The 71,491-nt window shown below is 41.6% G+C and overlaps 3 protein-coding genes, 1 long non-coding RNA gene and 1 pseudogene across 7 annotated transcripts; 3 read left to right on the plus strand and 2 right to left on the minus strand.

The window, feature by feature from the left end:
- Positions 1–3,841: 3,841 nt before the first annotated feature.
- On the minus strand, positions 3,842–23,708 carry LOC115140525 (E3 ubiquitin-protein ligase rnf8-like; annotated as a pseudogene).
- Positions 23,709–24,380: 672 nt separating this feature from the next.
- On the plus strand, positions 24,381–31,601 carry aida (axin interactor, dorsalization associated). Of its 2 annotated transcripts, XR_010465584.1 has the most exons (11): positions 24,381–24,732; positions 25,528–25,594; positions 25,868–25,921; positions 27,220–27,274; positions 27,381–27,444; positions 27,709–27,812; positions 28,859–28,981; positions 29,187–29,309; positions 29,466–29,583; positions 29,797–30,265; positions 30,343–31,601. XR_010465584.1 is itself a non-coding variant. In XM_029678856.2 (10 exons), the coding sequence occupies exons 1-10, from the start codon at positions 24,626–24,628 to the stop codon at positions 29,891–29,893; spliced, it is 912 nt and encodes a 303-aa protein (XP_029534716.1). In that variant the 5' UTR covers positions 24,381–24,625; the 3' UTR covers positions 29,894–31,601. The 2 variants fall into 2 exon arrangements, 1 of the variants encoding a protein (XP_029534716.1); XM_029678856.2 differs by having other exon boundaries at positions 29,797–31,601.
- Positions 31,602–32,510: 909 nt separating this feature from the next.
- On the minus strand, positions 32,511–53,883 carry LOC115140630 (transport and Golgi organization protein 1 homolog). 3 transcript variants are annotated; one of them, XM_065026467.1, is made up of 26 exons: positions 53,257–53,883; positions 52,235–52,368; positions 50,569–50,655; positions 48,347–50,435; positions 47,764–48,066; positions 47,540–47,673; positions 45,548–45,673; positions 45,405–45,426; positions 45,192–45,280; positions 45,009–45,086; positions 44,769–44,879; positions 44,236–44,307; positions 44,015–44,119; positions 43,781–43,897; positions 43,518–43,599; positions 41,629–41,681; positions 41,431–41,521; positions 41,215–41,353; positions 40,829–41,021; positions 40,575–40,642; positions 39,064–39,152; positions 35,357–35,416; positions 35,211–35,257; positions 34,964–35,020; positions 33,714–34,071; positions 32,511–33,570 (listed from the first exon to the last, which is right to left on the minus strand). In XM_065026467.1, exons 1-26 carry the CDS (start codon positions 53,375–53,377, stop codon positions 33,290–33,292), a joined length of 5,106 nt encoding a protein of 1,701 aa, XP_064882539.1. In that variant the 5' UTR covers positions 53,378–53,883; the 3' UTR covers positions 32,511–33,289. The 3 variants fall into 3 exon arrangements, with proteins under 3 accessions (XP_064882539.1, XP_064882538.1, XP_064882540.1); XM_065026466.1 differs by having other exon boundaries at positions 43,775–43,897; positions 53,257–53,882; XM_065026468.1 differs by lacking the exon at positions 34,964–35,020 and having other exon boundaries at positions 43,775–43,897; positions 53,257–53,882.
- Positions 41,767–44,172, plus strand: LOC135574709 (uncharacterized). Its single transcript, XR_010465585.1, has 2 exons — positions 41,767–42,037; positions 44,036–44,172. It is a non-coding gene; the product is annotated as an uncharacterized LOC135574709 (long non-coding RNA).
- A 4,614-nt stretch (positions 53,884–58,497) lies between the features above and the next one.
- taf1a (TATA box binding protein (TBP)-associated factor, RNA polymerase I, A) lies at positions 58,498–64,528 on the plus strand. The gene is made up of 10 exons (XM_029677279.2): positions 58,498–58,757; positions 60,051–60,214; positions 60,306–60,419; positions 60,648–60,846; positions 61,066–61,187; positions 61,431–61,589; positions 62,113–62,179; positions 62,433–62,556; positions 62,734–62,891; positions 63,161–64,528. Exons 1-10 carry the CDS (start codon positions 58,553–58,555, stop codon positions 63,298–63,300), a joined length of 1,452 nt encoding a protein of 483 aa, XP_029533139.1. The 5' UTR covers positions 58,498–58,552; the 3' UTR covers positions 63,301–64,528.
- Positions 64,529–71,491: the final 6,963 nt, after the last annotated feature.

A 71,491-nucleotide genomic window follows, 5' to 3' on the forward strand; every position in this document is an offset into this window, starting at 1 on the left:
ACCATCTCAATTGGGTTGAGGTTGGTTGATTGTGGAGGCCAGGTCATCTGATGCAGCACCATCCTTCTTGGTCAAATAGCCCTTACACAGCCTGGAGGTGTGTTTTGGGTCATTACCCTGTTGGAAAACAAATAAGCACCAACCAGATGGGATGGCATATTGCTGCAGATTGCTGTGGTAGCCATGCTGGTTAAGTGTGCCTTGAATTCTAAATAAATCACAGACAGTGTCACCAGCAAAGCACTCACCCCCCCATCACACCTCCTCCTCCATGCTTCACGGTTAGCATGATGGCGCTGACATAGATGGTCACCTCGCTAAGAGTCCTTAGGAAACTATGCAGTATTTTTGTTTTTCCACTGTCGGAACTAGAAGCACAAGCATTTTACTACACTCGCATTAACATCTGTTAACCATGTGTATGTGACCAATAAAATTTGATTTGGCATGTGGAGATCATCCTTTAATCTACTCTGCATCTCACAAAGACACAGCGGTTGGACTCATCAGACCAAAGGACAGATTTCCATTGCTTATGTTTCTTGGCCCAAGCAAGTCTCTTCCTCTTATTGGTGTCCTTTAGTAGTGGTTTCTTTGCAGCAATTCGACCATGAAGGCCTGATTCACGCAGTGTCCTCTGAACAGTTGATGTTGAGATGTGTCTGTTACTTAGGCTGCAGTTTGAGGTGGTTAACTCTAATGAACCTATCCTCTGCAGCAGAGGTAACTCTGGGTCTTCCTTTCCTGTGGCGGTCCTCATAAGAGCAAGTTTCTTGATATCATTTGATGGTTTTTGCGACTGCACTTAAAGAAACTTTCAAAGTTCCTGACATTTTCCGAACTGTCTGATCATGTCTTAAAGTAATGATGGAGTGTCATTTCTCTTTACTTATTTGAGCTGTTCATGCCATAATATGGACTTGGTCTTTTACCAAATAGGGCTATCTTCTGTATACCACCCCTACCTTGTCACAACACAACTGATTGGCTCAAACACATTAAGAAGTAAAGAAATTCCACAAATGTGACCCGATTCAGGAAACTAGGCGTATGTTTCAAGTCAGGACTTCACAGAAGAGCGGTTTGAAAATATATATATTTTTAATAATAAACGTGTATGCCACAAGCCTTGTTGTTTAAGCCACAGAAAAAGAAGCTACCTTCCCAATAGCCATGATTGGCTGAGATAGTGAGCTGGACATGCTGAGAGAGGAATTCGGATTGGTCTGCCATAGAAGGCTTCTGTCTATTTGAGATCGTCAGTCTGTGTTGGTAATCCTGTCAAACGCGGCTTTTTAAAAATATATATTGTGTAGTGGAGCTGAGTAATTGTTGCTCTCCACTTTCTGGAAGATCAAGTTTTGAAATCAGTGGAATCAGAGTATGATAGCTAAAGAGATGGAGAAAACCACCTGTCTCTGGATTACATCTTCAAATTAAGGGCAACCGTGGCATGGCATTCCTGACAGGGAGACGCGTCCATCATGCATGACGTATACAGGTAAGATAGCTAGCTACATTTTCAGATATTATACGTTTTCTAAAGATTATAGAAAGTGGTTTCATTTCAAGCTAAAGTGTACTGTTAACTAGCTAAAGTTAGCTGGCTGGCTCCGTAGCTGACGTTATTCGTTTCCCAGAGCCATTTTCTGTTCTAGTTAGAGCCTAATGTTAGCTAGCTAATATTGAACATGGTTGGTTAAATCCCAGCACTTTGGCATTGTTGACACTGTTCATGGTTGTTTAACTAGTTAACGTTACCTGGCTTGCTCGTTAGCTAACGTGACGTGTGTACAACACCCGTTAAATATGGCCGGTGTCAGTAAACTTCTGCAAAAAAAGCATAATGAAAGAAACTCAGTGAAAAAAAAACAGTTTGCTGAAAATAAACAGTTGACAGTGAGAGGATGTTTATTTTTTTGCTGATATATATACATATATAAGTTCTGCCCCACTTGCCCTGAATGACGGTTCGCCACTGTCAGTAAGTATTAAAGCCTAATAGCACAATTTCAGCCAGTAGAGCTGATTCTCATATCATAAACCTTTTTCCTAATTTATGATCAGATGAAGCGTCGTGGCAGCTCAAGGACATCCCTACAGGGAACCTCCACAGTGATGTCACGGCCTGTCTCACAACAAGACTATAAACGTGTAATTACAATTACTTGGCCATCTTTTTTTACACAAATTACCCTCAAAGCACTCATTTGGATAAATTACTATCCAATGTAGGTCTACTGCTCAAAATATACAATATTTGATTACATCACACCAAGCCATAGTGTATGACTTTAATACATTTGATCAATGTCTTACTCAGAGGCTGCCTTACCATGGCAATTGGGGAAGGAAAAAGGGACAGGGCGTGAACAGTGTTACTGCAGAGTGGGGTGGACATAGTAACTCTGCCTGCATGCGATTCACAGCACATACTGTCCACATGGAACTTTAGATGCAGTGTAGCTCTGCCATGATCCTAATGTGGGGACCATGTGACCAAACTGGCAGATTGAACGAGGCCTTTGGATAATATGCATTTGGAAAGGATCCATCATCCATCCCAAAGCATCTAAATAATGGAGCAGATTGTCTAGTTTAAAACCATGCTGGAATTACCTCATATTTATGTCTTGCCACTGCGAGGATTTTTCATTTGTTTAATAAAATAATCACACACACACACCAAAACATAACACATCTTATCAGTACTATGTGCTAGTACACAAACATACAACCTGATAATTCTGATAAATGTTGAGCCATGACTGTATAGCCTATCTGAAGAGTTGAATGGGACAACACAAAAAGCCTCTGGGTCCTAATTTTCTGTCAGTAACACTCATCTGGAGCCTGTGTACCTCTCTCCGAATCTGCCTGCTGCAGCCACACTTCATTGAGTGAAGCTTGTTTCTTCAATGGCTCTACAGCCGCATACAGAGGCAGGTCAGTTTAGCACAGCAGCATTATGCTGACTCTCCTAACAGCCCTGAGCGGATATAGAACAGTGGGAATAGGATGTTTACTTGGCTTAAAGCTTTTTGTTTGACAGTATGCATCAATGACACATCATATACACAATATTAGGTGCTAGCATTACAGGACAAAATTCACCTGAACAAAAATAAACACAACATGTAAAGTGCTGGTCCCTGAAATAAAAGATCCCAGAAATGTTCCATATGCAAAAAGAGCTTATTTCAAACTTGTGCACAAATGTGTTAGCATCCCTGACAGTGAGCATTTCTTATTTTTCAAGATAATTCATCCACCTTAAAGGTGTGGCATTTCAAGAAGCTGATTAAACCGCATGATCATTACAAAGGTGCACCTTGTTCTGGGGACAAAGGCCACTAAAATGTTTTGTCACAACACAATGCCACAGATGTCTCAAGTTGAGGGAGTGTGCAATTGGCATGCTGCCTGCAGGAATGTCCACCAGAGCAAATGGCAGAGAATGTAATGTTTATTTTTCTACCATAAGTCATTTTAGAGAATTTGGCAGTATGTCCAACCTGCCTCATGACCAGCCCAGTAACTACGCCAGCCCAGGACCTCAACATCTGGCTTCTTCACCAGCGGGGTCATTTGAAACCAGCCGTGGCCAAAAGTTTTTGAGAATGACACAAATATAACTTTTCACAAAGTGTGCTGCTTCAGTGTCTTTAGATATTTTTGTCAGTTGTTACTATGGAATACTGAAGTATAATGACAAGCATTTCATAAGTGTCCAAGGCTTTTATTGACAAGTTGATGCAAAGAGTCAATATTTGCAATCCGCCCAATCAGACCTCTGCAATCCGCCCTGTCAATTAACTTCTGGGCCACATCCTGACTGATGGCAGTCCATTCTTGCATAATCAATGCTTGGAGTTTGTCAGAATATGTGGGTTTTTGTTTGTCCACCCGCCTCTTGAGGATTGACCACACGTTCTCAATGGGATTAAGCTCTGGGGGGTTTCCTGGCCATGGACCCAAAATATCAATGTTTTGTTCCCTGAGCCACTTAGTTATCACTTTTGCTTTATGGCAAGGTGCTCCATCATGCTGGAAAAGGCATTGTTCGTCACCAAACTGGACGATGTGTTGGTACCATTCTTTATTCATGGCTGTGTTCTTAGGCAAAATTGTGAGTGAGCCCCCTCCCTTGGCTGAGAAGCAACCCCACACATGAATGGTCTCAGGATGCTTTACTTTTGGCATGACACAGGACTGATGGTAGCGCTCACCATGTCTTCTTCGGACAGGCTTTTTTCCGGATGCCCCAAACAATCAGAAAGGGTATCCATCCGAGAAAATGACTTCACCCCAGTCCTCAGCAGTCCAATCCCAGTACCTTTTGCAGAATATCAGTCTGTCCCTGGTGTTTTTCATGGAGAGAAGTGACTTCTTTGCTGCCCTTCTTGACACCAGGCCATCCTCCAAAAGTCTTCGCCTCACTGTGCGTGCAGATGAACTCACACCTGCCTGCTGCCATTCCTGAGCAAGCTCTGTACTGGTGGTGCCCTGATCCCGCAGCTGAATCAACTTTAGGAGAGACGGTGCTGGCACTTGCTGGACTTTCTTGGGTGCCCTGAAGCCTTCTTCACAACAATTGAACCGCTCCTTGAAGTTCTTAATGATCTGATAAATGGTTGATTTAGGTGCAATCTTACTGGCAGCAATATCTTTGCCTGTGAAGCCCTTTTTGTGCGAAGCAATGATGACGGCATGTGTTTCCTTCAAGGTAACCATGGCTGAAAGAGGAAGAACAAGGATTCCAAGCACCACCCTCCTTTTGAAACTTCCAGTCTGTTATTCAAACTCAATCAGCATGACAGAGTGATCTCCAGCCTTGTCCTCGTCAACACTCACACCTGTGTTAACAAGAGAATCACTGACATGATGTCAGCTGGTCCTTTTGTGGCAGGGCTGAAATGCAGTGGAAATATTTTTTGGGGATTCAGTTCATTTGCATGGCAATGAGGGACTTTGCAATTAATTGCAATTCATCTGATCACTCTTCATAACATTCTGGAGTATATGCAAATTGCCATCATACAAACTGAGGCAGCAGACTCTATGAAAATTTATATTTGTGTCATTCTCAAAACTTTTGGCCACGAATGTACTGTATACTCAGTAAAATCATTGAAATGGTTGATTTTTGCATTTATATTTTTGTTCAGTATATATAGTGGGAGAAGGGGTTAGGCAGGGGCAGTGCTTAACGTTATCATGACACTGTAGGCCTAAGGTCCATTATATGGTGTATTAGGAGGATCTTTGTTTAATTATGTAATGTGATGGGTAACCCTACTCAGTAGCTTAATAGGACACGACCCAAACGCTTCAATGCAATGAGGGAAGAAGGGGGAAGACAGAAAAAGACAGGCGGAACAGAGAGAGAGAGTGCACAAGAGAGAGAGGGATGGGGTAACTGTTGCTTACATCGCTCTGTTCCTGACACATCATGGCAGAGGCTCTTGGAGGAGGAAGGTGGGAGGACTTGGGCCCCGGGGCTGTCCGTCCCTGTCGTCCTCATGTAACGTAGCATGACAGACACGCTTCCATTGTACTCAGCTTCAAATTGACTGGCTTGACAATGGCTGGCTTGACAGAGCAGGAGAGGAGCAGGGCTCTGGAAGCAGGCGCTGAAATGCACTCGGGATATCAGGCTGCATCTGGTCTTGCCTGGAACTGGTAGTAGAATAATCTGTGGGAAATTCCAGTGTCATCCATGAGTCTACACGGCATGGTGATGTTGTTTGTTTGGATTTTCGCCCCATTGTGTCTGAAGAACCAAACAGGTTTCATGAAACACTGCGGGGAAAATCTGCATATGTTGAACTAACAAACCATTGAACTTCATAATTCACTTTGGTAGTTAAAGTAGAATTGGCAGGGGACACAAAATATATGGTTGAAAAAAAGATTGTCAATAGAGAACAGTTTAAAATGGGATGCCATCAAACTAACAGAACTGCTTCCCCATACAGCACAGTAGGATATTGGCCCATATAGCTCACTGAGTGCCACCAGTTTCATACAGATAAGAGTTTCGCTCTTGGAAAATTGAATACAGACCATCTTTATTTACAACAGAATCTGTTTGTCTATGAAGAGTACCAGTAATGTTTCCTGCATTATTGTTGGGATGGTGGTGCAATCACAGTTTTCCATTTTGCCTTCATGGCACAAGGAGCAGTTGCATTAGTTGCTAGGCAATGTGGTGATGTGTAAAATTGCCAAAGAGTAGATGGAAAGTGCAATTTGAGATCAGTGGAATTTAGGCAAACTAGAGGTACTGTCAGGATGTATGCATGCCATTCTCTGTGTATTCAAGGCATGGCTTACATAGATCAAATTTGCCTTTCCAAGTCAGACTTAGGCATTCTATGGGACACACTTCTAAAAAATAAATGTAATCATTTCGGCATTTATCATACACTTATTCAGAGCGACTTACAGGAGCAATTAGGGTTAAGTTGGGCTTGCTCAAGGGCACAGAACAATTTTTCACCTAGTCAGATTGGTATTTTCAAACTAGCGACATTTCGGTTACTAGTCCAATGTTCTTAACCAAAGTCATCCTGTCTGGTCTTAAGAGCAGATTATATTGTATCAATATTATATGGTTTTGCCATTTGTTTACCAATAAGACCCTCACCATCATATAAAAAAAGGTAAATGAACAATGACCACGGTTAAGCTCACAAAAATGTTTAACTGGCCTGGCGCCACCAAGTTTCCATTTCTTGGCAGATTCATTATGTGACTATTCAAATCAATGAAGTAACATTTTATATTCTGTTTCATTGGAAAAAATAAATGAACGAAAAATACATTTTTACAAAAAATATATATGAACACTAACGGTATTTGTCGTACAATATCGAGTGCGTTGGTTTCCTGGCAAAGACGGACTTTCTTCCCTTCTCTGTATTCTCTACGACTGTCTTAGCCTGAACATTTAATTTCAAATGAATAAAAAAGTAACGTGTAACAATGTCAAATGGGCTAAACCTCGTCATTGTACTCATCGGAATTGTCGCTGGAGCCCCAATGGTCGCACTCTTCCAGAGAGATTATGGAGCTGAAGCTATCCATGGAGAGGTCACTTTGTGCTGCTACTATTGCTACTGTCTTCATGGATCACCATCAGCTCCCCCGGTTGGGCTGTGTGGAAAGAGACAGTGGAAGGCATCATGAGCTTTCATAGACCCACAGTGACCTGGGTCGTGTTCGGTAGGACACACCATAGAAAAATGTATTGCAATGGAAAATGAGAATCTGTTATTGGACAGGTACCTCCCCAATTAAAAATGTTTGCTCCCTACTGAACACGACCCTAGAATTCATGGGTGGAGATGTGGCAGATGGTTGAATGTTTCTGAGTGAAAAGAGAAATCAAAATGAGTGCATAGGGAATTGCAGGGACCATAGCTCTATTTTTTACAACAAGTGGATATGGTCCTTGCAATTCACTTAAACATCCATCTATCCATCCACATCGCCATCAATGAATTTCAACAACCTCTGCGAACCTAGGAGCAGGGTGAACATACCTCTCACCTTTCTTCTCGGTGATGAGCACCAGGCGACGCTGCTTCATGTCGGGGATGAACTGCTCCACCATGCGGTCGATGCAGTTGACCAGCACATGCGAACGGCTCTGCGACAGGATGGCCTGCCAGCAGATAGGGCACTCGTCCTTCCGCTTTCGCCACTCTCTGATGCAGTGCAGTCAGATGCTGTGGGCGCAGTTAAGCTTCTGCCTGTAGGGGAGATCGAGGATCGAAACCAAACAACTCTGATTAAATGCGCAGAGCAATCAATTCTGTTTTACCTGTGTTTTGTATCCTTGTACAACAGACGAAACTAACACTGTAAAAGCACATAAATATTTGATCGGTGTTATTTTCTGATAGTTGCTGGTTAAAAAATACAATCTACACAATCAACAGGTTTTGCATGCTTTGAGTTTTGGCTTGCCTGGTGACATCACCAGGTGGTATAAATTTAATTAGACTAATAAAGAGAGCACCAAACCTCTCTGCCAATAACAACTAGTTTTCCCCTCCCCATTCAAACCACTCTGACAGCCCTAGCAAATGTATTAAATATATATTTTTTGCTATTTCTACATATTGGTACATATGGCTCTGTCATAACCTCACATGGTCTCTCCTATCATTGCTATGCAGACGACACACAATTAATCTTCTCCTTTCCCCCTTCTGATGACCAGGTGGCGAATCGCATCTCTGCATGTCTGGCAGACATATCAGTGTGGATGACGGATCACCACCTCAAGCTGAACCTCGGCAAGACGGAGCTGCTCTTCCTCCCGGGGAAGGACTGCCCGTTCCATGATCTCGCCATCACGGTTGACAACTCCATTGTGTCCTCCTCCCAGAGTGCTAAGAACCTTGGCGTGATCCTGGACAACACCCTGTCGTTCTCAACTAACATCAAGGCGGTGGCCCGTTCTTGTAGGTTCATGCTCTACAACATCCGCAGAGTACGACCCTGCCTCACACAGGAAGCAGCGCAGGTCCTAATCCAGGCACTTGTCATCTCCCGTCTGGATTACTGCAACTCGCTGTTGGCTGGGCTCCCTGCCTGTGCCATTAAACCCCTACAACTCATCCAGAACGCCGCAGCCCGTCTGGTGTTCAACCTTCCCAAGTTCTCTCACGTCACCCCGCTCCTCCGCTCTCTCCACTGGCTTCCAGTTGAAGCTTGCATCCGCTACAAGACCATGGTGCTTGCCTACGGAGCTGTGAGGGGAACGGCACCTCAGTACCTCCAGGCTCTGATCAGGCCCTACACCCAAACAAGGGCACTGCGTTCATCCACCTCTGGCCTGCTCGCCTCCCTACCACTGAGGAAGTACAGTTCCCGCGCAGCCCAGTCAAAACTGTTCGCTGCTCTGGCCCCCCAATGGTGGAACAAACTCCCTCACGACGCCAGGACAGCGGAGTCAATCACCACCTTCCGGAGACACCTGAAACCCCACCTCTTTCAGGAATACCTAGGATAGGATAAAGTAATCCTTCTCACCCCCCTTGAAAGATTTAGATGCATTATTGTAAAGTGGCTGTTCCACTGGATGTCTTAAGGTGAACGCACCAATTTGTAAGTCGCTCTGGATAAGAGCGTCTGCTAAATGACTTAAATGTAAATGTAAATATTAATTTTTTACCATTTGAATGGTAAACTATTACAGTAAGGTACTAAATTGTTACCCAGAAATGTTTTGATATTCAGATAAAAACATCTGCAATGGGCCTTTAAGGTAATCTTTCATTGTGATAAAATTGGGATTACAGATTGAGATTAAGATTACAGTAAAGCATCTTCCAGTCAGAAGCTATAATTCCAGACAGAGAAGTAAACTGAACAGTACGAGACACTTATTGCTATCAAATGGGAATGACGTAAGACTGGTATTTACACTAATAATATACCTTAAAAAAAGTTTTTAAAAAAGGGGTGTGGATCAGAAAACCAGTCATTATCTGGTGTGACATCTCCTTCACAGTGTTAAATCAGGCAGTTTATTGTGGCTTGTGGAATGTTGTCCCATTCCTCTTCAATGGCTTTGCGAAGTTAACATGCCATCGTACACGTCGTTCTAAAGCATCCTAACATGCTCAATGGGTGACATGTCTGGTGAGTATGCAGGCCATGGAAGAACTGGGACATTTTCAGCGTCCAGGAACTGTACACAGATCGTTGCGACATAGGGCAGTGCATGATCATGCTGAAACATGAAGTAATGGTGGCAGATGAATGGCAAGACAATGGGCCTCACAATTTCGTCGGTATCTCTGTGCATGCAAATTGCCATAAATAAATGTAATTGTTTTCATTGTCTGTAGCTGCCCACACCATAACCCTACCGTCACCATGGGGCACTCCCTTCACAACGTTCACCACATCACTCGCCAACATGACGCCATACGACAGGTACAGTTCAAACCGGGATTAATCCGTGAAGAGCACACTTCTCCAGCATGCCAGTGGCCATCGAAGGTGAGTATTTTCCCAGTGAAGTTGGTTAGGACACCGAACTGCAGTCAGGTCAAGACCAAGGTGAGAACGATGAGCATGCAGATTAGCTTCCCTGGGACGGTTTCTGACAGTTTGTGCAGAAATTATTTGGTTGTGCAAAACCTCAGTTTCATCAGCTGTCCGGGTGGCTGGTCTCAGACGATCCCGCAGGTGAAGAAGCCGGATGTGGAGGTTCTGGGCTGGCGTGGTTACACGTGGTCTGCGTTTGTTAGGCAAGTTGGATGTACTGCCAAATTGTCAAATGACATGGGCTTATGGTAGAGAAATTAACATTACATTATCTGGCAACAGCTCTGGTGGACATTCCTGCAGTTAGCATGTCAAATGCATGTGCCTTCAAAACTTGAGACATCTGTGGCATTATGTTGTGTGACAAAACAGTACATTTTAGTGGTCTTTTATTGTCCCCAGCAAAGGTGCACCTTTGTAATGATCATGATTAATCAGCTTCCAGATATGCCACACCTGTCAGGTGGATGGATTATCTTGGCAAAAAAATACTCACTAACAGGGATCTAAACAAATCTGTGCACAATATTTTAGAGAAATACGTTTTTGTGCGTATGGAACATTTCTGGGCATCTTTTGTTTCAGCTCATGAAACATGCGACCAACACATGTGTTTATATTTTTGTTCAGTCTATATGAATGGAGAATAATTATTGTATGCAGTAACCATGTGCCTATGAACCAGAGGCGATGTACCCTAGCAGGAAGTCCACTGTATGCAGCTCACACAATGCACTAACATAAATAACATGAGCATGTCTACCTCTACTAAGCTTCCCAGTAAAGAAATGTAAATAATCAAGCATCACAGAAAAGTGCTAACAGTAGCTCACATTAACATACTGTGCATTCGTAAAGTATTCAAAACCGTTGACTTTTTCCACATGTTGTTATATTACAGCTTTATTCTAAAATTGATTAAATATTTTTTAATCAACCTACACACAAAACCCCACAATGAAAAAGCAAAAACCGGTTAGATTTTTTTTACTTAGGCTGCACTTGACACATATGAAATTGCTTATTCCAGTTACCAATAAGAATGCACCCACTAAGAAAAGTACTAAAAAGTGTTAAATCCCTGTGGATTGATGAGGAATTTAAAAAAATGTATGGTTGAGAGTGATGAGGCAAAAGGAATGGCAAATAAGTCTGGCTGCACAACCGATTGGCAAACATACTGAAAATTGAGAAATCTTATGACTAAACTGAAAAAATAAAAATAAACTATACTATAAAACAAAGATAAATTATATAAAAAAATTATAGTAAAAAGCTTTGGATCCCAAACCAAATTTTGGGCAAAAAAGCACTCAGCTCCATCATTCATTGAATCAGATGGCTCATTCATTACAAAACCCAATGATAATGCCAATTAATGATTTTTTAATAGGCAAGATTTGTAAACTTAGGCATGACATGCCAGCAACAAACGTTGACTCTACACATCCAAGTATAACCGATCAAATGATCAAAAGACAAGCATTGTAATTTTGAATTCCGTAAAGTAAGTGTGGAAGAGGTGAAACATTTTTCTATCAACAATGACAAGCCACCGGGGTCTGACAACTCAGACGGAAAATTACTGAGGATAATGGCGGGCGATATTGCCACTCCTATTTGCCACATCTTAAATCTAATCCTACTGGAAAGTGTGTGCACTCAGGACTGGGGGGAAGCAGAGGTCATTCAGCTACCCAAGAACATTAAAGCCCCCTTTACAAAATCAGCCTGTTACCAACCCATTAGTAAACTTTTGGATAAAAATTGTGCATGACCAGATACAATGCTATTTTACAGTAAACAAATTGACATTCAATAAGCACAGCACAAGCAAGCACAGCACAAATGACTGATGATTGGCTGAGAGAAGTTGAAGAAAAATATTGTGGGATCTATTTTGCTAGACTTCAGTGCCACTTTTGACATTATCGATCATAGTCTGCTGCTGGAAAAACGTGTATTGTGGCTTTACACCCCGTGCTATATTGTGGATAAAGGGTTACCTGTCTAACAGAACACACTTTAATGGATGCCTCTCCAACATACTCCAAGTAGAATGAGGAATTCCCCAGGGCAGCTGTTTAGCTCCTTACTTTTTTCAATCTTTACTAATGACATGCCATTGGCTTTGAGTAAAGCCAGTGTGTCTACTGTATGTATGAGTTTGAGTTTATTTTTTATTTTTACAGGGACAGTGCACATTAATCAACGTTTCAGTAAAAGTGACGGTTTTAGCCAGCCGGCTAATTTTCAACCGCAGTCCCTGGGCAGTTTATTAAAAACAATTACAATATAGACAATAGCAACATAGAACAAGCAAGACATAGCAACATAGGACAAGCAAGACATAGCATACAGACAGAGCAACATAGGACAAGCAAGACGTAGCATACAGACAGAACAAAAAGCAGCAAGACAAAATTCATAAAAGCAACAAAGTGTTTCCACACCTCACAAGCTACAGACAACAGACAACATGGAAAGCGGCAACACACAGCTAGGGACCATGTTCACAAATCTGATTGACCTTTAGCCATGTCTTCAAGCATTTTGTGAAAGTGTGATATGTGGTGCAGTTATGTGTGTCTGATGGCAGTGTATTCCAGACATGGGAAGCTCTCACAGAGAATGCAGATTTACTAAAGGTGCTTTTCCTTAGGGGAACTATACAGTCACCTCTCATGGCAGACCTTGTGGATCTGCTGCCATATGTCTGGGTTTTCTGTTTAACAAAAATATTGAGTGGAGGGGGAGCCAGGCCATTAAGGATCTTGAATACAAGACATGCGACAATGATGATGGCTATTGGGCTTCCTATCAAGCACTTTGAGAGCCTGTTTGTAGACAGACTGAATAGGTTTTAATGTTGTACAGGAAGCTTGGGCCCAACTAGTCAAGCAGTATGTTAAGTGGGGGAGTATCATAGTTTCGAAGTACAGTTTTGCTACCTCTGTAGTCAAACAATTTCGTATAAATCGGAAATTAGCTAGGTTGAATTTGGTTATTTGAATTACCTTTTTCACATGCTTTTTAAAAGAGAGGTTGGAATCAAGTATGATGCCAAGGTACTTAAAATTGGATACCACCTGGAGCTTCTCCCCTGACACATAGACATCTGGCTCAGTAGCATCTGTTGCTCTCTTTGTGAAGAACATGCAAACAGTTTTTTTCACATTGAGATGCAAACACGAGTCACTGAGCCACTTTGTAACCTGGACCATTACAGTAGTGAGTTCTTGTGCAGCTTGTTGTTTGCTCTTTGCATGCACATATATCACTGTATCATCTGCATACATTTGAACTTCAGACCCAGTACAGACAGAAGGCAGATCATTAATGTACAGGCTGAACAGGAGGGGCCCCAGTATTGACCCTTGGGGCACGCCCACATCATAGCTACGAGTGGGCGACAGCTCATTGCTTACTCTGACACACTGAGTTCTGCCTTCAAGGTATGATTTCATCCATCTCAAGGCATCAGGGGAAAAGTTGAACTTGGACAATTTTGTGATGAGAATCTCATGGTTAACAGTATCAAAAGCCTTCCTTAGGTCCAGAAACACAGCCCCAACAGCACCCCCTTTGTCCATCTTGGACTTCACATTTTCCAGAAGAAAGCAGTTGGCCGTTTCTGTGGAGTGTTTCGCTCTGAAGCCAAACTGCATGGAGTGTAATGTGAAGGGGCTGTTGTTGAGGTGGGCAATCAGTTGTTCTGCTACACACTTTTCAACAACCTTTGACACCACAGGTAGTATACTAATGGGCCTGTAGTTACTCACGTCAGCAGGGTCGCCTGATTTAAAGATGGCCGTTATTATGGCCGACTTCCATACCCTTGGAAACACACCGAGACCAATAGATGTGTTGGTGACCTTAGTAATGGGGCCAATGAGTGACTCTTTGTAGTTTTTAAGAAAGGTAGAGTCCATCCCAAACACATCTTTGGCTTTAGAGTTCTTTAGTGAGCTAATCACCTTGTTCACCTTTGACTCAGAAACCTCCCTTATGATGAAGACAGGTTGAGTGTCATTCACTAGCACTGAGCCCGAGAAACCAGTGGAGGGGTTCTGTGTCAGTACCCTGACAGAGTCAATAAAGTATGTGGATGACTTAACACTTTACATGTCCACTATTACAGCAAGTGAAATTACTGCAACACTTAAAAGAGCTGTAGTTAGTTTCAGAATGAGTGGCAGGGAATAAGTTAGTGTTAAATATTTCAAATACTAAAAGCGTTGTATTTGGGACAAATCATTCACTAACACCTAAACCTCAACTAAATCTTGTAATAAAAAAATGTTGGAAATTGAGGTGACTAAACTGCTTGGATAACAATGGATTGTAAACTCATGGTCAAAACATTTTAATACAACAGGTGCTACTCTGCCTTTTAAACAACACTATCAACAAGGCAGGTCCTACAGGCCCTAGTTGTCGCATCTGGACTACTGTTCAGTCGTGTGGTCAGGTGCCACAAAGAGGGGACTTCAAAAAATGACAATTGGCACAGAACAGGGCAGCACGGCTGGCCCTTAAATGTACACTGAGAGCTAACAATAATATGCATGTAAATCTCGCATGGCTCAAAGTGGAGGAAAGATTGACTTCATCACTACTTGTTGCAATGCTGAATGCACTGAGATGTCTGTTTAAACTAATAGCACGGAGCTCGAACACCTATGCAGACCCCACAAGACATGCCACCAAAGGTCTCTTCACAATCACACAATCAAGAACAGACTATGAGAGGCACACAGTACCACTGAGCAGGGTTCCCCAACTTGTGTCCCGCAGGTTTTATTTGGGCCCCCAAGTTTAAGCAAAAAAGTCAATCCTTGTGGGACATAAGACTGCAAAACCACCAGGAAATCAGCTCCAATTGATTTTAATTTAAGAAATCTATTCCCATGTATGATCTAAAATGTACCTGGTGAAAGCCAGCCTAATGATAAGCTTTCACCATATTGTTTTAATTGTCAAGTATTTTCGTAATCGGTGCAGACAAAGGGGAGGACAGATTTTTGATAATTGAGAGATATTCACTTTTACTACATAAAACCTGTCCAAGGGGTTAGACATGGGTGAAGCACCAACAGCAACAGACTTACGTTTGCGAGTAGGACTGCTGGGTCCCTCTGAAGGAGAGTCCAGCCTCTGATGCTGCCGCATGCTGGGCCCGGCCTCCTCCCGTACCCTGGTCCCTCCCGGGGCTTGTCTGTAGGACAGGGCAAGCCCTGTGACTGTCTGTGGCAGAGCGTAGGGCTTCGATTTAAATGAGGTCGAAGGCTCCATTTCATCAGAATTCAATTTCCTCTTACTCTTCTTGGTTCTGGAGGCGGTGCAGGCCACTTCACTAGGTCCCTTCGCTAGGTAGGGTTTGATGTCTTCGAGGCGCTGCCGAATCAGTATGTACTCATGCTCCACTTCGGTGCCAACAAGGGTCACTTTCAGCTTTATAGTGTCCCCAAGCCTAAGCAATAGAGCTTTATCCACAGGAATTCGTTCTCCGTTCACCCACACACCATTAAGGCTATAGAAAAAAATTAATGTACAATGCTGACAGCTTATTATCAGCGTCACATAAAAAAAGCGGTTTCATTTTAAAATGGAGAAGCTGTACCTTCTTGTCGGTCACTGTCCATCGGCCGTCGTCTAGTTGCTTTAACATACAGTGCAGTCTGGATATCATTAGGAGGCAGCTTGGGGACACGAGCTGGTGAGTGACATTCAAGCCATGTCCAATTGTAACCTGAGACAAGAGTGGAGCTTAGGCCAGAGAATTTGATTTATAGTAGCTCCTGTTATATTAGCTTTGCCAAGAAAAAGTGTTAACAAGAAACATGTGCAGACAGCAGAGTAAGATTCCATAGATGTTTCTATCATAAAGAGGTGATTTTATTGTGATGTTAGCTAGTTAAACAAGGTGGTTTATGTACCACTAAAGTTAGCTAGCCAACATTCGGTTTGTGAGAACTGCGACTAGTGTTAGTCATTTGTACATAGGAGGCTACTCCGTTAGCCATGGACTAGGCTACCCCATTCATAGATGCTAACTGCTTAAGCTCCTATTCACGATAGCATCTTCTGACCGGGGGAGATTTGTTAAGTGCCCCAACGCTTGCTCTAAATATTAAAGACCCACCTCAGAAGAAGTTACCTCACCTATTTTGTGTAATTCCTGTCCTAGAGTGGAAATGCTCTTTATGTTCCACCTCGAAGACTGACACAGGTTGCTAATACATAAGGAATTGGGGGTGGGAACGTTGTGGTGATTTCAACAAATAAGGCATTGACTGACAGCTGTCAGTGTAATTAGCTAGCATGCTAACCTTAGCAAGCTAACGGAAGTTGTGGGCAAGTGAAAATAATTATTTCAGAAAAAGACAACCAGCCTACAGTGGTTCCTCCTTTAAAAGTTGTGAGCTTACGCCGTGAGACTTAGAGGTACCCAGCGTTACGGCTTCATTGCTTCAGACCACCACAGGGGAGTTAGAGCACTCATTATGCATTTGGGTCCCAAAGTTTCGCTCATATCGAGTGATTCCAATGACGAATTTGACTTTATGCCACCCGTCGCTGGTGACTTTCTTCAGCAAAATTGTCAGACAAAAACATTATGGTGGAAGCAAATGTAAGTAATTATAACGTCATAACGAGTCAAGCTAAAAAAAATACAATTGTGAGGAATGTGTTAGTTAATGTGGAGAAATGATGAAAAAAGTTCATTTATGAAACTCGCATTTTTAGCTATTTTTTCCCCAGTCATATCCAACACCAGGTGTATCCAACTGCATTCTTTGAATGATGCTGTGTCTGCATGTATGTATTACAATTATACACTTCAACAGTGTTTACCACTCCTGCTCCTGGGACATCAATGACTATACATTGTAACTATACAATAGACTAGAAACATGATTTAAGTAAAAGAAACATGATTTAAGTAAAGGCTGATTTGTAATTCATATATACAGAAAGAAAACAGTACACTACACTTCCTATGCATATCTAACTCCCTTCATCTGCATTAATCTGAGGACGTTCTCCCAGCCATGTAGACGATTGAAAACAGGGCAGCAAAGTTTGTCACCAGAGCAGTTTAGAGCATATTACTATTTGCATGTAAATAACCAGACCTTCATACAAACTTGCTATGCTGAATTCTTGACGCACAACCGAAGGTGCTGCCATATCCTGCCAGCAGGCCCACAAGCGAGCCACTCAGGCGGAGAATGATGCATGGTGGAGGGTGAGGAATGAGATGGGAGTAACCGACCGGCATGTAATGTCGGTCTCAGAGCAATGAAACAAGCAGGGAGCAGGTTTCGGACCCTCAACATTCTAGCCCGAAGTCCAGCATGCTATCGACTGTGCCTAAATGTATTAATTGGGGTTGGGGCCAATTGTGGCTAAAAACACCATCAATTGGAATCTTTAAAAAGTGGAAAGGGGAAAAAGTATCCTTTTTCACAAGCATACCAGGCTGTGAATTCTGCTGACGTTTCTAGGATGGGCTATTAGCTGAACAATAGACTATTCAACCTTTACTAAAGAATTGACTCATAGTCGAGCTAGGTGTGAAGCCCCCAAATAAATAATTTGTATCTACCTTTTCACATCTACCTACACATGGTTAATTTTCATGACACATACATACATATATGTGTATGTCATGTCACCCGAGTGGTGCAGTGGTCTAAGTCACTGCATCTCAGTGCAAGAGGTATTACTACAGTTCCTGGTTCGAATAGAGGCTGTATCATATCCGACCGTGATTGGGAGTGCCATAGGTCGACGCACAATTGGCCCAGCGTCACCTGGGTTTGGCCGGGGTAGGCCAGTCAATGTAAATAATGCTTTATTATCCAAATGTAAAAGCATATACTGTACAGCACTGTATTTCTTCATCAGCATCTACGCTTTCGTTAATAAAATACTCTTTTAAAATGCCAATGTTTATTTAGCTATAGATCATAATGAATTACTATGGGAATAAATGTCACTGAATTAAAGAAATATTGGAATAAAGTTGTCTAATGAAGGTAAAAAAATTGTTGCTTACTGGAAAATACTCTTTCAAATACTCTTTCACGTTGTACAGCGCCACTGTTCAGCCTACCACTGTTTCCAATGGCTGTCATATTTATAATGAAGGGAAAACCTCCCAGATTGCAGTTCCTAGGGCTTCCACTAGATGCCAACAGTCTTTAGAAAGAGTTTCAGGCTTGTTTTTGGAACAATTTGCTAGAATTTGTAGTTTTTCTAAGTGGCTCCCATTTTGGCTGTAGTGTTTTCATGCGCGTGGATGAGAGCGCATTCTTTGTTGTTTATCTCCGGTGAAGTCAATAGCGATTCTCCGTCTTAAATTTGATTGAGGTTTGATTATAAACGTTGTTTTAACTTGTTTGGAGAAGTTTATTGGTAAAGTTTGGGATTCATTTGGTATGCATTTTGAGGGAAACCGGTGGATTATTGAATGAAGCGAGCCAGCTAAACTGAGTTTTTCTGGAAATAAAGAAGGACTTTATCGAATAAAAGGACCATTTGTGATAAAGCTGGGACCTTTTGGAGTGCCAACAGAAGAAGATCTTCTAATGTAAGTCATTTATTTTATTGCTAGTTCTGACTTTTGTGGCGCACCTGCCTGGTTGAAAAAGGTTTTTAATGCTTTTGTGTGCGGGACGCTGTCCTCAGATGATCGCATGGTGTGCATTCGCCGTAAAGCCTTTTTGAAATCTGACATAGCGGCTGGATTAACAAGAAGTTAAGCTTTTTTTTGACACTTGTATTTTCATGAATGTTAAATATGACTATTTCTGTAATTTGAATTTCACGCTCTGCAATTTCACTGGATGTTGTCGAGGTGAGTCGCTAGCGGAACGCCTGCGCCAGAAAGTTTAATCAGATTACAAATTGATCTGTCGTTTTTTTGAAAACAAAATAATATATAGCCTTCCCGCTGTGGACATCTATTTCAGCACTGTTTCGCGCTGCTCTGAGACAAGCATGAAGAAATGAAAATGTTCCATTTATATTCCATTATATTTTTAAGATGTGTCGATTGAATATAGGCAAGTAATGTATGCTAAATAATGAAGTTAGGTTTCTCCAGAAAAAAATCATTCTAAATAAAAAACTGCCTTTATTTACAAATGAGTGAGAATGTCTCACCCCCTGTTCAACAATTGCCTTTTTCTTCACACTAGGTTAAATGAAAACGAAACCTCTAAAATATCATTACTTTAAAAAAAAATCTATTATTATTAAATACATTTTTAAAAAGCCCCTTAGATATTCTCACAGATCCTAACAGAAGTGCCTTAGATATTCATTTAGAATCATCCAATCCTCTAAATGTAATTATTGGCGGAGTCACATCATTGAAAAAAATATTTATGTCCATGATATATTTATGTCCATGACATATTAATATCCATGATATAGGAAAGAGATGTTTGACGAGCAGGTGTCCATACTTGTGGTCATGTATTGTATCTTTTGTTAAGTGTGTCATAACTCCACCAGTCCTATTCATATCATTTACAAAGATTATACCATTAATATTAGTATTTTCTGGTGGATTAAACTGAAATTGCAAAAAGACTTCTATATATCTATATATTTCTTGTATTAAAAATAGTGATAGGTTGGATATGATTTCATTTTCAGATAACCAAAACTGAGATGTAATCTGAATTAGAGGTAAAGTTGGTTTTATATTCACACATTCGGACATTCAGACAGACGTAGATGAAGTTGAGCTTTCTATTTAGTCCATTTTTCAACATATTACAGCTAGCTGAGCAAAATATGTTTTGTTTTCCCTTTGGGTTGACAGAGAATGCCTTCTATAGCCAGCGTAAATGACTGCGTTAAAAAAAGTCCCACAATGCCTCTCTTCTTCTTCTTCTATGAGGTTTAACGACAGTTGGCATGTTGCATTACCGCCACCTACTAGACTGGAGTACAACTCTCTTATACTTCGCTTGAAAAATAAAAATGTACTAAATAAACACCCTACCATCTAACACTACACTCACTAATTTCAAAATATTATAAAATAAAGTTAACACCACCCTACTCCATTAATTCCTACCTCATGCCATCATCCCAAAAGGATGGGGCATCACCACTTAACACAGCCTGTAACTCTTCTGTTGTCAAGTCTCGCACACCCAAATACCTCTCTGCAGCTGCCACCAAAACTTGAATTATGGTGGCAGAGACTTCCGATCCATCCCTGTAGTACAATTGATAACCATTGCTATACTGAAACTTATATCACTTTTTGGCCTATCCCTCTGTACTGGTATGTTTCTACTACTTTCACCACTCCTCCCCTTACCCATCTTCCTCTACTTTCTTCACTACTATATGACAACTTCTGCACTACTCTAACCGTGGAAACCTCAACCTACCTCTCCTGCATGGGACATTTCTGATCCCCAGCTCCATGGTCACCCGTACAATTAACACATTCCACTACTTTCCCCAATACTCCACATTCTTTTGTCTCATGCCCTTCTGCACATTTCTCACACCTTGGACCCTCCCTCCTACATACTGCTGCCACATGCCCATAAGCTTGACACGTGTAACAACATAACATAACAGATTACCGTAATTCCTGGTATGTGAGTGTACAGTACAATACCTGCATTATTTTTATTGGTCATGAGAAATATTTTTGAAATGCATAATTGCTTTTCTTCTTGGCTTGTTCCCATCAAACCTCGGAAGATCAGTGATTATTTCACGGAAAATAGATAGGATTAAAGAATGTGTTTCCCAAAAATTCAAACTGGGCCTGGCGTTCGGTGTCAGACCTCACACTAACTGATCGTTAATGAGTCCCAATGCATCCCAGCCTAAACAGTTCCGTATGGAACCGTTCAAGCGTTTATTATGACGACATTTTGTGACGTTTTTGTTCGTTTTGGACTTTAGACAGATCGGGTGTAACCGATGTGAAATGACTAGCTAGTTAGCTGTGGTGTGCGCTAATAGCATTTCAATCGGTGACCTCACTCTCTCTGAGACCTTGAAGTAGTTGTTCCCCTTGCTCTGCAAGGGCCGCGGCTTTTGTGGAGCGAGGGTGACTGTTGTCTGTGTGCAGAGGGTCCCTGGTTCGGGCCCAGGTAGGGGCGAGGAGAGGGACGAAAGCTAAACTGTTACATTGATGCTGTTAACCCATTTCTTTGGAGCTATGGGTAACGCGATGATTCCAGGGTGGCTGTTGTCGATGTGTGCAGAGGGTCCCTGGTTCGAGCCCAAGTGGGGGCGAGGAGAGGGGCGGAAGCTATAGTGTTACACGGGCACGCGAATCTACACCCCCTCTTCGGCGATTGGTCAACAGGGATTTTCAATGAAGCGCATGTTGTTGTCTTTCAATGAGAGACGACTCGTCCTCATGCATTTATCCACTTGAAAAATACTGCACCAAACATCCTACTCATATGAAAAATTGCACGACTAAGATCTCTTCCGGCAGGTTTTACTTAGCATTATGTGTTCCCTACCAAGTGCTTATAAGGGCACAGATGACAGACCGGTAGGATTCCAGTTGAGGTTGTTTAATGACGCAGATTCACATAGAGCATTAACGGCATGGCAGTATGGCTTGACAATTGTGTTAACCAAGAGTGTGTGTGGTTCTGAAAAGGGTGAAATTAAATACAATAGTAAATGGCAGGTATAGGCTTAGTACAACCACCCATTACATAAGCTATAAATAATATGGCTACAATAGGTTCTGCTGCACAGGGCAATACCACCTAACACCATGGCTGTGACTTCACTAATGAATGATCAGAGTGCAAATACACAGCACTACTGAGCAGAACCATCATCCTCACACAACTGCATGAACTTGAATGTACAGTATGTATATAATGCACATGTTCTTATCACATTGCACATGGTCTCCTACATACTGCTGTTTATGAGTATTACTAACAGGATGAAGGAGTGCTCTTCTATCTGTTCAGTTTACAATGACAAACCTGCGTCTGCCTGAGGAGAGAAGTTTTAACTTTGGGTGGAGTACATAGGAAGGGTCTGAGACAATTTTATTTGGCTGTCCCATGATTGTGTGTTCACACCCATCATATTAATTGATGTCTGGATAGTAATTTTAAAGTAACTGAAAATTTCACAGGAGACATGTTCTGTTTCTACAAAAGTATCTATATCCATAGTAAAACGAGTCCTATATCAACATAACCTGAAAGGCCTCACAGCAAGGAAGAAGCCACTGCTCCAAAACCACCATAAAAAAGCCAGACTACGATTTGCAACTGCACGTGAGGACAAAGATCGTACTTTTTGGAGAAATGTCCTCTGGTGTGATGAAACAAAAATAGAACTGTTTGGCCATAATGACCATTGTATGTTAGGAGGAAAATGGGGAAGGCTTGCAAGTCAAAGAACAACATACCAACCGTGAAGCACGGGGGTGGCAGCATCATGTAGTGGAGGTGCTTTCCTGCAGGAGGGACTGGTGCACTTCACAACTTCACAAAACTTCACACAATAGATGTCATCATGAGGTAAGGAAATTATGTGGATATATTGAAGCAACATCTCAAGACATCACTCAGGAAGTTAAAGCTTGGTCGCAAATGGGTCTTCCAAATGGACAATGACCCCATGCATACTTCCAAAGTTGTGGCAAAATGGTTTAAGGACAACAAAGCCAAGGTATTGGAGTGGCCATCACAAAGCTCTGACCTCAACCCTACAGAAAATTTGTTGGCAGAACTGAAAAAGCGTATGTGAGCAAGGAGGCCAACAAACCTGACTCAATTACACCAGCTCTGTCAGGAGGAATGGGACAAAATTCACACAACTTATTGTGGGAAGCTTGTGGAAGGCTACCCGAAACGTTTGACCTAGTTCAACCATTTAAAGGCAATGCTACCAAATACTAAATGAGTGTATGTAATCTTCTGACCCACTGGGAATGTGATGAAAGAAATAAAAGCTGAAATAAATCATTCTCTCTACTATTAATCAGACATTTCACATTCTTAAAATAAAGTGGTGATCCTAACTGACCTAAGACAGGGTATTTTTACTAGGAATAAATGTCAAGAATTGTGAAAAATTGAGTTTAAATGTATTTGACTAAGGTGCATGTATACTTCCGACTTCAACTGTATGTTAGATATTGCTGCACTTTCAGAACTAGAAGCACAAGCATTTTGCTACACTCACAATAACATATGCTAACCATGTGTATGTGACCAACACAATTTTATTTGAGATCCTATTGGTGCGTTGTAGCATATATTTGCATATTCCATTATTGAATGCCTACTCTGTGATGTGCGAGTGTGCAATAACTCAATTCGCATTTGTACTCCTTTGAAACAATGCACTTTTTTAAAACCTTTAGTAAAGGGTAAAGTCTACAAAAATGTGTCCACTCTGTTTGTAACATATTCTAGTTTAGGGAACAGACTACTTACTGTATTGAGATGAAATGTTTCATCGATATAAACATTTGCAGAATATCGGGCCAAATACACTTGGCTTCCTCTCACTACTATATTTGGTTGTGGGTAGAAACACCAAGCAGATGCTTCGCATTTATACATTCGTGAAATATCTGTCTCATTGTTCTATCTGTGATAACGTCCTCCCAGGCTGGCCGGAAGTGACACACGGTCAGGAACACAGCTCATTCAAAACCGTAACCAATCACAGAGAAACCGTCCAACGCCAGATCCCCCCAACAGTGCTCCCTATTCTCTCACTTCTCTCGACACGCCCATTGAAAGGGTCACTCTGGCGATGCAGCTACCTGCATCAGCAGCTACTTGCTGAATATACCAAATATGTTTTATAAATAAACCAAGATAGACAACAGCATGTCGTTTACAATGGGAACAAATTAGTCACAGTTGGCAGAACAAGCAAGGAGGTGGGTAGAATCCATGCACGAGCTGGCATTTATCTGCATATTTTAGTTAGGGAACGCCTACTCTGTGAAGTGCGCCTGTGCAATAACTCAATTCGCCTTGGCACTCATTTCAAACAACGCGATTTTTAAAAACTTTTGCAAAGGGTGCAGTCTACAAAACTTGGTCCACTCTGTTCATGACAGATATTCGTTTTGGGAACAGAAAACTGTATTTAAATCAAATGTTTAATCGATGAGGAAATTTGCATAATGTCGGTCAAAATCCATCTCGTTCCATCTTCTCCTACTGCCGGCCAGTGGGCTTCCAAGTCACTACCATATTAGTAAGTGGAAACGCCAAGCGGATGCTTCACATTCATACATCCGGTGAAATATCTGTCTCAAACGTTTATCTGTGACTCTACTGCATATTGTGAGAGGCGGGATTTCCCTTCGTTTACGGATAGAGGTTTAGGTGAGAACATAGAAGGGATCGTTACTGTATCAACTATTGGTTGGCCTATCACAGGTTTATGTGAAAGCTTCAGTACAGTAGCACAACTACTAGGATACAATGTTCCGGCGAGGGACATAGTAGCCCATATCGGCGATGCTAACCTGAAACGTCTTGTGCAACTCCACCCTGTGAACATGTCTGATGTCAACAAGACTATCCAGAAATGGCACGCGAGTTTCACAAAAGGCACGGACTTTGATTCTTGGGGACAATTAGTAGAGGCCATAGATGAGTACCAAATGTAAGTTGCATCATCTGTCACAGTGTTTAGAAGAATGACAAGAATGCGAAAGGATGGTTGCATCTTACTATCTATTCAAGATAATGTTTACACCGCTCATCTCGAAATATGTAGTAAAATATATCATTATTGTTTTCATGAAGTATCAGGAAAGCCAGCGAATCTAAAAACCATCAGCAATAGAAAGCCATTGCATGATCTTTGATGTGGTGTAACTGTAACTATTTTCTCTTTGCGTTACATTATCACAAAGATGGGAAGTACATTTGCATCTGTTACAATGTTGCTATCATATTAGTTTATAAATCACAATTAGAATTTGGGTTGATGCATTCTGAAAATGCAATTTATATGACAGAGCAAGTCACTCATATGGGCATAGGGAAATTATCTGCCACACCCTCCTATTCTAATGGGTGGAGCTCTGATCTGTGGATGTGTCATAAGCTGCTGCTGATGAACAAAAACAAATGAGGATATATTCAAGACATTATTAAATAAGTTTATCTTAAAATAGTATACTGTATTACACAGGAATGACAATCATGATAATTTCGAGGCTACTGTACCTCTTCTCTTGGCCCAGGAGGGGGCATGAGAATAATGCATTTAATTATTTTATTGCCACAACACCCATTCTTAGATGCCTTCAACGATGACTAGTGCTGTAGGTTACAACAATTTTTACTCAGCATATTTGTTAACATATTGTTTCCATATTTTGGGAACTAATTAGTTTAACTTGATTAAGAATATGCATTTAACTAATGTTTCTATTCATTTATATGTATATAGACTCGCAAGGCAGCTGCAGAAAGAGGTACAGTCAACAAACCCATCTGACTTCACAGAGGACCAGAAGGTACAAACTTTTCTCAGACTAATTTCAACACCAGGTGAATTAATGAATACTCATATTCAACACTGGGTAAATTTATGACTACTTATAGGCTTAGGCTACCTCAACCTCACTTTCCTCTATCTCATTATCATATAGCCTATGCGGATTTTCATATGCCTTCTTTTTATAGCTGAAAGATACAGTTTTTCATCACAACATATTTATTAACAGAAAAAGGTTTGACATTCAGTAATGATGTGAAACCTGATTTTTTTTTATTTTTTTATTTTTTAGAAAACATTAGGGAAGTTTGCAACATGCCTGGAGATGAGAAGCTCTGCCTTGCAGGTTTGTACCTCTGATTACCTAATACCACTAAATTAATGCTCTCTTTCTACCTATTCACCAGTGTTGAACTGTCTATAGGCGAGGTGATGAATACATCCAATACCAATCTGTGATGGCAAATCCAATTACATTTTATCTATCACATGCCCCGAATACAACAGGTGTAGGTAGACCTTACAGTGAAATGCTTACTTACAAGCCCTTAACCAACAATGCAGTAGTAAGAACAAAATACAACAAAAAAAAGAAATAAAAGTAACAAATAATTAAAGAGCAGCAGTGAAATAACAATAGCGAGGCTATATACAGGAGTTACCGGTACAAAGTCAATGTGCGGGGGCACCGGTTAGTCGAGGTTATTGAGGTAATATGTACATGTAGGTAGAGTTATTAAAGTGACTATGCATAGAAAATAAACAGAGAGTAGGAGCAGCGTAACAGAGGGGTGGGTGCAATGAAAATGGTCTGGGTAGCCATTTGATTAGATGTTCAGGAGTCTTATGTCTTGGGGGTAGAAGCTGTTTAGAAGCCTCTTGGACCTAGACTTGGAGCTCCGGTACCGCTTGCCGTGCGGTAGCAGAGAGAACAGTTTATGACTAGGGTGGCTGGAGTCTTTGACCATTTTTAGGACTTTCCTGACACCACCTGGTATAAGAGGTCCTGGATGGCAGGAAGCTTGGCCTTACGCACTACCCTCTGTAGTGCCTTGTGGCCGGAGGCCGAGCTGTTGCCATATAAGGCAGTGATGCAACCAGCTGTCGAAACTTTTCAGGATCTGAGGACCCATGCCAAATCTTTTCAGTCTCCTGAGGGGGAATAGGTTTTGTCGTGCCCTCTTCGCGACTATCTTGGTGTGCTTGGACCATGTTAGTTTGTTGGTGATGTGGACATTGAAGCTCTCAACCTGCACCACTACAGCCCTGTCGATGAGCATGGGGTGTGTTCGGTCCTCCTTTTCCTGTAGTCCACATTCATCTCCTTTGTCTTGAGTATTCATCTAATTAAGTGTGTATGTGGACATGTTACGTCTCGCCGGCCAATTATCATATTGATGAAAATCCAGTGTCTGTGTTATGACTAACATACGATTGATTAGATGATGTTACACTCATTCTGTTTTTTTGAATGATTTCCATGATATGCATTTAACTCTGTAACACAACCCTGTCAGTGAATCACAGGAAGATTTTGTCAGAGTTGTCAGATGTTCCAAGGCTGTGACAATTGGCTCCAAAATGTATTCACGTCTTCAGCGAATTCTTGATTTCAGTATTTCCCATCTTCTTTTGCTCCTTTAGTGCACACAATCTCAGGAGGAGTTCAAGTTGGAAGATCTGAAGAAACTGGAAATTAGTGTGTATACTAGGAAGAATTTGATATCGTCAACATCTGAATGATTTATTCATCATAAGTTGAATGTTTTGGCAATGATGTGTTAATTGTGCTTTTCTCTCAACAGTTATCAAGAGTATTTTGACGTATAACAAAGATTTTCCTTTTGATGTGCAGCCAGTGCCCTTGAGGTAAATGAAGATCGATGAACCATCACAATGCAGGCCACTTATTGTCGTACCCAATGTAAATACAGAGAAAACCCAGACGTTTTTTTTGATTAAGTACACAATAATCAGAACAAATCAGAGCAAATTATGGAGTAAAGCAAATGGTATTACTAAAAATTAAACAATGGCTTCCCCACCTGAATGACCTAATCTAATCTCCTAACAACGTGCTGAGTCTGTAAATATTCAAAACAAATAGTCTAATGAATGAAATCTTACATTCAGGAGAATCCTGGCCCCGGGGGAGGAGGAGAACTTGGAGGTGGAAGAAGAGGAGGATGCTGCTACAGGAGCAGGCTCCCAAGAGTCATTTCCCAACAGAGTACCAGGTAAGTACTCACAAAGTACTTGCAAAGTACTCAACAAATACAGTGTTTTATTTGTAATCTATGATGTATATAGAGCATTCATAATCATTGGTCACTATTCTGAATCTGTTGACTGTGTAATTTTGCCATGGTTATTTATTTTGGCTTTGTGGCCCTGTTTCGAGTGCCTTTGTGATTGCTGTCTCCTCTGTTCCCTGTCTCTCTGCATGGCTTCGTCGCTCTGTCCTCACTGCCTGCTCCATTCACAGTTTTGCAAGGTATGGTTTGGTTGAGAAGTAAGGGGCTTGCATGGGTCTGAATGAGTCTATGTCTTTTTATAGTCTTGTCATAGCATGAATATGATTGCCTACTTAATGGACAGTTTGTTATTATCAAAAACCCTATCCTACTACTACTAGATAGCTTTAGTTGTTGAATCTACTTTTCAACGTCTTTTTTTTTACAAGCATTCACCAAAACATGTATGTCATCTTAGCCTTATCTGTTAGTCAGTCTACAACTTCTTCTGCTGCCTATTATTGTATAAGTAAAATACTGCTGACAGTAATGACTTGAAGAAGGATCTGTAAGTATAAACACTGGTTACGTCCCAAATGACACCCTATTCCCTATGCAGTGCATTACGGGCCCTGGTCAAAAGTAGTGCACTATAGTAGTGCCCCTTGCCCATTTTATTTTTATTTTTGTATTCCTTGTAAGTTCTTGTGCTGTTAGGGGAATAACCTATGTGTAAATGTAACAATCTGCTGCTGTATGTTTTTGTGATATTTGTGATCGTTTTGTTTGTCTTGTGTAGTTTCTTAATCATTGTACATAAACGGTATGTGTAAACATGTATACGCAGGGCCCAGCTGTAAAAGGGACCTTGGTCTCTGTCTGTGTTCCTTGTTGAAACAAAGGTATAATAAAATAATAATATAGGGAGTAGGGTTCCATTTGGGACATTACCATTATCTTGATTTCAGCTGCATTAGTCCTGAGAACGTGGGAATGTTTTCTGCAATTATTGTCTCTTAGAAGGTTTACAGCTTTCATGTCTCCAACAGGGACATTGTTGCCACGGTTACCCTCAGAGCCCAGGATGTCGCTGCTCACAATAAAGATTGACAAGATTGGGCTGAAAGATGCAGGGCAATGCATTGATCCCTACATGACAGTTAGTGTGAAAGGTACTATATATAGGCTATATTGTTTACATTGCTGAGATGAGTTGCTTACCTTCACATCTGAAATGGTAAGGTCTGAAGCAGTCTAGAAAAATGTTAAAATAATTATCTCTGTTGAGTTGACACTTGACAGTACATTTTTTAAAATATATATAATTTATTCCTGCAGAACAGCCCAAGTGAATCTGAACATTTTGTTTCCCAACAGATTTAAGTGGCATTGATTTGAACCCAGTGCAAGACACACCTGTGGCAACCCGAAAGGAGGACACATACATTCACTTCAGCGTAGACATTGAGATCCAGAGACATATCGAGAGACTACCAAAAGGTAGTCAAATGTTCTATTTCTACTGAATTAGTAGTGGGGGCCTCTATTTAGCCAGTATCATGTAATATTAACCAAATACAGTGTCAGTTTATGTTCAAATCCTTGCAGAGGGGTTGGGCAGACAATTGTTAATCCTGAATTTTGTTCATGTTCCAGGGGCAGCTATTTTCTTTGAGTTCAAGCACTATAAACCCAAGAAGGGGTTTACCAGCACAAAATGTTTTGCCTTCATGGAAATGGATGAGATCAAACCTGGTCCCATTGTGATCGAGTTGTGAGTGACACATTTTGTGTTTTCCAGATTAACTTTCTTTAAATGTACTCACTATTTTATTTTAAGATGAAAATAAATTACATTTGATAACTATTTATTTTGAGAATCTCAGATTTCAGCTATTTTTCTGGGAGGGGGGGGGGTTATAGGGTTCAGTCTGCTCTTTGAATATACCGTTTGAATGAATCACGTATTTATGCTATCGGATGTCAGGTACAAGAAGCCTACTGACTTCAAGAGGAAGAAGCTCCAGCTCCTGACCAAGAAGCCACTCTATCTCCACCTCCACCAGACGTTGCACAAAGATTAATAACCGAGGTCACTGAGTAGAGCACATCAAGAATGCAGAAGCGCCACAGAATTCCACTGTAGTCATCAGACATCCAGCAAAGTTTGGTGTACCGACTCCCTATCCGCCTCCACTCACATCAGCAATACTAAACCCAGCTGGCCCAAATGCCACAACCTCAACTCTGTGATAGGACAGCCCTGGATGACACATATTAACTACAGCGACGACAACACACTACTGTATAATGCTGCTTCGTAACCAAGTGGGAGGTGGGAATTTACCAGTTGTGAAGTCGTAAATACCAGTTGGATGCATTCACGTGCTTTGAAAAGATCATTTGGCTAATGGCCAACAAGCTACCTAAACCATAAACTAAAAGCTATCATGCTGGTAAACAAATGAGTGTTAAAAAAACATATTAATAGATTGCTTTTTATAAATAATGATTTGTTGCAATTTAATTGCAGGAAAATGCTGTTATCCAGGTAATTTCCTAAGTAGGTGCCGTCAGAGGTCAGCATGTGGGAGAAGTGGGAGTTGTGGGAGTTGGGCCTTTCAAATGGATTGTTCCCAGTTGTATATGGTAAATTCCCACTTGGTTACAAACGCATTTGACCCCTCTGGTGCCAATTAGTGATAACTTTTTTCTCTCTTCTCTGCATGACGCTCAATGGAAAAGAAGAGTTGAGATAGCAATTGGTACTGTATGTCAAACAACCAGCAGAAAATTTCATTTTACTAGGCAAGTCAGTTAAGAACAAATTCTTATTTTCAATGACGGCCTAGGAACAGTGGGTTAACTGCCTGTTCAGAGGCAGAACGACAGATTTGTACCTTGTCAGCTCAGGGATTCGAACTTGCAACCTTTCGGTTACTAGTCCAACACTCTAACCACTAGGCTACCCTGCCTCATCTTTAGTCTTCCTCTGCCTTTCCCTTTGGGGATGAAAGAGGATCAACATGGTCATTGGTGCTCAAGTGGTGTATTGATGATGTCATATCCTGGTGCAAATGTCAAAATATCTCATTGTGCCCATTTGACACTGCCACGGTGAAAATATATAACTGCCCATCCTTATCACTGATCTAGCGTTATTTAATAGGTAAAAGTAATATATTGGGATATTTGCTTTAATCTATCCTATTACATTATGTGTGATTACTTCCAAGGATGGGAGGAAGGATGCATTTTTTTAGCATTCAAAAAGGATTCTGAGATGCTATGTCATCCTGTTATAAAGGGAATTGAAAAGGATGCTGCATGAAATGAAGTTGACTTTTACCTTTGTTTTGAATGCTGTTCCCATCAAGGCCACAATGGCTAACCACTATTTAAACATTGTCTCCATTTTATTAAAATGTGGATATTTTTTTGTTGTAATGGCACTAACTGAATACACTTATGGTGCTTTCAAGACAACTGGGAACTCTGAAAAAATTTGGTCAAATCATGACCGAGTTGGATGACTTAAAAGATTTCTCCCAGTCATAGCTTGTTTTTTTTCATAGTTCACGGTTGTCTTGAACACACTGAAGTCAGAGATTTCTGAGTTCCCAGTTGTTTTGAACACGGCATTAAGAGACACTAATCAGTGCTGTCCGACAGGGTTGACGATTGTCAATACAGTGTTGTGCTTTTGGTAACAGGTTGTGAGAAAATGAACATTTATCATTGGACTGACAATTTACACTACTTTCATTTTTAATAAACAAAATGCTGTTTGAATAGTGGTCCTTCTTTACACTTACTAAAGGAGCGAAACCAAACATGCCAAATTTTCACTGGGCTTGTTTGACATTGCAGGTGACCGCTGACTGATAAACAAATGACCTCGCATCATAAAATAAACGACTCATTATTCGTAGATCAGTTAGTCATAATGAATCACATATTTGATTCTCACGAACATAGCCACTGCCGTGTAAGACTAACGAAGGCTTTGCAGCAGTGCCCATAGTAATTACCAGAATTATCCACTTAAATCAGGAATAAACAGATGGGTATTTACTGTAGCAGTTATTGTTAGCATATACAAAGACAGGAAATTCAAGTGTTGGGTGTCGACAGAAAATCCACTTAGTCATCATGATTAACCTTCAGTAACTCCATTTATGGAGTCACATACTGTAGAAATGTACAATGTCAATACAAACCTGGAAGGTGATTGACAAACCCTGTTCATTCTACCTGCACTGTTTCTGTAGACTAGAGCAGGGTTTCGCAAACTCGGTCGTGATTCAAATAATCAAAAGTTTGAGGAGTTGATTAATAGAATCAACTGTGTAGTGCTAGGGCAAAAGGACCGAGTTTGGGAAACCCTGGACTATAGAATAAGACTCAAACCCTTGTATGCCCTTACTTTTCCCTGTGTCATTCACTCAGAACCACTTTCAGTGTACAGTATGGTGACAGGCAGAGCAGAGCCCAGCTACACAATCATTTGACAGCCTCGATAACAGTGTACATCATAACATTCCAGATATGCCAATAATCAGTCAAGTGTTTTGGTAGCAGTAAATAGTCAGTGGGTACAAAGAAAAGTTCTGGGACCTACAGAGAGTAAAACATTTCTAACCAAAGCATGCAATGATATACATTTAATGCAAATAGTCTTTAGTCACGTGCAAAAAAAAATTGGGTTATTTTCTTTTTATTGAAAAATAGAAAAATGTGATGCATTCCTGATGTAACATAACAAAAAGAAACACACGTGAAACAAATGTAATATGACAGGTGTTTAGTTAGTGGGTGATTACTGGCCTTTCACATGTAATACAGCTACCCATACAAAACAAAATGCACTGTCAGACATTTCCTTTCAAACTAAAATGGATCGCAAAAGTTGTCATATGCGTCATATGAACAATAGAAAACTGCAGTACCTTTTACCAGTTTTATTAATAAAATATCATAAGAACAGTAAATTACATCTGACTTTTAACTTACACAACTTTCCCTTTCAGTTCATTCTGAAGAGAGTTTTGGGAAGAGCTCAGATAATATGGTACTTTCTGAAATGATTGATCAAAGCAACCCAAAAGCTTGGGGTCCATTTGTTTTTAATAATAATTTCCACAGGAAACCATGATAACATTGTGAAATGAATACAAAATCAACATAATAACCTTTTAAAAAGCTCAGTCACACAATAGAAATGTTATTGCACAATAGGACTTCTTGCAGAGTAACAAGCCTCAGTACTACTCCTCTTCAAGTCTATTACATTTCAGACACGAAACACAAGACATTGATTTTCTGATGCTTTAATAGGAACTAACTTTTTAGATACTTCTGTTGTTCGCAAGTATATCATATATTTATTTTCAGCTAATTAAAAAACAAAAAAGGAAAAAAATAAAGAGATGAATCGTGGTTGATTAAATGTAGCTGGGTCGTTAATGGTTGGTAGGTGTCTAAGGCTCTGCCATGGCAAAGCTGTCTGAGTCCTGGGGGGCAGCTGTTACCTGCTGGGACCTATAGTCTTGCCCCTGGCCCTGGGGGCCAGCGCCGGGCTGGGGGCCCACTGAAGAGTCTTGGCCATGTGGGACCTGTGGCTGCACAGGGAAGTCTCTGGGGCCGACATGAGGGTATGGGGCCACCCCAGGGGGCAGGATGGAGTGATCAAGTGGTCCATAGTGCACGTAGGTATGTGGGGGTCCCATGGGTCGGGCCATAGGAGGGCTGCCGGAAACACCTAGGTAGAAGGAAAAATTAACATACAAATGAAATATAACACTGTAGTACCAACATAACAATAGTATTTCAGTTGTGGTTAGCGATGCGAATAACAAAGACTCAACTTGAGATAAAAGCTGGGGGCCAGAATTCACCACCTACCGAATGGGGGAGGCACCGGTTCATAGTGAGAAGGTGGAGGAAGGTACCGGTTGTGTGGGGAAGGGGGACTGTAAGCACCAGGAGTTGGAGGCCGATGTCCGGGTGGTATCATGGGACCAGGCGGGTGTCCGTTAGGCGGTGGGGGTCCAGGAGGCATCATGCCTGAGTGTCCGTTGTCTGGTCGGTACACGGGAGGCATGAAGGGTGGGGGAGGAGGGATGTGGTGGGGTCTGGGAATGGGACGGTAGCAGAGTCCGGAGGGATGGCTGATGACTGGTCTGAGGGGGCCGGGGCTTGAGTCGGGGGGGGACCTGATGGGAGAGACCAGCAGGGAGCCAGGACCCTGAGGTCGAGTGTTCTGGAGGAACAACAACAAAAAATATTAAAACAAAGAATAGCAATAGGTCCATTGTGCTTGTAGCCCTGCTGCTGGCACTAACAATGAGAGCCCCTTTCATCTGATTCAAACAGTTTCGTTAGGTTAGAACAAAACAAACAATTATGCACTGGTGAGAAAGACAACAATATCCCACAATAATAAGTCAAGTTACACAGTCCCACAAGAATCACATAACCAAGTCCTACACACCGATTCAGAATCAGGACCGTTTCCACAAAGCATTAACCTCAAAACACACACAGCTTTAAATGATAACACATTTGAGATATCCATCATGTAGTTGTGCTGAAGTTATGGCTTTGTAGAACAGTGTCACCAATTCATTCAGTGGGGGTCAGAGGGAGGGTGTGTGTTGTAATATAGGGAAAAAATAAAAAAGGAGCTTACAGACGGGCCACGGGGAGCGGCAAAGGTCTTCAGACTTCATTGGGACTAGGGCGGCAAAAGGCAAGCAGTTTTGCAATTGTTGCCGTTCGTGGTACTCACTCCAGTGAGCTGCGGCGTTGGCTCTACGCTCAAGGCTTCAAAATATGCATGGTTGACCAATGAGCAGAGTCCATCTCGCCAACCAACCAATGTTTTAAATCACAACCGTCGAGCTGACAACAACCGAGACTGCTGGCATCAACACACAGTAGGCAGAAATATTCAGTTTACCGCAGCCAGTCTGTAAGCTCCTTAAAACAAGCAACCACGCATGTCAGAATCCAGCCAGCAATGTTAAGTCTGACAACCCTGTGAAGCCACTACCCAGCTGACTGCCACTTCAGCCACTGATCCACGGCTGGGGTAAGCATGCTCACACACACATCCACATCCCTGCCACTGTTGCCTCCAACATAATACTCACTGCCTCTGGGTTCTCTGTGGAGGCCTGGGCCTCAGCCTGTGACTCTAGTGGAGCGGTCTGTTTAGTGCAAACACACCCACATGATGGAGGAACAGGGGGGAGAGATGCACATAAGACCGTAAGGACTCACGGTGTTTCGTTTAAACTTTCCTTCTCTAGTTCCATGTCACTTTTTCCCTCCTGACATTGTTACGTAATAAGGAAGTAAATAACCTGTGGACATTTTTAGTCAATTTGAGACACTTACCGAGCTGCCCAGATCGCTTGGTGAGGATGTACGTGGGGCCATGGTGTCTGTGGAGGAGGGCAGGATGATTAGAGGAGATTTAGGATAAGGGCTCGATTAGGGATAATACCACATCAACCCTCATTGACAAAAAATACAATCCCTACCAGGTCTAGAAGCCACTGGGTGTTTGTGGTCAGGAGGGTAACGGCCGCGAGGTCGTGGTCCTGTTGGACAATAAATACACGGTGATACATCAACGTAAAACACTGCAATATTCTCAAATCTTCGAGAATGCTAACCTTGGCTCTCCTGGTTGTCATTAGGCACCTGACTCAAGACCACGTTACTGGTTCATGCTACCATCTATTTATAGCAAAGTCTGGTCTATTTGCAGTCAGACGAAAATGTTTGGTCATGTCATGGTAGGATATTATTCTTCCAGAACTAGAAGTACCAGTACCAGAATATTTGAGATTCTTCAAAGAAGCCACCCTTTGCCTTGATGACAGCTTTGCACACGTTTGGCATTCTCTCAACCAGCTTCATGAGGTAGTCACCTGGACTGCATTTCAATTAACAGGTGTGCCTTGTTAAAAGTTCATGTGGAATTTCTTTCCTTCTTAATGCATTTGAGCCAATCAGTTGTGTTGTGACAAGGTAGGGGTGTTATAAAGATGGTACTTTACCAAATAGGGCTAAGTCCATATTATGGCAAGAACAGCTCAAATAAGCAAAAAGAAACAGTCCATTACTTTAAGACATGAAGATCAGTCAATCTGGAAAATGTCAAGAACTTTTAAAGTTTCTTTAAGTGCAGTCGCAAAAACCATCAAGCTCTATGATGAAACTGGCTCTCATGAGAAACGCCACAGGAAAGACCAAGAGTTACCTCTGCTGCAGAGGATAAGTTCATTAGAGTTACCAGCCCAAATAAATGCTTCAGAGTTCAAGTAACAGACACATCTCAACATCAACTGTTCAGAGGAGACCACGTGAAGCAGGCCTTCATGGTCGAATTGCTGCAAAGAAACCACTAATAAAGGACACCAATAAGAAGAGACTTGCTTGGGCTAATAAACAAGAGCAATGGAGATGACTGACAGAAATCTTTCCTTTGGTCTGAAGAGTACAAATGTGAGAGTTTTTGGTTCCAACCTTCGTGTCTTTGTGAGACGCAGAGTAGGTGAACGGATGATCTCCATATGTGTGGTTCCCACTGTGGAGCATGGAGGTGGTGTGGTGTGATGGTGCTTTGCTGGTGACACTGTCTGTGATTTATTTAGAATTCAAGGGACACTTAACCAGCATGGCTACCACAGCAGTGATACGGCATCCCATCTAGTTTGCGCTTAGTGGGACTATCATTTGTTTTTCAACAGGACAATGACCCAACACACATCCAGGCTGTGTAAGGGCTATTTGACCAAGGAGAGTGATGGAGTGCTGCATCAGATGGCCTGGCCTCCACAATCACCCGACCTCAACCCAATTGAGATGGTTTGGGATGAGTTTGACCCCAGAGTGTAGGAAAAGCAGCCAACAAGAGACTGTTGGAAAAGCATTTCAGGTGAAGTTGGTTGAGAGAATGCCAAGAGTGTGCAAAGCTGTCATCAAGTCAAAGGGAGGCTACTTCAAAAATCTCAAATATATTTTGATTTGTTCAACACTTTTGGTTATTACATGATTCAATGTGTTGTTTCATAGTTTTGATGTCTTCACTATGATTCTACAATGTATAAAATAGTAAAAATAAAAACCCTAGAATGAGTAGGTGTCCAAAGTTCTGACTGGTACTGTGTGTATGTGTATATACAGTTTGGTTGGAGTCATTAAAACTCATTTTTCAACCACTCCACAAATTTCTTGTTTACAAACTATAGTTTTGGCAAGTCGGTTAGGATTAAGTTAATCTCTAGGAGACAGAACGCGTCTCCTTCCTGAGCAGTATAACGGCTGCGTGGTTCGAGTACAGGCTCAAAATGGCCAGAAACAAAGACTTTTCTTCTGAAAGGCCAGCATCCCGGAGTCGCCTCTTCATTGTTGACGTTGAGACTGGTGTTTTGCGGGTACTATTTAATGAAGTTGCCAGTTCCTCAACGTGTGAGGCGTCTGTTTCTCAAACTAGACACTAATGTACTTGTTCTCTCAAACTAGACACTAATGTACTTGTTCTCTTGCTCAGTTGTGAACCGGGGCCTCCCACTCCTTTCTATTCTGGTTAGAGCCAGTTTGCGCTGTTCTGTGAAGGGAGTAGTACACTGCGTTGTGCGAGATATTCAGTGTCTTGACAATTTCTCACAAGGAATTAGCCTTCATTTCTCAGAACAAGAATAGACTGGCGAGATTCAGAAGAAAGTGCTTAGTTTCTGGCCATTTTGAGCCTGTAATCGAACCCACAAATGCTGATGCTCCAGATACTCAACTAGTCTAAAAGGAGGCCAATTTTATTGCTTCCTTAATCAGAACAACAGTTTTCAGCTGTGCTAACATACTTGCAAAGGGGTTTTCTAAAGATCAATTAGCCTTTTAAAATTATACACTTGGATTAGCTAACACAACGTGCCATTGGAACACAGGAGTGATGGTTGCTGATAATGGACCTCTGTACGCCTATGTAGATATTCCATAAAAAATATAAAAAAAACTTTCCAGCTACAATAGTCATTTACAACATTAATGTATACACTGTATTTCTGGTCAATTTTATGTTATTTTAAATGGACAAAAATAAATGCTTTTCTTTAAAAAACAAGGACATTTCTAAGTGACCCCAAACTTTTGAACGGGAGTGTATATTTTAAATATAAAAATGTATGGAATGCAGTAATCCCACAAGAGAAAGCAAAGGCTGAAGCTTTTGTAACCTAACGAGTTGCCACACACAACAGCTGAACACAACAAAAACACCATCATAATACTGAAAGAGCAAGAGGCATGCAAGAGCGGTTATTCCAAATTGTGAAAGCAAACAGGGGCATAGGAGCATTCTGGATCGTCTGGACACGCAAACACAGGTGAGAAAGATGGCAGTAGAGGGAGAAAAGATGGCAGTGAAAGAGACAGGAAAGAATGTCTTCGAAAATCAGAGAGGACGTAATCAGAAGACAAATATTAGGAAGAGGAAAAGGTCAGAGGTGGGTACCAGCAAGGAGCAGGATGGGAGCAGTAGGAAGAAAAATAAGTGAATTATTGAAACACCACAGCGGAGGTAAAGACAGGGAAAAGGAAAGGTGAAAAAGAAAGCGGGGAGTCAGGGCATACAAGGGTGAACAAGGGGGGTTTGATTGGCTGAGGGATGGTACTGCTCGGCCAATCAGCAGGGCCAAGGCTGTCCGGGGCGGAGGTTCAGGAGACTCCCGATAGGGCTCGTTCCTTCACCGCACAGGGGGGGGGGGCACCCGTGAACTTCTATCATGAGAGGAGGGGGAAGGGGCACCTCCACACACAGGTGAGGGCCCGTACTAATCACCTGTTTAGCAAAACCATTTAACAACAAAACACAGTCTCTCCACATTGTCAGTCTCTCCACATTGGACCAGCTACAAGGAATACAAATCAAAACCTCAGGAAAACATGCATTTCAGAGGGTGGAAGTCAAACAGCAGATGGGGTATCAGACAGTCAAAAAGTCCAAGATCTAATTTGAAACGCAGTCACAGCTGATATCCAACCGACAAGACATTAGAAATGTCCAGGAACGTTACAGAACGTTCAGATAGAAATATGATTCTCTGTCCTCAAGAATAGTGTCATATCAGCCCTATTCATTTAATTTCTATCTGCAAGATATGTTCTGACAATTTTGCCTTACTGAATGCAGACGTGCCAGTCGCCCAGCACTAAATAACGTGAACTGAGGATTGGTTCTTACCTCGTCGGAGAGGCATGGGAGCCATCCCAGGGGTGGGCTTGAACAGAGGCCTACGGAGCTCATTCAGCTTGCTGGACATGTCAGTCAGTCTAGGGTGAAAATGAGACCAGGCATTTAGATTCTCAATACTGTACCTCCAAATCTAGACTAATACAGCTTGCAAAACTGTGACCAAAACACTTGCATTTGTGGCCCTTCGACTAGGCAGTGCAACCCTTGGTTCACAATGCTTCTCTTTTTACTTTACTATTATGACTCATTCAAAAAGTAAATGTGATATTGACCAAAAATAAACCAAATGAAAGGATCTGCCTGTCTCCATTTTGAGTGAGCAATAGGTGAGGTGCGCATTCTAATTAGCACAACCATATGACCGCTGCTTAAAATGCAATTCGGAAAAAGGCAGTTTGCAAAGCAGCTACTGTTGTTCTAGTTACAGAGAGGAGAGTCACAGCTTTCTGTGAGTATACAATTACATTTCTCAGCTCTCAATATGGAGCTCATGGCACCACTTAACAACCGGAGTAGGCTATGTAGTACATGGTTTTGATGCGCCCGTGGAGTGCACCACTTGCAGTGAATAGGGCTACATCCAGTAGCCTGGACGGGCCTAGTGCTGGAAATCTTTTGTAAGACATTACATTTGCTAATAAATTAGCTATCTAGTTACATATTTAGAGTTAGCAATCTAGATAAGTGTTTTGAGTTTCCACTTCCTCAGGTGGTGAATAATATAGCCTAGGTCAAGGTGTGTAGGCAGACATATCGGATCATTTTGGATCCTAATTGGACAGGTTTCACATCAAAATACCAATCATGCAGTCCCTGGATGTGTTAGAAGAAATATCTTACTTTTTGAATCCTAGAATACCATCTCAGTTCGCTTGTCACTGAAGAAAAAAAATATTCTACTGGCTACTGTTGATAGTGTACAAAAAAGAAAGCTACAAAGACAACTAGCACTAGTCTTAGCTAGCCTACTGTAGACATATTGAACTCTCCTTCAAAAAGCAGTCTGTCTTAATTAAGGGACCACATACTATTTTTAAATGTAAAATAATCTTTTACAGGCTTACTTTAGAAAATACATTTCCGCAATTCTAACAAACAGAGCAATGTCTTACATTGCAAAATTATATCATACAACTTTTTAACATATCATTAATTAATAACCAAATGTAGCCTATTACTAGCTGAATAGAGAGAGAAAGCATGCATCTCAAAGGATTTATAAACATCCACTGACAAAAAAGTCACATTGCACCCTGAGTAAATCTATCCAAATCAATGTTAGAACTCAAGGGCATGCTAATGTAAAGATGGCTAGTCATTATTAGCCTGGTTCTGTATGGAATGCAGGTACATTATGGGACACAGGTCAGGTCATTATATCCGTGCAGTGGCGAAAAATGTATGCAACCAAATCATGTGCTGGTGCCATCAACTAAATAAGCCTTGAGCCCTGCATTGGTATAGCCCAATTGAGTCTGTTGTATAAGTGTTGCACTCACAAGTTACAAAGGTTAGTGTTTTCCTTCTTCTCGTCGAACAGAGCTCGCTCTGCGGCGCGTGCAATCACCTAGAGAGAAGGAATAGACATTTAAAATCTCCTGTTTTGGACTAAATTCACCTTACAAATGACTGGCCAAACAGAAGACTTAAAAAAAAAATCCTGATCCCTAATGTATGTGCCATCGATGGGGGTTGAGAAATGAGACATGTTGTTTCTTTAACAAATGGACTAAAAAAGTTGTATTGTACAAACCCAGTTCTTGTGAGATTTCTGCTCCTGCTCAATGATCTGGGCTTTGTAGGACTTCTCGGTCCGTTTCAGCTCATCCTGGATCTCTTTAACGCGCTGCTTACACACCTTGACCTCCTCCTCTAGGGCCTTGCTGTCCACCTTCGTCAGCCGGTCTTCCTTGTTGGGGCGCTCAAACTCCTCCTTGGTCAGCTTCCTGTAAGGCGACACACAAATTAAATCAAACTCTACTTAAAGTCCATTTGAAAACCTCACAGTAAAAGAATACAGTAAAAGAATACAGTAAAAGACAATGATTTTTATTTTATTTTTACATGCTGTGGAACCATGGAGAACAAACCCTACTATAGTATTAACGCATGAACTGCACCGCTTCTGATTCTACTTACTGCTGCAAAGCGTTCTCCTTCTGCTGGTACATCTCGGTCATGATGTCATTCTTCTGCTGCAGGGTCTTGTACTGGTTCTCCAGGTGGTTCTTGTCACTTTTCACCAACAAGATGTCATGCTCCAGCTTCTGAAATTGCTCTGTGGCAAAAACAAGTTGATAGTGTTGAGAGAGAAAAGGTAGTGATGCATATCAAATTCTAGTTGCTGGGACATACCTTCCAGCTCTTTCCTGGACTTCTCTTCGTTCAGCAGCTTGGTCATGAAGCGATCGCGCTCTTCCTCCACAACAGACAGAGTGGTCTGGACCTGTGGAAAGTGCAAGAGCTGACACACTTCTTGGTTCTGAGCACGAGTTTTACCTGCCTTCAGGTACACAGAAATCTGGGTCTGTTCAAGAAAGAACGCAGTCTTACCCGAGAGACGACCATCATTTGCTTAATGCGGTTTTGGATGATGGTCTGCTTGTCTGAAACAAATAATTGTAAACACAGTGACACATTTCAGGAAAGTAGGCGTATGTACCGCGTCAATAATTCACAGGAACATTTGAATGTATAACTATCAAAATGTGTTTTTGTTTTGCAAAATGCCTTCTGGTATGTGACCTTCCATGTGCCTTAATAACAAACTTGTATACCATCCGTAAATACGAGTAAAAATTGTAAACTACGAGCCGAGTTAGTTTAGCCACGGAAAAAGGAAGGAAACTTCCCTTGTCTTGATTGGCTGAGATAATGGATGAGCTGGACGCGCCATTAAACGAGTTCGGATTGGTCTGCCATGTAGCACGCTTTGGTCTATAACATGAGCTTCTCAGTATGTGTAAGTAATCCTTTCTAACGCAGCTTTTTTGAAAAGATGCTCTCCACTTTTAGGAGGACCAAGTTTTGAAATCAGTGGACTGTCCGGTGGAAGCAGAGTATGATAGCTAAGTAGATGGAGAAAATTCAGTGGTTTGATTGCAAATATGCAGAGTTTCTAATTTTGTCAGAAAGTCGTTTTCTCATTGCAAAATAAAGCATATTGTTAGCTAGCTAACGTTAGCTGGCTGGATCGCCAGCTAATGTTAAGTGTATGATCTGTGTAATAATATTATTCATATCGCAGACGCATTTGCATTTCTAGTTATAGCCTAATGTTAGCTAGCTAGGTTAACATCGAACAAGTTGGTTAGTTTTAGCTACCAGGGGATTCATGCAAGGTAGTAACGTTATGAGTTGGGATTATGGTTAATTGTTTAGCTAGCTAGTCTAAACAAAAGACTCCACTATGCAAGTAACCAGATTTTATTTGATATGTGTGTGATCACCAGAGACAGTAATATGTGAAGAACATGACCTGCATAAAAGTCCAAATTAGGATATAACGTTAGGCCAACGAGACACTATCCAAGTACTAACATTCTCCAGTAGAATACCCTGCTTTTACTTCGTCACACTAATATCCGTAAGCGATTTTCTTAATTTGTATATAATGATTTTGTTGTGAGTTTATTTTCCTGTAATAATGAATACTAGTTAGCTAAAGTTAAGACTTTGTCAGGTATATGATATGGTCATTATTTGAACTGGCTAGCCAACTAATAAGCTAGAAACAAACAAAACCATTGTTTAGAAATTCTTGGTTTGCTAGATTGACATATACAAAATTCCATTTTTAAATGGTTGGGTTTATTGGTGTTAAAATATACCAATTATGCTATTTTGGACCACCAGGCTGCTGATGTCATGCGGCCTGTCGTTTTTGTGATTCGATTTTTTCTTCATAATAGAATCTTCATGTCACTGCGACAACTGTCTACAGACATGTCGATAGACGTAGTGTAAACCAGCCTTTAGTCTTGAAATCTTTGGTTGTTTAGTACACGACCTCACATGTGAATCTTTAAAGAGATGGGTGGGGCTAAGGTTAAAGAGGGTGTGAACAATGCTGAATGGGTATAGACAAAGAAGAGCTCTCCAGTATGAGTTACAAGCTATTAACTTTCAAAGCAGAATTACTTTCCCATTGTTCCTCAACTGTAATGTATGATATACCATTTTGTTGCTCCAAGTCTCTACCTTAATCCAATGTAAAAAACAATTAAAAATTTTGCTACATAAGACCAAATCACATAACAGTATCCTAATCAGAGAAGGCTGGTGGGAGGAGCTATAAGAGGACTGTCTCACTATAATGGCGTAAACGGAAAGCACACTCTTTCCATGTTTTTCATTCCATTCCAGCCATTACACGGAGCCCGTCCTCCTATAGCTCCTCCCACCAGCCTCCTCTGATTAGGACGCAGTGTCAGGTGACTTACCGTTAAAGGCTTCCCCGTTAGCCACAACTCCACCTTTCAGGTCATCGCAGGCCTCCAGGTCTCCTAGCAGGTCAGATAGAACCTGCCAGAGAGGTTGAGAAGCACCAATTGAGACACTTTTCCCCTAGAATCAGTCAAGAAGTATTTTTTTGGAACATAATAAAGGTGACATGTTTCTTTGTCATCAAGGTGCATTTGAGAAGGTGTGAACAGGAATTGATGTGTGTAACAATATCGTAACGTGTAAAAAAAAAAAACTCAACGTTGTGGTCCTTTTGAACGAGGGAATCCTCCAGGTCTTTCTGAGACTTGTGGTAGACTTTGATCTGCTCTCTTGTCTCCCTGTGCTTCTCCTCCCACAACTTGGCAGCATGGTGCAGCTGTAACAAGGAAATGAGGTCATAAGGACGGTGCTATGCAGGCCCTGCATGGCCAATGAGTCCTACACAATGTCTTGAGGCTTAAATTGTGAATCGTTGTTCCATATTGGTACTCACCGAGAGGTTCTCTTCCTTCAGGGTGGCAATATCCTTCTCCAGAACCTGGTGCTGGACATTCCGGGCATCTTCACGGAGCTTGACTTCATCCATCAGAATGGTAGACTACAGATTCAATGATAAGGATCATTAAAAGGAAATAAACACTTTACATTTGATTGTTGCAATGTTAATATATTTGACATATTTTCATTGGGCATGTTCACGTATATGACATATACCTTTGAGAGTGCGTCCTGGGTCTTCTTCTTGCTGCGCTTCAACTTCTCAATGGTTTTGTCCATTTCGGACATCTATGGGCAAAGATAATGATAAGCATAATGACAACCATCTTTCTCTGTGCTCATCAACGAGCCATCCTATTTAGGATAGTAGCTGGCTAATAGTAGCTGCCTATGCTGTCTACATCACGAAAGCAACTGCTCTCTAGGGTGTCTCTTTCGTTTGCAGGCTGTCACTTTCTCTCTGTGACTGCCCGCACAAGTCCAGGTAGCTGTAGGTGTAGGTGTAATGGATTGTGGTCATTTTAGTCAATTACCACATTTTCTGCACTAAACTATGTTGAATATTTATTTACCTGTTGAAAACTACAACGTCCCAAAGTTTGTGCTTGATTTGATTTCTCTCTAGAGAAACGGCACATTGAGCTCACATAATAAACTAACTTAATGGGATTCAAATAATTGAACCGACGTCAGAGAATTGGTTGTTCTGAAACATTTTAATTACAGCCAAATCGCTCAATACTACTCACCATATCTTCATGTTTCGCAGTATTGGCCCGCTCTTTGTCAAAGGATATGGCGAGTAAGTGATTTTCCGCATCCAGGCGCTCATTTTGTCTCTCAATCTCTTGCACAATATTCTATTGGATAGAAAAAGAAAATGCATAGTTAATTTAAACACTATGGAGAAGAAAACAATTATAATAAAAAATAAAATAATTGTCAGCATGACAATGACATGTGATCAAGATAATATTTCTCAGAGACACCTCCAAATCCTGGATCTTCTCCAGAGATAAAGTGGCAGATTTTTCAGACAGCTTTTGATTTTCTTTAAGTTCTTCACCCTAAGGGGAACCCAGTAGAAATATACTGTCAAAACATTATGTCCCTTAATTCAAATTGAACTCAAAATTCTGGATCTTAGTCAGTGAAAAGTCTCTGCAACTTACCCGTTGCTGCAGTTCAGCAACCTTTTGGAGTATCTCCTTCTTCTCTTGTTCAAGCATTTTCATCCTGTCCACCAGCTCTTTTTCAGTAGCTAATAAAATACATGACAAGAATATGAAATCAGACATGGTTTACACGTGACAAGGACACCAGCCTGTAAGCAATATGAATGAGGATTCACTATGCACCCTAAATAGCCAGAGAGAAGAACTTACTTAGATATGACTTGCTTTTGACCTGTGAGGAGGAAAAGAAAAGTGGCAGCAAACAGCCTCCTCAATGGTAGCATACAATACATCATAGAATAACATAAAGCAATCAGAAATTATGAAACAGTAACTGTGCAACAACGACTTACAGATAGAATGCTCCTCCAGAAGAGGAAGCCGATGACCCCAGGACCTGCAGTGACCAGCACGGGTTCACAGAACACGCTGTAGAAGTCTGGACCTGGCTTCCAGTGCTCTGGCAGGCTGGTGACCATCTGGGGAGAGACAGGTCCAATCGGTATTACGACAGCACATGTCAGGCATAGCAAATAAGTTGGGTAATAGTTGGCCTGAGATGACAGAAGAAAATAAGTGATGTTAAAAACATTGAACTAAACCATCAGGCATTCCAGTGTTCTGTTTACAAGCATGGCTAATGGATATCCCACTGAGCACCTTCTAGGTCAATGCAAAGAGGCATATCTTCAGATCAAATCAAGGTGGGTTTAGAAATAGACATCGCCTATAACCTAGTTGTTGATCAAAATCAATAGAGAGAAGATTTGCCTTGACCTTATGTAATCAATTGGGATTGGATTGGCCTGGGGTCCTAACACTGCCCATCCATGGTGACCTTTGCACAATACAGAACTTCCATCGCAGTCTCTCAGTGAAATTCAGGGAAAGGCTAAATGAATCACCACAGAGTGGATCTAACTAACAAGCCTTAGGCCTATGTGGATTTAGAGTGCAAAAGATTGCATCATGTAGCCTTTCACCCTGTAAAATGGCCAATAAACAAAACAGATGATTACATAACATATCACTAGACATGAGCCATGTGTAGATTTTAATGGCATGTAACCTCAGGTGATAGTTATGTAAGGGGAAGCTGTCAAAGCAAAATTCAACAACTTGAAGGCACCTCTCGATCTGAGACCCAGATACAGGAAGAACAGATACTGCTAGTCTGGAAAGTGAGCCATTTTTTTAATGAGGAAGAGGACAGGCAAAAAAAAATTTGAAACTAAGAGTGACCCATTCTAGGCTGCAACTATTTGGGAAATGCATTAGGTATTGTTGGAAAAAATCATTCCCCAAGACAATGAAGTTGCCAACAAGATTCAGTTTCAATGTAGCTAGCCAGCCAGCCATATGGCAGCCTAAGACTTGACTTGCCAGCTAGCTACATTGTAGCCAACTACTTACATATTGAAGTACAAGACAGTACAAGACAGACAGTTGATCAGATTCTGTCATCAGCAAAGTGGGTAATGGGGTTGTTTCTTCCGAATCCATCGCTACTGTACGTTACTTTGACAGTTGAGCTGGCTATCAAGTTAGTTTGGCTTGTGACTTGCAATGCAACTCGTTTGCGTAAACCCGAAAATCCTAATTTCACCAACTGATCAACGTTGTCGACTACTGGAGAGGATCCTTCAATCGTGGTTCTATTTACCCAGGAGAGGACAATATGTACCTATCTTTCTAGCTACTATAACCTATGCTTGAAGGTTAGCTTGCCTATGCTGGCTCTGCTTCGCCAACAACATGTCTACTAGCCTCCTTTTAGAGTTCTGAACGCGATTACGCTCTACGCAAAGCCTGGGAAAACGAGCGGCGGGGTCATTTATATCCCACTCAATAAGCAAAACACTGGCTGTGGACACTTAACTTCAGCCTACACTTCACTAGAACACGTCTAGTGCTTCTACACCTGCATTGCTTGCTGTTTGGGGATTTAGGCTGGGTTTCTGTACAGCACTTTGAGATATCAGCTGATGTACGAAGGGCTATATAAATAAATACATTTGATTTGATTTTGATTTGTCTACAAAAAAATGGGAAAGGATCACTGAACCGGGGCTGCATTCAGTACGTTTTTACGTTCTGGAACGTTTAATTTAACGGAAACGGTGCTGTACTCAACTACCAGTTGAAAAAAGGGGAAGGGTTGGGTAACGCTGTCAGCATGGCAAATGCCGCCCCCCCCCCCCCAAATAAAAAGAATACATGCATTGTCCCAGCAATAATAAAATAAGTATGAATACTTGAGTCCTAAGCACTACATGCAGGCAATTAGTCAATTACAATGGAAAGGAAAGCCCATTCACAAGAGAGAAATACATGATGTAACTTACCATAACACCATATATTCCAAGATACTCATAAAACAGGGTGATGAGACGACCAGATAAAATTAGCACTGATACGAATGATGAACCACTCTGCTCATCTTCATGGAAATCAGTGACAGGAGGTGACTCCAGAGATCCTGGAAATACAGCACAAGCAAATTAGGTTAATGCATACAGTTTACATCTCACCACAATTTCAAAAGTAGGGAAATATAATGAACACCTACCTGAGGGAGGGTGATCCATGTCTACGCTAAGTCCCATGTCCAAGGTATTTTCCAAAATAGTTTGAGGGCCCCTCTGGATTTCTTCTGGAGTTTTAGAGCTTGCCTGATTGTCTTTGTTTCTGTTCAAGTACCCACTATCCTCCTCAATGCCCATATCTGGTATCTTGTGACCATCATGGGCAGGCTCCTCAGGTGCCTTAGTCTCTTCACCCGTCTCTGTCACAGTGAGGTTGTCCTTGTCTGTGTCCTCCACAGACTGCGGGAATGTCTTCTCTTCCTCCGCATCATCAGACATATTCCCATCTTTTGAAACATTCAGAGAGGTGCAAACAGTGAGTAAATGTTCATGCATTACAATCTAACTGGCATTGTCAGGAAGTGTATTTGTTCTGTCAACAGATTACGATTTACTTTGTTGTACTTCTTGGGCATTTCTTAAATACAGATTATTCTGCAAACCAAACCTCCAGGCATTATGATCATGTCATTAGCAATGTAATGAGACTTTCCAAATATTTATTTAACAAAAGGTTTTAATCCTCCTAAACTCTGACATGAACATAAACTGAAAAAAAAATATTACCTGTGTCAGGGTGTAGTTGACTGCCCACTGCCATGGGAGCACTGTTTCTGGCCGTTGAGTACTTCTGACTCAGGGTGAACACCAATTCCTGGAAGTCGTCCAAGATGGAAGCTTCCTCAACAAACTCACCAGCCTCCTGCTGCAGGTCAGCGTTCTCCTGGGCATCCAGCATCCTCTCAATCTCATCCAGGACCAGCACCTTTTCAATGTCCTCACTGGTGTTTGTCTGGGACAGCCGGGCAGCCTTCAGCTCCAGGTCAGAAAACAGGAACTCCACCCTATCCTCCTCCTTGAAGTGGTCTCGCAATAGTGTCAGCCTCAACACATTGTCACTGTATTCCGTCTCCTTGTTTGGAAGGGGATCCAGAACTTTATCTTTAAGTGAGGGTGTGTGGCTTTCAGCATCATTTTCAGTCTCATGCACCTCAGGTTCTATGTCAATAGCCTCGTCATGTTGTACCACATCCAACACATCACTGGATACAACATCGGTTTGTGTATAATTATTGAGTTGCTCTGACCAAAATTCAGATAGACTTTCTGTGTCATTTTCATCCGTGTGCTCAGTTTTGGATGAAGACAATACTGCATTTTCATCCTCTAGCAACTGTTCCTCAATCTCTTCCCACTCTAGGTGTATTGAATCATCCTCCTCTATGGGGAGTTCAAGATGGCTCTCTTTCACCATTGTGTTTTTACTTGGATCTGGGATCTTCTGGTATGGTTCTCGCAATAGTCTGAAAAGCTCTGTACCACCCTGTTTAAATGTATTCTCTACTTGTGAGAAATCTATTGACTCCTCTTTTTGTATGGAGAGTTCTTCAACAGCTTGTTTCTGCTCTAATTCATTAATTTGACTATCAAAGTCTGAGAGCATGTCTGTCTGTGAGAGCTGTTTAAGGACTGGGCTGTCATCTACTGTAAGATTCTCTGCTAAAGCCTCAGTGTGTTCAAAGGGACTCCCCTCATCAGCAGGAGGTGTTGAAGGTTCAATGTCAGCTTCTTCAGATTCATCCTCAAACTGCAACATCTGAGAATCCTCATCAGTTACTTTGACAGCATCCTCACTGAAATTAGAGTCTGCAGGTTGCTCAAAGATTAGCTCAGAGGAAGTAGAACAGCCAAATGACTCCTTGGGTTCTTCAATTTTGGGAGGCTGCTCTGGTGTAATCTCACCTTCGTCATCCTCCTCATCTTCCTCTGAACCGGCAACATGAGCTATTCTTTCCCCACCACTGACAATGTTAAAAACTGTATCACCAAATGCAGACCACAGGTTATTGTCCTTGGAGTCCTGTTTCAGTGTATGAGGTACCTCTGATAGACTGTCTTCCTCATCTGTATGATCAGATTCCAGAATGTTCTCGTGTTCCAAATTAGAACTTTCTTCAGAAAAATCCAGCAATGGAGTTTCCCTGAGATGATAATCACTTTCATCATCCTGCTGATATTCAGTCTTGTCACTTTCCTCGTCATATGGAGTCACCTTCCAAGTGTCCTCATCATTGGAAGTGACAGCATCAAAAGCTATTCCAAGTGTTGTTTTTAACTCCGGAATAGGTCTGCCTTCTGAAAAACCATCAGGTGCATTTTCTAACTCAGGATCATCTTTGGATAGAGGTTCTGAGGGGGTTTCTTTGATCTCACCTTCCTCTGGTTCAACAATACTGTACGGCACAGAGTCCTCTGTCCTCTGCTGATCTTTCTGAAGGTAATCTTTGATCCTCTCAGCTGTGGTCTCAAATACAGTGTTATATTCCACTCCTTTTGTGTCAAGAGTTTCAGGCTGAGAGGACTCTAAAGCCTCAAAATGTCTCAGATCATCATTATCTAGAACCTCTACAACCTTATCAATGTCCTCAGGAACATCCCTATCAATCTCATAATTTTCTAACAATGTCACTTCAGGTGGAGGCTCATCTACTTCCACCGTGGTGCTCTCAGCACTTTTGTTTAGGTAAAAAGTCTCTGTGGTTACCTGCACAGATTCCTCCTTGTCTGTTAACAATAAAGAGGAACCTAACAGTGAATCAATGTCATAACTGTCAAACTTATCATGTCCAGTGTCAAAGCAAACAAAGTCGGTTTCCTGAAAAGAAAAAGAAAACATTGTTTGAGTCATACTACCTATTTCAGAAAGAAGTTCAGTCATTCCAGATAATGTTTTAAGCAATGATGCATTGGCAGTAGTGAACTAGGCCTACATCTATTTATTGACTTACCTCAGCAGGAATCTCCAATTCTTTTTCAGTGTATATGTGATTGATTACGAGTTGGTCCTTATTGAAGTAACCAAAGCGGTTACCAACCTATTGTAGAAATGGAAACAAAACAGAAAAAGCTTCAACATTCCTTCTAGACTGCAATGTTATCACATAAAGTACCAGTAAAAAAGTTTGGACCCACCTACTCATTCAAGAGTTTTTCTTTATTTTCTACATTGTAGAATAATAGTGAAGACATCAAAACTATGAAATAACACATATGGAATCATGTAGTAACCCCCAAAAAGTGTACTAAAAAATATCTAAATATATTTGATATTCTTCAAAGTAGCCCAAATCAAATCAAATTTTATTGGTCACATACACTTGTTTAGCAGATGTTATTGCAGGTGTCCCAAAATGCTTGTTGTGTTGTTGAACCAGGAATGCTTTTCCAACAGTCTTGAAGGATTTCCCACATATGTTGAGCTCTTGTTGGCTGCTTTTCCTTCACTCTGCGGTCCAATTCATCCCAAACCATCTCAAATTGGGTTGAGGTCGGGAGATTGTGGAGGCCAGGTCATCTGATGCAGCACTCCGTCACTCTCTTTCTTGGTCAAAAAGGCCAAAACAGCCTGGAGGTGTGTTGGGTCATTGCCCTGCTGAGAAACAAATAATAGTCCCACTAAGCACAAACCACATGGGATGGCGTATCACTGCAGAATGCTGTGGTAGCCATGCCAGTTAAGTGAGCCTTGAATTCTAAATAAATCACAGACAGTGTCACCAGCATAGCACCCCCACACCTCTTCCATGCTTCACGGTGGGAACCACACAAGTGGAGATAATTTGTTCACCTACTCTGCATCTCACAAAGACACGGCAGTTGGAACCAAAACTCTCAAATTTGTACTCATCAGACCAAAGGACAGATTTCCACCAGTCTAATGTCCATTGCTCATGTGTCTAGGTCCAAGCAAGTCTCTTATTATTATTAGGGTCCTTCAGTAGTGGTTTCTTTGCAGCAATTCAACAATGAAGGCCTGATTCACACAGTCTCCTCTGATCAGTTGATGTTGGGCTATGTCTGTTACTTGAACTCTGTGAAGCATTTACTTGGGCTTCAATATGAGGTGCAGTTAACTCTAATGAACTTATCCTCTGCAGCAGATGTAGCGCTGGGTCTTCCTTTCTTGTGGCAGTCCTCATAAGAGCCAGTTTCATCATAGGACTTGATGGTTTTTGCGACTGCACTGTTCTTGCCATAATATGGACTTGGTATTTTACCAAATCTTCTGTATACCACCTCAACCTTGTCACAACACAACTGGCTCAAACGCATTAAGAAGGAAATAAATTCCACAAATAAAATTTTAATAAGGCACACCTGTTAATTGAAATGCATTCCAGCTGACTACCTCATGAAGCTGGTTGACAGAATGCCAAGTGTGTGCAAAGCAGTCATCAAGACAATGGGTGGCTACTTTGAAGAATCTAAAATATATTTTGATTTGTTTAACACTTTTTTGGTTGCTACATGATTCCATGTGTTTTCCAAAGTGTTGATGTCTTCACTTATTATGCTACAATGTAGAAAATAGTACAAATAAAGTAAAACCATTGAATGAGTAGATGTGCCCAAATGTTTGACAGGTACTGTAATTAAATATTAACTCATACTTACACTCCCTGCCCATATATTTGTCCTTTGGCCTGAGAGTTTATAGTAGACATATATAGTCTCTCCTTTTTTAAATGGCAGAAACCGACAGTCTGGTCCGGTGAAATCGCTAAAAGCTTTCCCCTGGCACAAGAGCACTGTGGAGAGGAATGATTCAAAGATCAGTTGTTTCACCCCTACCAAAGATTTCAGCCCATTACCTCAGCGTCCACCCTTTGTGCCCCATGCACAATCAGGGCGTGAATAGAATACAAAATCACTAAAGTAAGCCGTGTTTTACCTGCTTCTCTTTTTACAGAGCCATAGTATCCAAAAGGAAAGCCAAGCATTAAGGGTAAATATAATATTGTTTTTGTCTTGATAAGGTAGATGTAAAAAGAGAAGAACTTGCAAGCAGAGGGGTTAATGACATGCCAGTATTTTATGTAAACAATAGCTAGCTTTATAGCTAACCAGGCCTATACACCATCTTGCAATTTGCTTCCTAAGCCAACAGAAGTTTGATATATTTATGGTCCATTTAGTAAGTAACTATAGAGGTTGATTACAATCAAGCTAACATATCTTATTATGTGTAGCTAGCTAGTTAGTTAAGAAGACTGCCAGATCAACTGGCAAGTTGTCATGTAGCTAGTTAGTCAATGTTCACAAGTTTGGAGTAGCTATGGGCCCTTGTGTGGCTTTGCCTTTGGTTTCAATATATATAGGCCGAAAGCTTGTTTACATTGTGCAAGCTACTAACGTAGTTACTACAGAAACAGTTGTTGTAGTTCCAGAATTTGGCAACTAGACAGGCAGTAGCCAACACAGGCTAAGACTTCGCTTCGGCTACAATTAAGCAAGCTTAGGTTACAATTAAGCAAGCTTAGGTTATTATGTATTGGTATTTACAACTACCGTTAACGACAGTTGCGCTAGATTAGCCGAGTTCTTCCCTTTGAAATGACAACACCGGTCAAGCTAGCTAGCTATGGAAAGATGGAAGCATCCTGAAAGTTCGCTTGAGTTCAGCGCCAAGTACTTACTACTGCATTCCTCGTCTGCACAGCTTTTGAAGTCGGAGAATCTGCTTTCGACTGCGGCTTTGGATATGAAATGATGAATACATAAAATAAAAATGTATACGTAAGAAACATTTACAGCCATGTTGGTAATTGGGCTGGCTGGTTCTGCTAGAGCATGAGCAGATGAAGCCTACACGTCGGCAAATCCAAGGCTGGAACAATTCGTAGGATGTTGATCGTAGAGGCAAATATCAAAATCTGGGCAGATAATGTCAAAAATAAGAGCAAGAACATGAAACCAGAACGCATAATAAAAGCGTCTTATTGCGTCACGATATAAGTTCTGATTCGGGTTTATCACGTCTTTGTTGGATAGAACTAAACGGTCCCCAAGTTTACTGACAAGTGAACGCAATATCCCATTCGATTTGACGATCTGACTACCGCAGATTTATTATGATACATCAAAAGCACATGTTGTTTTGGTACCCAGTGCCTGAAAAACAGAGGATATGTCTCACATTTTCAGGGTAGTCTATAAACTACATTTATATTAACCTGTAAAAGTCAGAATTGATCAAATAAATGTTAATACAAATGCCTAGTTGCTGGACGAAGCTACGGGTTGGCGATCCAGTTGTTTTTGTTTCACCTGTTATCAAAATAGTAGCCACTCCCACCCGACTAGACTACAATCCCCCCATTAAACCTGAGGACATAATTTTACTCATATTTGGGAGGACCCTCAATGACGGTAATGATCCAAGATGCATGTCATTGCCAATGAAATGACAAAAAAAGCATTGCAACCAATTACAGGCCTATACAAAAGACAATTTATTTAATTACATTTTTTTATTTAACATTTATATAGGAAAGTCAGTTAAAAATAATTTCTTATTTACAATTACGGCCTACCCCGGATAAACCCGGACAACGCTGGGCCAATTGTGCGCTTCCCTCTATGGGACTCCCAATCACAGCTGGTTGTGATACAACCTGGAATCGAACCAGGGTCTGTGTAGACAGAAGCTGTTTTTCAGTCACTCGATCTCAAGGCCATCAGACTGCGAAACATCACTAGCACATCAGAGGCGGCTGCCTATAGACAAAGATTTGGAATCAATGCCAATTTTAGAAATGGATCACTGCCACTTTAATAATATTTCCGTATCTAGCATTACTCATCTCATCACGAACCAGCTTGAAGTTCGTAACAAAAAGGAGACAAGGTGGAGATAAGGAATAACAAAATATATTTATTAACTGAAGTAAACTAAATACAATTAACAATGGTGAGTGTTTGTGTGCATAAAGGTGATAATGAAGTGTGTTGAAAGGTACCAAAGCAACCAAACGGCTACAACCAAAATCTATAAGTGTGCATGCATGGAGAGTCTCCCCAATGAATGGGGAATTGGTGCATTTATCCGGGGACACACCCGGGCCCAGGTGTGTCCCATGTCGCTGACGACCCTCCCAGCTCCGCCCGCCAACATCCTAATAAGGAAAACAAGAGCAAAGCGAAAGAATACGGCAGACAGAGCAGGAGGGTCGTCACAATATGTATAAACTGCACTCCACACTATTCTACGGTATCTTAGTCACTTTTAAATTGTGTTTACATATTGCATCACACCATCTCATATGTATTTCTGTATTGTATTCTATAAATCAAATCAAATGTTATTAGTCACATGCGCTGAATACAACAGGCAGTGAAATGTTTACTTACAAGCCCCTAACCAACAATGTAGTTTAAAAAATACGAATAAGAAATAAAAGGAACAAGTAATTAAAGAGCAGCAGTAAAATTACAGTAGTGAGACTATATACAGGGGGTACCGGTACTGAGTCAATGTGCGGGGGCACTGGTTAGTCGAGGTAATATGTACATGTAGGTAGAGTTATTAAAGTGACTATGCACAGATAATAACAGAGTAGCAGCGGTGTAAGGGGGGGGGGGGGGGGGCAATCCAAATAGTCTGGGTAGCCATTTGATTAGATGTTCAGAAGTCTTATGGCTTGGGGTTAGAAGCTGTTTAGAAGCCACTTGGACCTAGACTTGGTGCTCCGGTACCGCTTGCCGTGCAGTAGCTGAGAGAACAGTCTATGACTAGGGTGGCTGGAGTCTGACAATTTTTATGGCCTTCCTCTGACACCGCCTGGTATAGAGGTTCCGGATGGCAGAAAGCTTGGCTCCAGTGATGTACTAAGCCAGTCAAGATGCTCTCGATGGTGCAGCTGTAGAACCTTTTGAGGATCTGAGGACCCATGACAAATCTTTTCACTCCCCTGAGGGGGAATAGGTTATGTTGTGGCCTCTTCACAACTGTCTTGGTGTGCTTGGACCATGTTAGTTGATTGGTGATGTGGACACCAAGGTACTTGAAGCTCTCAACCTACTCCACCACTACAGCCCAGTAGATGTTAATTTACATTTACATTTACATTTTAATTTACATGTTAATGGGGGCGTGCTCATCCTCTTTTTCCTGTAGTCCACAATCTCCTTTGTCTTGATCACGTTGAGGGAGAGGTTGTTGTCCTGAAACCACACGGCCAGGTCTCTGACCTCCTCCCTATATAGGCTGTCTCGTTGTTGTGGGTGATCAGACCTACCACTGTTGTGTCATCTGCAAACTTAATGATGGTGTTGGAGTCATGCAGTCATGAGTGAACAGGGAGTAGAGGAGGGGATTGAGCACGAACCCCTGAGGGGCTCCTGTGTTGAGGATCAGCGTAGTGCATGTGTTGTTACCTACTCTTATTCTATACTACACCACTGACTGTTAAACAGCCATCTCCAGCACATCAGAGGCTGCTGCCTATAGACATAGATTAGGAATCACTGGCCACTTTAAGGAAATTAAACACTAGCCACTTTAATAATGTCTCCGTGTCTTGCATTACTCATCTCATATGTATAAACTGTACTCTATACCATTCCTAGGTATCTTTAATTGTGTGTAAATATTGCATCACCCATCTCATATGTATATACTGCATTCTATACTATGCCTCTCTATCTTCGTCCAATGCCACAGTTTGGGGTCACTTAGTAATGTCCTTGTTTTTGAAAGTAAAGCACATTTTTTTGTCCATTAAAATAACATAAAATTGATCAGAAATAGGGTCTAGACATTGTTAATGTTGTAAATGACTATTGTAGCTGGAAATGGCAGATTTTTAATGGAATATCTACATAGGCGTACAGAGGTCCATTATCAGCAACCATCACTCCTGTGTTCCAATGGCACATTGTTAGCTAATCCAAGTTTATAATTTTAAAAGGCTAATTGATCATTAGAAAACCCTTTTGCAAGTATGTTAACACAGCTGAAAACTGTTGTCCCGATTTAAAGAAGCAATAAAACTGTCTTTCTTTAAAATAGTTGAGTATTTTTGAGCATCAGCATTTGTGGGTTCGATTACAGGCTCAAAATGGCCAGAAACAAAACACCAGTCTTAACGTTAACAGTGAAGAGGTGACTCCGGGATGCTGGCCTTTATTTTAACCAATAAAGGCAATACTTGAGATATTGATAATAATAATAATAATATTAATATTTTCCCCAGTACTATTTGAGGCCTACTTACCGACATGATTCTAGGGAAGTGAGGCACTAAGCCTACCAAAGATTTTGTGCCTGAGCCTCATTTACATTCTCTGTTACCATTTAGTTTAATTTCACTTTGTTGTCACGAGCAATAGATTGTATAGCTGTGTCACAGTCCCCTTTAAAGCTAAATCCATTTTACAATGGCTGTACTTGAACTCAACATGATTGAGTTGCATAGAAAAATAGCAGATTCAACATCCTTTTGACTATCTGGAGATAGGCCAACACAATCAGTGCTTGTTTACAGTTTGGTGGTTTACAAAAACAAAAGTGTTTGGGGTTTCTTGTGCTGTGTGACACGTTCCTCACCATATTTACCTTTCACTGCATTTCTCATCCCCCCTCTGTGTTTGGTGTTTTTGTATCAATTAGTTCAGTCTGACTGTTGCACTGACTTAAATTTGTGCGGTCATCCTCATCTCCTATTTCATTACATATGGGTGACGGCCCAACGGATTGGTCAATTCAACCTATTCCTCAATCTGATTAACAAAAATGAGGCTAAACTGAGGCTGAGGCTGATTAACAAAACCTCTATTCTTGTCCCACATATTCCTAAGATTTTTGACACTACGTTTATTAGTGACAATTGTTTTTCCAATTGGCCATTGCAAGGTTTTGGCAACTTCCTCTCAAAATTTGTGTATGTATTGCCATTGAAATATGATGACAATCCCAAAATGCATTTATGTCCCCCCTACCACAAAAATTTGAGTCTTAACTTTCTGATCATTCACAACATCCGTGCCACCCCCATACAATTTATGCTTCAGATTTGGTGGTTCAACAGCCTTATTTTAATTTATCATCTGTTGTGTAAAATGATTCTGATCTATGCATTTATCAGTACTGTCAACTCCACAGTTAACCCTCATCACCCCAGACAACAGCATCACTATCAGTACAGTCAACTCCTACTTTAGCACTAGGTCCACCCTTTACCAGTTCTTCCACCAACACCAGACCTCTGCAGCGTGCTCCCTTCTTTATTATATTTATTATATCTTATTCCAGTATATTGTTGTTAAATCATTAATATATAGGTTAGGTCTATGGATAGTATAGCCTATAATTGTCTGTGAAACAGGTAGGCCTACCTCTTATTTCTTAAATAGGCTCGAACACAAAGCCCTCTTGTTATAAAGTCAAATTAAAATGAAGACCCTAGTGAGTAATCCCAACCCCACTTTATTTCAGCATCTAGAATATTTTTTTCAATGTAAGCCAATATGTAATTTATGGGCCTATAGTGCAGGGCTAAGCAACCATGGTCCTGGAGTGCCCCAGACACTTCATGTTTTTGATTTACCAACCTGGAACAGCGGGTGTGTTGAATTTAGGCAATCATTGAACTGATCAATTAGCTCAGTTGGTCAGATGTGGTGCCTAGTTGGAACAAAATCCTGTAGTTCTTCCTGCACTCCAGGAACAGAGTTGCCTATCCCAGCTACAGAGCCCCAAAGTGGCGATGTCATAATACCCAAACAAGGAAATGGTTCCAATCGTTTTTCCACAATTCATTTTTCCCCTTAAGGAATTTTAGAAACACTTAATAAGGGCTGTGTTTCGTGTCATGAATAAATATAGGTTAATGCCACTTTTCTACTATTACGTGGGCGACTTTTATTTTGAAAAATGACTTCCGTGACCCGGAAGTACTTTTTTGTGTCGCTGATAAGACGCTGTTATCGTGCATGGTGTTTGGCGCAAATTCACATCAAATATATGTTAACGAAAATAGGTCGAACTTTGAACGGTGGGCCATGGATGATCTAGAGTCAGAACTGAGGGTGCCCGGTGAAGAACAGGGCGAAAATGAGTCTTCAGATGACGATGAATCAATCAACAGAAAACGAATCAGGAAGCCAAACCTTCCCCTGGCGCCTCCTTTATTTAAAGGTAATTTATAAAATGCAGTGTGCAGAAGAATATGTGAACCCTTGAGTAAGCTAAACCAGCTAGTTAGCTAGTTCAAGCTGCTGTTTACTGACTGGTACTACATACACTATATATACACAAAAGTATGTGGACACCCCTTCAAATGAGTAGATTTGGCTATTTCAGCCACTCCATCACAGGTGTATAAAATCGAATACACAGCCATGCAATCTCCATAGAATCCCATTGGCCAAAGAATGGTCTTACTGAAGAGCTCAGTGACTTTCAACGTGGCACCATCATAGGATGCCACCTTTCCAACAAGTCAGTTTGTCAAGTTTCTGCCCTGCTAGAGCTGCCAACTGTAAGTGCAGTTATTGTGAAGTGGAAACATCTTAGAGCAACAACAGCTCAGCTGTGAAGTGGTAGCCCATACGCTCACAGACAACTGCCGAGTGCTGAAGCGCCAAGCTCGTAGAAATCATCCTCAGTTGCAACACTCACTACTGAGATCCAAACGGCCTCTGAAAGCAACTTCAGCACAATAACTGTTTGTCGGGAGCGTCGGCTGGAGTAGTGTAAAGCTCGCTGTCATTGAACTCTGGAGCAGTGGAAAAACATTATCTGGAGTGATGAATCACGCTTTAACAATCTAGCAGTCCGACAAATTAATCTGGGTTTGGCGATTGCCAGGAGAACACTACCTGCCCGAATGCATAGTGCCAACTGTAAAGTGTAGGAATAATGGTATTGGGCTGTTTTTCATGCTTTGGGGTAGGCCCTGTAGTTCCAGTGAAGAGGTCTTAGCGCTTACAGCATACAATGACATTCTAGACGATTCTGTGCTTGCAACTTTGTGGCAACAGTTTTGGAGAAAGGCTCTTTTCTGTTTCAGCATGTCAATTCCCCTGTGCACAAAGTCCATACAGAAATGGTTTGTTGAGATCGATGTGGACTAACTTGACTGGTTAGCACAGAGCCCAGACCTCAACCCCATTGGGATGAATTGGAACGCCGACTGCCAGCCAGGCCTAATCGCCCAACATCAGTGCCCGACCTCACGAATGCTCTTGTGGCTGAATGGAAGCAAGTCCCCGCAGCAATGTTCCAACATTAAGTGGAAAGCCTTCCCTGAAGAGTGGAGGCTGTTATGTTTAGCAAAGGGGGGTTACAACTCCATATTAATGCCCGTGATTTTGGAATGAGATGTTGGACGAGCAGCTGTCCACATACCTTTGGTCATGTAGTGTATGTTAATGCCCGATTTTATAAGATGCTCTTATTAACCAGTGGCAATGTCTGTTGTTTCATTAGAGACACCCCATGAGACTGGCTTTCACAAGACCACAAGGAACTGCCTCCAGCACATCAGGGAGGTCTTGCTGCACCATAGATGGCAGGATGCCGCAGAGTACATGGCCAGTTACTCACAGACACTGGAGGATACCACCGCAAACATGCCACAACTCTACGCTGAGGTAGGTCAATCTTTGCACCGACTGAACTCTCACAAAGGGTAGCTAAGAAGTACTGTATAAATGCTAAGTTTGATCAAACGTTGTCTTTCAGATAATTTGGAGGATAGGCACAGAGATACTACACCACCATCCCGACTCGAAGCTGGAAGACTACAACAGTTTCTATGAGCGAGTGAAACACTCAGGAGTAAAGCATTACCTGAAGGTAGGTTCCATAATTGACCTCTTGATCTCTACCCTATCAACCCAACTAAAGTACCCTAAGTCAATAGGTAAAAAAAAAAGTTTATATAGGACAGTCAACATGTCTATACTTTTGTTATGAAGCAATTATGACACCTTCAAAAACAAACAAATAGATGGAATGTGTAAACAATGTGTTTGCAATGGAAGTGTATGCCAATGTGCATTGAAGAATTGGTTTGTCCTGAAGGTCTGTCTGGAGCATTCGTTCCATCTCCTGGTCAATGGGCAGTTTGAGGATGCCAAGCTTCAGCTGTCCATCGCTGAGAGCTGGAGGTATGGCAAGCAGTCAGCCGGTCAGTCCCAGAGGATTAGGCTGATCCAGGCCTATAGTGGCTTCCTGGATTACTTCATCTGGTGTGACAAGAAAGCCACTGCATCCAGCACAGGTAAGAGGACACCTGGCAACCCCCAAGTATCAATTTTTCATTGGTTTCAATTACATTGGGATAGTGGAAATCCGTATGTTACGTCACCATCTACTGGCCAGATAATGTAACTGCGTCTTTAGGGACAATTCCAATACATTTCAAAAAGCATGGCCAAATAAAATGTAACCATAACCTGTGGTTGTGCTTTGGCTTAACATGGACTTTAACATATTTTAGATGAGTATGATGCAGCTGTCAACCAAGAAATGCATAGCTACTTCCGACAATCTTCTGTGAACCTGAAGGAGATCATGAAGCTTCCTGGCGTCTGGGATCCTTTTGTTCTGAGTTACATTGATGTAAGTACTGCTTCGTGTTCAGTAGGCATGAAACAAGAACAATTTCCAAACCAAACGGTAACATACTACCTGAATTTGTCCAGTAAAAATACTTGTTTTCATTTTTCAGTTTCAAAACGATTTACTACAATTTGCCCTACTTAACATGGCCCCTGGCATCCCCTTTTTCCATCATTGAACTACTTTCCCTTATCAGACTACCTATGATGATCTAATGTTTTGACTTGCGTGTGCCAATGGCAGATGCTGGAATTCTACAACGATCACGAGGGAGCTGTGAAGGTTCTAAATGACTATGCCTATGACAACAGTTTCCCACCCAACCCCAATGCCCATGTCTACCTATACCGGTACATGAAGAAACAGAACCACCCACTGAAGAAACTTCTCAAAGTGCTGAAGGTAGTACTGAGGCCATTGCTCCCCTTAACAGGGGAATCTAGCTGAAATGTTGGGCACTATTATCATTATTAAAGGCCCAGTGCAGTAAAATATTTTCCTGTGTTTTATATAAATTTCCACAGGTTTGAATAATACTGTGAAAATGTATAATGTCCTTTTAGTGTATAAGTTGTTTGAAGAGACGCCTGAAATGTCCGCCTGTTTGTCTGCCTGGTGACATCACCAGGTGGTCAATTTGTTAATAGACCAATAAGAAAGAGTTCCAAACGTCTCTGCCAATAACAGCTAGTTTTCGGATTTCCCCTCCCCACAAAGACCTCTCCCAGACAGTACTAGCAAAATTCTTGCTTTAGAAATGTTTTTTTGCTAAGAAGCAATTTGTTTCTTTTTGACCATTTCATTTTAAAACAATCACAGTAAGGTGAAATCTCTAGGCTACAGTTAGTCCTGCACTCTGCCCCTCAATAGCCTACTGGTACTGTACTGTTTAACGAGTCCATGTTTTCGATTACATTTGCCTTAGATCCTGCATACATTGGTCCCAAGTCATGAGTTGATGCCGGAATACTGTTCTCTTCTGGTACAGTCGGGTATGTGAATATAGAATAATAATAACAATATATTGATTTTGAGTGTCTTAAAGGGACAATGGGGTGTAAAATGAGGGGAAACTAGTAATTTTAAAGTCTATCTTGATGTTTGTCATTTTTCAATGTTTTCGTGCGTGTTTCTGTCCTCGGGCTTTGTTACGCATTCAGATTAATGTGTTTGGTGGATGTGCTCTTCACATTGATGTTGGTCCTATGAAGGTGTTCATAGTAAATTATGAGTTTTTTCCCCCAGAGAATGAGGGTGATCTTCAGAAGGCTCTAGGTGTGGTTCTGGATCTCCTGGACTACTCCAGTTGGAGGAGCAACTTGGATGTCTGGAACCATTTGATGAACATCATCAAGAGACTGAGGATGAAGTAAGGATGGCTGCATGAATCCACACTACTCTCTCTCAAAAGGAGGACATTGAAAATGCACTCCCTTTGAAGAAATTAAATTCGGCATACATTGCTTATCTCTTCTCATGGCAAATTGGCAAGTCCTTATGTCATGCTTCATTTGTGCCAATTCCACGGATTTATATTTTCCTTTAGAAAACAATGGCTGAAGATTTTTGCAGAGGAGATGGGGTACAGAAAGGACTGGTGGTTAGCAATACACTTCTCAACATTCCAGGCCAGGAAAGATTCGGCAGAGAATAGAGAACTACTGGAAGTGAAGAGCTTTGTGGTTGGAGACTTTTGTCCTCACTGTAAGTAAAGCTAAACGGTAACACCTTTTATTTTCTTGAGTATTACTTTCTTTCAGTTGTGTGAAATTAAGAGATGTCCCCACTTATTATCAGTATTTGCAGCATTGGCACTTTGCGGCAAAATATCCAATTAGTTTAAGAATACATGTTTACTTCCTTGAACCACCATGCTTGGCTATCCTTAGGTAGAGTTTTTCCTGGTTCTGAAAGTGGAAAAGTGGCAGTATGACATCTTATGTAGTCTAATCCATTGTTGTCTCTTTTTCCAGATGCCTCCATGTACTGCGGTGCTGGTAAGGCAGCCCGAAAAGGAGTAACTTCTGAGGCTCGAAAGGCTAAGAGGAATCCTAAACCGCTAAGAAATATAAGAAGGCTCAGAAGAGAAAGGGGACAGCAAAGCCAAGACTGACCTTGAGGAAGCTCCTGGAATGCCACCAGGCACAGTGGCGAGAACAAACATTTAGAAAATTTGTGAAGAGCTTCAACCATTGCCAAGATCGGCAGGCATGACCACCTCATAGTCATCAGGTCAGACTCTCTCCCCTTCCATGACAGTTGTTCCAACTACATTATTTTTCTTGTCTAGAATGTTCTTGGTTATCTGCATACAGTAGTTGCAGCCACGATGACCATTCCCACCTACAAAAGGCAGGCCTCTCTCATTGCACTGCAATGTATTATGCGTCAAATTCTGTGATTGTCCACCAGGGAGCACTCAAGCTATGGCTACGTTTTTGAGTTGCTCTGCATGCTGCTGCTCTGTCGTTTTTAAAAGAAGCTGAGGCAGAAATTGAAGCATGTGTTCACTGTGGTAGTTGGTCGGGAATAGGGAGGTTGGGTGTGCTGCAGTATTAAGTCTAGGAGGTAATAAGCTCTGAGGCAGGTGTGGCCTCAACTGAACTTCCGCTGATTCATGGATAACCCAGCTGCATTTAGGTGGAGGCGACGTGTTGGAATTACTAAAACATTTGGCGACGCCAAAGAGCAGCATCATGGCAACCGACGCAAAGGATAGTGCAGCGATACAGAGGGGGGGAAAAAATGAGAATTTTTGTAACTTGCTGTTGAGATTCTTCAGTCACGTTCACGTGACACGACAGACACCCTTGATAAAACTCTGCCTTCGCTCTGGAGTCCTCTGTCTCTGTGTGATGACATCACATGAGTGATATCCCCCTTGGGTCCCTGAGGTAAAATAGAGGGAGAGCACACACACCCTTGGCTCCTTCCACACCTATCCATCACACACACACAGGCGGAACGCAAATCTGATTACTTTACACCCCTCCAGCCTCTTGATGCAGGATAACAGAGCTCAATTTCACAGGCCAAGGGTTCGCAGGCTGCCAGGGAACAGTGGGCCCAGCTTTATCATGATTAAGGACTACTCATGTTTATCAGAACCTGTGAAGCCTTCTGTTCCTGAACAACTAACTGTGGTTTATGGCCAGTACTATGTACTGTCAGGAAGTTACATGATCAAATACTCTGCACTGTAAAGTGAATGACTTGGTTGTTTCAATTTGAGCTGTTGTACCTGATTCAGTTTTGTAGTCTCTGTGGTATGGTGATTGTGGCTGCTATATTTTGTACCATTTGTTACTGATTAAACACTGTTGATTGGGTGGCTGAATTAATCTGTGAAGCCTAAGTGTTTTTGTTTCACCCATGGCACTTTAGTTTGATTTATATTAGTTTATTTTCAATGTAATGTGTGAGGGATTCAATATTAACACTGGGTAAAGCAATATTTGTGTCCTGAATGAATCTTAATTCACACCTAGGGAATATAGTCATTCATTTCAGTGAGCTCACATGGCTAGAGGAATTTGTGTGTGTGAATTGCAAGTGTTACCTAACTTTATTTTTTATTTTTTTTAAGCCCTTTTTCTTCCCAATTGGTAGTTAGTCTTGTCCCATCTCTGCAACTCCCGTACGGACTCCGGAGAGGCGAAGGTCGAGAGCTGTGCTTCCTCTGAAACAACCCAGCCAAGCCGCACTGCTTCTTGACACAATGCCCGCTTAACCTGGAAGCCAGCCCCACCAATGTGTTGGAGGATACACCGTACACCTGGCGACTGTGTCAGAGTGCATTGCGCCCGGCCCGCCACAGGAGTCACTAGTGCGCGATGGGACAAGAACATCCCCTAACCTGGACGACGCTGGGCCAATTGTGCGCCGCCCCATGGGTCTCCCGGTCGCGGCCGGCTGCGACAGTCTGGACTCGAACCAGGATCTCTAGTGGCACAGCTAGCACTGTGATGCAGTGCCTTTGACCACTGTGCCACTCAGGAGGCCTTAACTATTATTTTTCTAATCTTGTATCTCAATGTCCATGGGCATAGTCTTAAAGTAGTGACATGAGTCAAATCAAATGTTTTTTTCTTTGCGGTATTATGTTCAGGCATTCATCAGTCTTGTCCTATTTTCCTTTATGCCCATTTCTCTCCTTATTTTCTCTCCTTTTTCTCAAACAGTGTCCTAGTTGAACTCCTCATGCATACATGCAAATTTCACACATCTGCCATCATTCTGTATTTGCAGGGCATCATTGGCTCTGAAAGCATCTGCCTCGTAACTCTATTTGAGCTTAGGTAAAAGAGCCCGGGGCTTTTACCTTAGTGTATGGGTTTGAGTTGGGGTCACTTCAGGCTTTCTTCCACGCCACCTCCACACGTCCAGAGAGTGGACCCAGCTGAGGCCACAAATTCTGGGGCTTCTTTTCTGTCTGTCCACTCTGGTGTGGTGCCACAACTAAGTGCTCGCTCACAACTTTGCATTGACCTGGCTGCGAATGCTCTCATCAATCAACCATAAGAGACTTTGCAGTTAGCTCAGAGAGGAGAGAGTGTCTTTGCTGGGAGGTGCTGCATTTCCTCTGCATTACAAGTGGCCTATATCATCTTTAACCTCCACTTGGGTCTCAGGTACCCCCAAAGCCCCCACCACACCTCACTCCTATATCTTGTATTTAATTTAGGCTACTTGAATAATGTACTGTTCATTTTTATGTCACCTTGTTTTTCTCTTCTGTGGGACTTGAGTATGCTGCCCTACACATGCTCTAGAGTCTACTCAGTCATTCTCATGGGCTCTTGCACTGTGCCTTTGTCTAACATCTCAGGGGCTTGCCCCACATTGGGCCCCATGCCAATTTTAATAAGCTTAAGTGCTTGTAATGATTCTGTTGTAGCAGCTCACAGTAACGATGGCCATGCATGCAGTCAGTGTGTGCTTCCCAAATGGCACTCTATTCCTAATGTAGTACACTACTTTTGGGAGTGCCCTATAGGGAATAGGGTGCCATTTGGGATGCTATTCAGTTGACCAGGGGATGTGGCTCTATGCTTCTATCTGGTCTGCAGTCATTACATAACTAGAGCCCAGAGCACTAGGGAAGGCTAGTTAGCCAAACCACAGAGCAGCAGCTGGGGGGGGGGGGTCATCTGAGAATTCAACCTCACAGGGAGCAATTAAGGGAAGATAGAAAGAACTGTTGTAATGATTGTTGATGGTTGCCATGGACACTGGACAACAATCATTTTTGGCGAAATTTGTATATATTTGCATTTTTTCTGCAGATGAATATTCTGTGTATCTTAATTATATCCTAAAAATTTACATCAGTTTAAATGGGAATGAGGCCTCTGGTCATGGCTCCTTATGGAGGGGTCAGGCAGCAACAGTGAAGTCAGACAATTTTGTTGCACGCTGCCATGGCTTGGGATGGTTGATTGATATTGATGAAAGCCAGGAGAATTGTGCTACATGTATCAATAACTATACTGACCTCAGGCCTAGAGTAATGGTCTATAGTGCTTGTAAAAATCTACCTTCGGGCCTCCCGAGTGGCTCAGCAGTATAAGGCTACTTTGCAGTGCTATAGGCGCCGCCACCCGCTGCGAATGGGAGACCCATGAGGCTGCGCACAATTGGCCCAGAGTCGTCCTTGTTAGGGGATGGTTTGGCCGGCGGGATGTCCTTGTCCCATCGCGCTCTAGCGACTCCTTGTGACGGCCCGGGGGCATCCATGCTGACTTCGGGTGCCAACTGTACAGTGTTTCCTCCGACACATTGGTGCGGCTGGTTTCCGGGATTAAACGCGCTGTGTGTCAAGAAGCAGTGCGGTTTGGTGGGGTTGTGTTTCGGAGGGTGCATGGCTTTCGACCTTCACCTCTCTAGAGTCCGTATGGGAGTTCCCGCGATGGGACAAGACTGTAACTACCGATTTGAATATCACGAAAAAGGGGGTAAAAAGTACTGAAGAAAAATTATCTACAGTTGAAGTTGGGAGTTTACATACTTGTATTGTAGTCAGTAAAACTACAATACCACTCCACAAATTTTTCAACCACTCCAAAAATGTCTTGTTAACAAACTATAGTTTTTGCAAGTCGGTTAGGACATCTACTTGCATGACTCAAGTAATTGTTTGTTTACAGGCAGGTTATTTCACTTATAAATCACTGTATCACAATTCCAGTGACTGTGCCTTTTAAACAGCTTGGAAAATTCCAGAAAATGTCATTGCTTTAGAAGCTTCTGATAGTCTTATTGAGAACATTTGAGTCAATTGGAGGTGTACCTGTGGATGTATTTCAAGGCCTATCTTCAAACTCAGTGCCTCTTTGCTTGACATCATGGGAAAATCAAAAGAAATCAGCCAAGACATTATCATTTTTTTTTGTAGATCTCCAAGTCAGGTTCATCCTGTGGAAGCAATTTCCAAATGCCTGAAGGTACCACGTGTACTATTGTTTGTACAGATGAACAAGTAGAAACACCATGGGACCACGCAGCCTTCATATCACTCAGGAGAGAGGTGCGTTCCGTCTCCTAGAGATGAATGTAATTTGGTGTGAAAAGTGCAAATCAATCCCAGAACAGCAGCAAAGGACCTTGTGAAGATCCTGGAGGAAACGGGTACAAAAGTATCTATATCCACAGTAAAACGAGTCCTATATCGACATAACCTGAAAGGCCGCTCAGCAAGAAAGAAGCCAGACTACGGTTTGCAACTGCACATAGGGACAAAGATTGTACTTTTTGGAGAAATGTCTGATGAAACAAAAATAGAACTGTTTGGCCATAATGACCATCCTTATGTTTGGAGGAAAAAGAGGGAGGCTTGCAAGCCCCCGTAAAGAATGGGGGTGGCAGCATCATGTTGTGGGGATGCTTTTCTGCAGGAGGGACTGGTGCACTTCACAAAATATTTGGCATCATGAAGCAGGAAATTTATGTGGATATATTGAAGCAACATCTCAAGACATCAGCTTGGTTGCAAGTGGGTCTTCCAAATAGACAATGACCCCAAGCATACTTCCAAAGTTGTGGCAAAATGGTTTAAGGACAACAAAGTCAAGGTATTGGAGTGGCCATCACAAAGCCCTGACCTCAATCCTATAGAACATTTGTTGGCAGAGCTGAAAAAGCGTGTGCGAGCAAGGAGTCCTACAAACCTGATTCCAGTTACACCAGCTCTGTCAGGAGGAATGGGCCAAATTTCACCCAACTTATTGTGGGAAGCTTGTGGAAGAATACCTGAAACGTTAAACAACTTAAATGAAATGCTGCCAAATACTAATTGAGTGTATGTAAACTTCTGATCCACTGGGAATGTGATGAAAGAATTCAAATCTGAAATAAATAATTCTCAACCTTTATTCAGACATTTCACATTCTTAAAATAAAGTGGTGATCCTAACTGCCATAAAACGTAATATTTACTCGGATTAAATGTTAGGAATTGTGAAAAACTGAGTTTAAATGTATTTGGCTAAGCTGTCTGTAAACCTCCGACTTCAACTGTACCTTTAGAGAAATCAATGATTTAGATCAAATAAATAAACTGATTATCAGATTGCCTGTAAATGGCTGTCACACAATTACGGTGTCACACAAGTATTATTACTGCTGGTTAATGCACATAGTCAAACGGTAGGCGTCAAAAAGAGTACTAACTACAAAGTCTACGGGTAAACTCTTCTCTTGAAGAAAGACCTGGGTTGGTTGGTTTCTGTTTTGTCCCTGGCTGTAGCCAGGCAGTTATGCTGTCTGTACATGCATTCTCATGCCTGGAAACGTCTATTTTTGAAAAAGTAAAGGAAATCCTTTACTATAGTATAATATAACCAGGGTAGAATAGTTTAACCTATTATATAACTAGGGTCCAAAAACAGGTAATCTAGGAGACATTCCTCTAGTCTATCCCTGTGGTCATATATATATATAATTACAGCACTGTTTTGGCTTCTGATTGGTCCCTGGTGGCCGTACTGGTTGTTGGTGTTCTATATCCATGTAAGTCCCTCCTGACCTTCTCCACAAGCTGACCTCTGACCTTATCAACAGCCTCTGTGGTCCCGAGAGAGAGAGAGCACTAACACCTGTTCGTGAGAGGAGACATGACGGTGAGTCACATTGAGGGAAATAGGACACTAAACCCACACTGTTAACATGCCCCTACTAATTGTAATATGGCATGCTATCTCTTGAGTTATTGAAGAACAAGCCTATATGACTTACTTGACTTAAACCTTTTCGCTCCCTAAATCAAAATCAAATCAAATTGTATTTGTCACATACACATGGTTAGCAGATGTTAATGCGAGTGTAGCGAAATGCTTGTGCTTCTAGTTCCGACAATGCAGTGATAACCAACAAGTAATCTAACTAACAATTCCAAAACTACTGTCTTATACACAGTGTAAGGGGATAAAGAATATGTACATAAGGATATATGAATGAGTGATGGTACAGAGCAGCATACAGTAGATGGTATCGAGTACAGTATATACATATGAGATGAGTATGTAGACAAAGTAAACAAAGTGGCATAGTTAAAGTGGCTAGTGATACATGTATTACATAAGGATGCAGTCGATGATGTAGAGTACAGTATATACGTATGCATATGAGATGAATAATGTAGGGTAAAGTAACATTATATAAGGTAGCATTGTTTAAAGTGGCTAGTGATATATTTACATCATTTCCCATCAATTCCCATTATTAAAGTGGCTGGAGTTGGGTCAGTGTCAATGACAGTGTGTTGGCAGCAGCCACTCAATGTTGGTGGTGGCTGTTTAACAGTCTGATGGCCTTGAGATAGAAGCTGTTTTTCAGTCTCTCGGTCCCAGCTTTGATGCACCTGTACTGACCTCGCCTTCTGGATGATAGCGGGGTGAACAGGCAGTGGTTCGGGTGGTTGATGTCCTTGATGATCTTTATGGCCTTCCTGTAACATCGGGTGGTGTAGGTGTCCTGGAGGGCAGGTAGGGAGCGTCAACCCTAGGGAGCGTCAGTCATCTACAGGTCATACATGCACCTTAATACATTTTTCCCGTAACCTAACATTGACAAAATTGTATCTGGGAATATACTGCAAAGCTGGGTGGACACATCTTTTATGAACTCCCCCTAAAATCGCCAGTTCCAGTCCTTGTCTGTGCTTGGTGATTTTTCTGCAGCTGAAATGCCAAAATGAGTGCCCGGTACGCATGACCAAATGCATTAAGGAAGTGGAGCAACCGTTCAACTGAGTGCAAAAGTCCCAGCCCCCCAGGGGATGAGAGCGTGTGTGTGTGTTCACGGGTGCGTGCGTGTGTGTGTGTTTATGTGACATGAACACAGTGGGGCTTTCATAAGGTCTGGCCTGGTTCATAAGAGTGAACACATCAGTGAGCACATCAACCTTCTCTTTCAAACAACTGACTTCTGGTCTCTGGGTGTAACTGGTGCACAATTCATTTAGTTTGAACTATATTCCCTCTCTTTCTCTCTTTCACACACACATGGCCACAAGTGTGCGTGCAAACACACACACTCTCCATGACTCTCTCTCCCCCTCTGTAGTCATGGTCTGCAATGTTCCTTTTGCACGACAGCGAGATTGCTGACCCCTTGATGAGTAACTCAGTCATGAGTTTGAAGTCTCAGTCTGAATTCTGAAATGTTCCATGTTTTCTGTCTGAGGTCATGTCTAGATACAGGATCTGAGCAAACACAGGGCTAATACATTCATTCTGGCTCTGATTTCAGTGTGAATGTGCCCTGTACGTGTCTTTATACATGATATAGATCTACAGTGGGGCAAAAAAGTATTTAGTCAGCCACCAATTGTGCAAGTTCTCCCACTTAAAAATATGAGAGAGGCCTGTAATTTTCATCATCGGTTTACTTCAACTATGACAGAATGAGAAAAATGAGAAATCCAGAAAATCACACTGTAGGATTTTAAATGAATTTATTTGCAAATTATGGTGGAAAATAAGTATTTGGTCAATAACAAAAGTTTATCTCAATACTTTGTTATAAACCCTTTGTTGACAATGACAGCAGAGGTCAAACGTTTTCTGTAAGTCTTCAAGGTTTTCACACACTGTTGCTGGTATTTTGTCCCATTCCTCCATGCAGATCTCCTCTAGAGCAGTGATGTTTTGGGGCTGTTGCTGGGCAACACAGACTTTCAACTCCCTCCAAAGAATTTCTATGGGGTTGAGATCTGGAGACTGGCTAGGCCACTCCAGGACCTTGAAATGCTTCTTACGAAGCCACTCCTTTTGTTGCCCGGGCGGTGTGTTTGGGATCATTGTCAT

Source organism: Oncorhynchus nerka, linkage group LG13, assembly GCF_034236695.1.
Source record: "Oncorhynchus nerka isolate Pitt River linkage group LG13, Oner_Uvic_2.0, whole genome shotgun sequence".
NCBI lineage: Eukaryota > Metazoa > Chordata > Actinopteri > Salmoniformes > Salmonidae > Oncorhynchus > Oncorhynchus nerka.

What these genes read in the sequence shown, in the direction of transcription:
- taf1a (XM_029677279.2), top strand. Translation starts at nt 58,553, where the DNA reads ATGGTGTTTGGCGCAAATTCACATCAAATATATGTTAACGAAAATAGG. An exon ending in AGCCACTGCATCCAGCACAG is followed by an intron (nt 60,847 to 61,065) that starts GTAAGAGGACAC and finishes AACATATTTTAG; the next exon opens with ATGAGTATGATGCAGCTGTC. An exon ending in AACTTCTCAAAGTGCTGAAG is followed by an intron (nt 61,590 to 62,112) that starts GTAGTACTGAGG and finishes CATTTGCCTTAG; the next exon opens with ATCCTGCATACATTGGTCCC.
- aida (XM_029678856.2), top strand. Translation starts at nt 24,626, where the DNA reads ATGTCTGATGTCAACAAGACTATCCAGAAATGGCACGCGAGTTTCACA. An exon ending in ACTTCACAGAGGACCAGAAG is followed by an intron (nt 25,595 to 25,867) that starts GTACAAACTTTT and finishes TTTATTTTTTAG; the next exon opens with AAAACATTAGGGAAGTTTGC. An exon ending in GTGCAGCCAGTGCCCTTGAG is followed by an intron (nt 27,445 to 27,708) that starts GTAAATGAAGAT and finishes TCTTACATTCAG; the next exon opens with GAGAATCCTGGCCCCGGGGG.
- LOC115140630 (XM_065026466.1), bottom strand. Translation starts at nt 53,377, where the DNA reads ATGGCTGTAAATGTTTCTTACGTATACATTTTTATTTTATGTATTCAT. An exon ending in CATGGATCACCCTCCCTCAG is followed by an intron (nt 47,674 to 47,763) that starts GTAGGTGTTCAT and finishes CTGTATTTCCAG; the next exon opens with GATCTCTGGAGTCACCTCCT. An exon ending in CTGCGAAACATGAAGATATG is followed by an intron (nt 44,308 to 44,768) that starts GTGAGTAGTATT and finishes CTTTGCCCATAG; the next exon opens with ATGTCCGAAATGGACAAAAC.